Source organism: Vigna unguiculata, chromosome 3 (assembly GCF_004118075.2).
Source record: "Vigna unguiculata cultivar IT97K-499-35 chromosome 3, ASM411807v1, whole genome shotgun sequence".
Classification (NCBI taxonomy): Eukaryota; Viridiplantae; Streptophyta; class Magnoliopsida; order Fabales; family Fabaceae; genus Vigna; species Vigna unguiculata.
The window spans coordinates 44,439,259-44,500,206 of record NC_040281.1 but is presented as its reverse complement, the minus strand read 5'-3'; the positions used below and the strand labels follow the sequence as shown (position 1 = coordinate 44,500,206).

Below are 60,948 nucleotides of genomic sequence, written 5' to 3'. Positions count from 1 at the left end.
CCTCTTCCTTGCTCAACATTTCACGTCGATTATATTTCGATAAATCTTCAATTTACACTTTTGTTCTTCATTCATCATTCCACTCTCACTTTAATCCTATGTATAATAAAAAAACCGTCATTCAATGTTATATATAGCATGTCGTTTAAACTTCAAATTTAATTAAACAACACCGTCATATTCTGTCAAAGATTTGCTATTGTAATCAAAGTTCATCCAAACACTGATGAGTTAGAATTTTTTTTGTCAACTAATTATTTTTAGTTTACGCTTAGGTGTCGTAGAGAACACTGGTCTTCTTTTCCTTTGGTTATTGATCAAAGCAAAGTGACTCTACGAAGGGAATAATAATAAAGAAAAGGCGAGTTTAATTATTCTTGTGAGAAATTAATCTGAATCTATATTTCAGTTGATCTTGTCACTTTAATCTGCTATTTCGGTTGAGCTGTCTTATTCATGATACTTCAATGATAGACATTCAGATTAGTTTATGTACATAGTTCAGAGCACGGAGAACTATAAATGTGCTAAAGTGGCTTATAAAGAGGAATTTTACTTTTTTCTAAATGCTGTTTCTGCTGGGAACCTTCAATTTCTTGAAGCAGATGCAGTGGATGGTCTGAAATGAATATTTTTGCTTATGGTGGGATGATGAGGACAGAGAGAGGAAAAAAAAAATCAGGATTTGGATACCTATGATGCTCCTAGGTGTTGCTGATATGATAATACCATGAAAACAGTCATGTTTTATTTTTATGTCAAGTGTCTGTGTCAACAATATGTTATATTCCATTAATAATAATATTTATGATTCGTTGTTATTTGCAAGAAAAATGTCATATTTTTTTTAAAATAATACAAGGAAATTTTAATTGATATTTTTTCAAATGGTTTGACTTCAATTAATATTTAACTTTCGATTACACAATCAAACATAATATGTTGAGAAGAGCATTTTGGAAAGAATATTAGTGAAATTTAACAATATGTGTGAAGTTCTGTTTTTTATTATACTTATATATATGCATTATATCTATAATATTTTCCTAGGATATGATGATGTAAGGTAGGGGTGGTGGAGTTAAAATAAGCGACATAAACATGCATGCTTTTCTATGGTTATGGTTCAATTAATAAAGAATTAATTTCCTCTGTTCTTGAGCTGATTGTTTTATTACTTTCATATAAGGTTCTTAAGCTTGCCACGCATAACTTTTTGAATTGAATAGTTTATCTTATTTTACTATCTTGTATCATGTTTTTGTGCTCCTGGCCTGTTTTAACCTACTCTTTGTAAATGTGTGTATGTCCTGGAGCGAAAGAAAAAAAAAGGAGCGGGAATTGGTGAACAGGGAAAGGGAGGGGCATTTGGGATTTTAAATAAATGTGTTTGGTTTTTCATTCCAATGGGTGAAACACATTCACCTGAACAAGTTTGCTTAACCTATGAATTGGATTGAAAGTAGATTAAACAAACAGAAAGCAAATTAGGCTAATGAAAGAGGTTGAAAGAAGCGAGTGTTGTAATTATCCCTTTGTTATTTTGGTTTTGGTGGTTTGTCATTATACTGTCCTTGGAGAACGCCCAAATGCATGGTGAGATTAATAGGATACATTATTGAAACAATGACACGACTTGTTTTGTGCAAATCGTCACCAAACACGTGAAAAGAAGCATCAAAGACATGCCTATTACCTATTAGCAAACCATATTCTCAAATAATTGATTTATCCTCCAAGTAATTCAAAGAAATTTCAAAGCCATGTAGGGTAGGTGGGGCTTATTTGACCAATTCCACATCCATGTTGAGGACGTTGTGCCCTCAGAAGAACTTGTTCTCCTTGGACGGTGGTCTCCTACACAATTTGAATATTTGAAAAACACTTGCGTTCACTTTGAACTTGTGATGGGAATAATGAATAATTTATCTTACACTGACTGTCTACTTATTAAATGCAGCCATAAATTGTTAGTAAGGATGTATGAAAGGGCAGATATGGGAACATAAATGAAGGGAGAGAGGGGCATTTTCAGAAGACCGTGACAAGGGGACCAGAGGTGAAAACTTCAGAAGTTTCAAAACTAAAAAATCTTAACAATAATGATTCTGGGATGCATATCAAGCAACTTTCTTTTTATACACAGTTTTCTACTTATGACTATTTATATGTATGCCCACTTGATAAAGTAGGGAAAATCTCCAACCAATTAAAGTCGATGGAGTGAGTCTATGAGCTGGACCCGGTGGTTTGCTCATCACATATTTCAAATATCCTTTCATACATTTAACCACTAAAATTGACCTCTGCTCTTGCTTGCATACTAGTCCCTACTTTCTTGTTTTTTAACGATGTTACACTCACTTATTCTTTGCCAATGACATTGACACATAAAAAGTAAACTACTCTACTAATCATAGTAATTAAAATTTATCTCATTTTTTAGTAGTGCTAAACTTCATTCACGTTTTCATTCAATAACTAAATAGGCCACATTAGGACACATTATCCCATCCGTTGGGTGTAATATAACGCTAGTTAATTTATTTATTAAACTAAAGGAATCAAGTAAGTCAATGACCAGGATTTCATTTATAAAATTTAAAATATTCCATCATTTGCGCAAAACTTGAGTAAGAAACAAAGCATAAAAAAATAATGTAAGAAAGTGGTTGGTAAGCAATGAGATACTATATGGTCTAATGGGTGATAATTGTCTTTTGAAATGGTTTTAAGGAGAAACCTTATGGAAGACACTTACCTTTTGTTGAGGGTATTAGCCTCTCTAAACTGATGAGAGAGACGGAGAAGGTGAGAGTGAAATTGTGATCTGATGATTCGTAGAAAAGAAAAAGAAAGAAGGTTTGGTAAAGGAGGGAAAAACGATTCAGTGTGATCCCCTTTTTAGGAATTTGCTCTCGGTCCATTTGTCCGCTCTGAGTTTGTGGATTCCATTCCATTCCGTTTCACTTATTTTTATTTTTATTTTTTAATTATCTTTTGTTAAAGTTTCAGCTGTTGTTTTCTTTCATAAAACCTCAACAGAAAGCACAAACAAACAATTTATTTCATTCTCATCTTCCCTTTCTTTTTTCCAATTGGTAGTGGAAGTCAAGTCCATTTCAGCCTCTGCAACACTACCACAACTCTGGGTATTATCACCCCACATTTTGCATCTGTCCGGTCTAATCTTTCGTAGTCGCAAAATTTTCAGCGTCTCCGTTCCCTCAAATCTTCACATGCTATGGATCTGACTGTCCAGTAACCTACATAGGAACTCTCAGAGAACACCAAAATCATATCATATATTTAATTTACAGAGAAAAATGTCGTCAGCGGAAAAACCCAGCTCCAAAGGGCAAGCGTGGTTAGAAGATGATTCTCCTTTAAGCTTCTTGGTTCATGCAAATCCACTTTCTTCAAGCTTTTTTTTTTTCACATTTCTACTCTGCAGGTTCTGCACAACGGGATTGCCGAGTGACATTGTGGTGGAAGTTGATGACATGACATTCCATCTCCACAAGGTAAGCCTCAAAATACAGAGTATCAAATCTTTCACACACATGCCACATGGGTACATTTCCACTTCCAGTAGCGACAATAATCCGTACTCCAATCTCTGAAACTTGTCTCTGATACCTATTTCAGTTTCCTCTCATGTCCAAAAGCCGAAAGCTCCACCACCTTATAACGCAGCAAGAGGCAGCGACTCATTCCTCAGCCCCACAGCAGCAGCAAGGAACCGAAGACGAAGACGAAATCGTTGAAGAGCAGTGTCACGTGACGTTCACGGCCTTCCCCGGAGGCTCTGAGGCCTTCGAGATGGCCGCCAAATTCTGTTACGGCGTCAAGATCGACCTCTCCCCGTCCAATGTGGCCGCGCTCCGGTGTGCCGGCGAGTTTCTCGAAATGACAGAAGATTACTCCGAAGACAACCTCGTTTCCAAGACGGAGAGGTTTCTCTCGCAGCACGTGCTCAATAGCCTCAAGGACTCTGTCAAAACCCTAAAATCTTGTGACTCCTTGATTCCTATGGCGGAAACGCTCGGAATCACGCAGAGGTGCGTTGATTCTGTGGTTTCCAGAGCTTCGTCCGAGGATCCTGCATTGTTTGGATGGCCGGTGAGTGACGTCACTACTGCTTCCAAACAGGTCCTCTGGAATGGAATTGACGGTGCAGGAAGAAGAAAGGCCGGCGCTGGTCACGGCGAATCTTGGTTTGAAGATCTGGCGCTATTGCGTTTGCCTCTGTTCAAGAGATTGATTCTGGCGATGAAAACTGCGGAGCTGAGTCCTGAGATTATTGAAACATGCGTGATGTATTATGCTAAGAAGTACATTCCCGGTGTTTCGAGATCAAATCGGAAGCCGCTGCCGTTACCTTCGTCGTCGTCGTCGACCGTTGCGACAGAGGCGGAGCAGAAGGAGCTTCTGGAGACGCTGGTTTCGAATCTTCCGCTTCAGAAGAGTTCGAAGGCCGCAACAGCGACGAGGTTTTTTTTCGGATTGTTACGAACGGCCAATATACTGAGCGCTTCCGAAGCCTGCAGAGACGCGTTGGAAAAGAAGATAGGATTGCAGCTCGAAGAAGCCACGCTCGACGACCTTCTCGTGCCGAGTTACTCCTACCTGAACGAAACGCTTTACGACGTCGAGTGCGTTGAGAGGATTTTGAGTTATTTTCTGGAAAGTTTAGATGCAAGAAACGTCACGTCGAACGAAGACCCTGCAGCGAGGTCGCCGGCGCTGATGCTCGTTGGAAAACTCATTGACGGATACCTATCGGAGATAGCTTCCGACGCGAATCTCAAGCCCGAGAAGTTCTACAATTTCGCCATCTCGCTTCCCGATGAGGCAAGACTCTTCCACGACGGTCTCTACCGAGCCGTCGATGTGTATCTGAAGGTACCGAAATACCGATTCCATTGGGATTAATTACCATTTTCCTCATTTGATGGAGTTGTCAATTATGTTGATATTCACTTCTGCAGGCACATCCGTGGGTCTCGGAAGAGGAGAGAGAGAACATTTGCGGATTGTTGGACTGTCAGAAGTTGACGCTGGAGGCGTGCACGCACGCGGCGCAAAACGAGAGGCTTCCGCTGCGCGCGGTTGTTCAGGTGCTGTTCTTCGAGCAGCTTCAGCTTCGACACGCCATCGCCGGAACGCTGATGGCTGCGGAGGCTGCTGCCGAGCCTGGGCGGCAATCGGCGGTGCTGGAACGGGAAGCAGAGGAAGACGAAGAAGGGTTAGGGTTAGAGCACGTGCAGGAAGGGAACGGCACGTGGCGCGTCGCGGTTAGGGAGAATCAGGTGCTGCGCTTGGACATGGATAGCATGAGGACGCGGGTTCATCAACTGGAACGCGAGTGTTCCTCGATGAAGAGAGTCATCGCTAAGTTTGATAAGTCTGGCGGAAGCGACGGTCGTGGCGGCGGTTGGAGGGCGTCGCTGGGGCGGAAGTTTGGTTGCAAGTTTAAAACTCAAGTTTGTGATTCGCATGAGTCAACGGCTGTCGATACCCGCAAAGGGCGCCACCACCAGCAGCCGCAGCAGCAGCATCATCCCCATCATGAATAGTCACCATGTTACACTTCCTCCTCTCACGTGAGAATCATTGTTGGAGTAAATGTCATACGGGTCCCACTTGTAACTCTTAATTTTTTTCTTTAACTTTCCATAAATTTAATTTTAATTGATCAATATATAGCTTTACTTTCTAAAATTTGAGACGAACTTTTATTACTATAATGTCTTAATTAATTGAAACTTAAATATATTGGTCCTCCAAATCAATTAATAAATTAATTTGAGTTGATAAGATGTTTGTTTTTAACACTATGTCTTAATTACTTGAAGCTTAAATATATTGGTCCTCCAAATTAATTAATAAATTAATTTGAGTTGATAAGATGTTTGTTTTTGCCATGGGGCTACAGTGCAGCAATTATTGGGTTTAAATTGTTTGAGGAGATCAACTTTTGAGGTGATGGCGATGTGGTGAGAAGCACAAGACATGAAATAATAGGGTATGAATGATAGTGGGTGGCATGGTGGAGACAGCAAATAGGTAATGGAAAATTCTTCGAAGTTTGTGTGATTATTATTGTTGGATGCAGTACTCAATCACACTCATAATTGCTTCTAATAAAAGGTGGGGTTATGCTAAAGTGCTTTTCCAAAACTGAAAGTACTAGTGATCATGATCCGCAGAAACAGCTACAAAGGCTTCTTCACTTTCTGGGTTTCACGCTGGACTCATAATTGCCTTTGCTTCCATTTCTCGTTGGGTTTGGGTAGAAGGGGGGTACAAATAGTCAAACTTATTATTTCATGTCTTCCTTAATTCTATAGCCATCATCATTACGCCAGGAAGTTTATAGTCGCAAACTTTCAGCTTTCATTTTTAGGTGTCTTCTTTTGTTATTGTTGTTGACTTCAGAACATTGAATTGGAAGATAAAAATATTTGTCAAGCTGGCAAACATGAAAATGACCTTTCTATCTGCATTATTTTCAAGGTAAGTATTTTAAGGATTTTTATTAAAACAATAAAAATAACACATTATTCATCACATTGTTAGCAATGCTCATCTTCCTGTTTAAATTTAAACACCTAATTGACACTTTGTTCTTTACGATTTTGGGGATAATCATAATTCTCTTGTACTAAATACTGTTTAAAAAATTAAAAATTATCTTAAAAAATTTAATTAAAATTTATATATTCAATAACGCTTTCATATTCTCATTCTAGTTTTTCAGTTTTCGAATTACCCGTCTCTAGTTTGACAAATCCAAGGTGACTTCATAGAAAACATATTTTTTTGTATACATTAAAATCTATTTTCCTTTGATGAATGAATTTAATTTATAGTGCTATGAAATACTCAAATCAAACAGTCATTATTCTCCCCGGGTATTGCAAGGTTAACCAAATATATTAATTCCGAAAATAATATAAACAAAGTAAATTAGGGAAAATAGTTATAGATCCATGTTTGTTGATTATTCCCAATATTGAAGAAAAAAAATCCAATTTTTCTTTCACTAATTTGGTCAAAGAACTACACCTTTCGATTAAGATAAGGATGTCTATCCTAAATAAAACACAACAATAATGATAATTCACCTTATTAAATCAAAGATAATATTCACCATTAACTACTTAGAATATTCACCAACAAATTATTCACCTAATTAAACCAAAGGTAGATCAACATAAATATGTCACACAACACTTCCATTAGTTTTACATGTCTGGGATGAATAATACATAAACATTTTCTGGAAGACTATGTAGATGTCAATAATGAGATGCATATAGGATCATAGAAATAATGTGTTGTTTAAGAATGACATAATTGATGAGAAAGAAATATCCGGAATTGCTCAATTGGTCTTTTATTTTTGATGTGCAATATAGTAGGTGAGATTACACTGAACTCATAACGAACAAAAAAGAAAGAAGACTTGAATTACTAATACAAAACAATTGATGAGACAAAGATGATGTTCCTTTTTAATTTTTTTAATAGATTTCTCTTAGATTCTTTAGATAGACATATATAAGAATCTTTTAGATGAAAGATCATCTTTGTCTTTTGTAATATATAATTTTCTTACAAAACTTTTTCGTATGTGGGTTTATGTACCTCAAGTACATTTTCATTTTTATAAATTCTTTTTACTTATATAAAAAAAATTTTAGAACAATAGATTCATTATATTTGATTAAAAAAAAGAAATTTATTTTTCATAACCTTTCAAAAGAGAACATATATAAGTTAGGAAAAAGATTATAAACTTCATTCGGTGCTTTCAAAGTGGGAGAAACAAAATAAACAATGAAGACATTTGTTTTTGTATCGATTGAATTTAAACTACATCTAGATTTCCTTTCAGAACGGTTCCACTTACCCAAAAAAAAAAACTAAATTCGTGATAAGTATTTTTAAAATAACACTCTTTATTTACAACAAATATCGAAAGTTTGTGAAAACATATATAAGTTATTTATTTCTAGCCACGATCTAATTAAAAATTATGACGTATATTTTTAATATTAAATGAATTTTACTTTCACAAACAATGAAATTTGATGATTTTATCTATTCACAAAATAAGGATAAATGGTATTTCTTTTATTAAATATAGACATCACAAGTTGACTTTCTCTTTTGTGTTTTCTTAATAGTTATTCTTCCTTATGATCTTTCTTTGTTGACATTAAAGATCCAATCAAAAATTGAAGTTATTTGATTTGAGGATTAAAGTGATGAGGTGTTGATCTTGGAGTTGAAATTGTTATTGATTCGTGACTTATGTGGTTTTAGAGTATATGTAATTGTTCTTTATCTTTGTCAAAATTGATGAAATTGGTCTATTAGAATGTTAAGAAATTTTATTAAAATGCTTACTCATGTTTTAGTTAATTAGAAAGAGTTTTGGTCAAAATCCTTTTAAACTTGACGAGTCTAAAAGTTAGGGTATTCTAATCAACTAAAATTCTGGAATTAGTCAACTAAAATCATCAAGTAATTTAATAAATGAAATAAGCTCTACTTTAACATATTAAAACAGACTTTTAATTGAGTAAAATCACTTACATAAAATCTTGTTTTAACTAACAATAAAATTGTGTGATTTCATTTGACTTTGTTATAAGTTACTGATGATCAGTTTTAGTTGGTTAAAACTATTAAATCTACCAAGTTGTGGCTCTTACTCTTTTTAAATAGGAAATAACTCAAAATTTAATCAACAAAAATACTTGACATTTGAAAAACACTTTGAGTAAGATCTTTGCATTATAAAAACACTTCTTTTGAGCTATTAATCGAGAATACACCATTATTTTATTTTCGGTTTAAGTTTTTTCTAGGTAAGCTTGTTTCATAATCCTTTTCTTTTTTTTTTTCCAAGTTATGTTGTTCTTATGTAGGGTTACTAAGAGAATTTACTTGTGATAGATAAAGTTTTATTAGTGATGTTGTAGATCTTATAAGATTAAAAATATTGGACTCAATTATATATTCTTTTAGGGTTGCTTATAAAATTTGAAAATTTAGTAGATTAACTTAATTAGAGTGATTAACCAACTAAGTGTAACCTTTTTATGAAAATAAGCACATTTTCTTGTATTTTTCTCTTACCCTTATTTCATATCATATTGTTCTTAACTTGATTAATTTGATATTATATGCTTTTAAATTTTTAAAAATATTGAATATAACATTTGTTTAATAAGTTTTTCCTAGTAAGAATTGATTAACTCAAATGTTAGTATTTGTACTATATATATACCCGAGACTATTTCGACCATATACATGTGGTATCTTTAAACTATTTGACTATTTCGATTTATAATGATCAGAATTATTTTGTTTCACCTATAATCGAGAAGATCTCAATCTATACCCACCTAGGATAATCTCAAACAATCATGAAGATATGATTGATATCATGTTGTTTTGTTGTGACCTAAACCACATTGGTCTCATCGTGTTGTCAGAGTAAAAATTAATTATGAGTTAGTAAAGGTTAAGAGTTAAAACGAATTACCAATATCATTAAGCATATTATTTATGATAATTATTTGTGTTGTCAAGGCTCATTCACCTAAAGATCAATATATAAACATAATATAAATAATATTTTTCATGACTTAATTAATTACGTTATTATAACGTTTATTATTATCTGACGTACCTTTGAGTTAAGTGTCAGATTATCTTTTGTAGGTATAACCCTATCAGCTCATAATGATACTTGGACTTAGGAGCATTTAGGTGTGAACATTGAAAAGGTAGAGAAGAGCTTCTTGTGAGAATCTTTGATATGTTATTTTGGTCCTGCAAGAATAATATTTATTCATTTCCATCAAGTTTTCAAAATTTGTGAAAATCGATTTATTCTCCTCTCACAATGAACCTATAATTGTAATACATTCAACTCTTTTTTATAGAGCTAGGTACTAGGTGTATCGATATCATTTTAACTTTAAAAGTAGGTGACAACTTCTGATATAACATCAAAGAGAGACAAATGAACAATATAGCTGTCCTTTCTAAGAAGAATGTAAAACTTGTTTCTACTACTTGTATGAAAAACAACAGCGTCAAAAGCGATAATTCCGTTTGTAAGGTTGCATTGCACAATTGTGTCGGTGGTTGCTTTTATCCATTAGTGTCTGATACAAACGAGGATAAACATATGTATAAGAAATATTGAAATGGGAAAGTTCTTTAGGAGGTTTTGTGTGCTTGGGACGCAGTCTTGAAAACAAGTATATAATAATACAAAATGTGGTTTGGACTATTGTTCAAAATCTTCTCAAGAACTTGGTAAATAATACTTGGTAGTTTTGGAATGTTTTCCAACCAATTTGTTGAGTGTTGTTATTATCAAACTTTAAAATATTTTAATGATTAGGTATCGTCATATTGACTTGTGTCTAACAAACAACACTCAACAGGTGATATATATATATATATATATATATATATATATATATATATATATATATATATATATATATATATATATATATATATATATATATATATATATATAGCTTAAAACTTTCATTAATCTAACAAAATGGACTGGGAGATTAAATTTGTTAACTTATGATAGTTTACTTAACACCTTCGTGTATTTTTTTTCTCCTAATAAAGGGCTAAGCTATGACTTTTTGGACACGATTCAATTTTGGAAACTATCATAAACTTTACGTCCTACTAAAATATTTTTTAAAAACGTTAAACATGAGATAATTCTGAATAAGGCTAGTAAGAATTGTTTAGATTGAAAAAAGTGTCCACACCCGATAAAATGCTGGGAATAATTACTGTGATTTTTTATGACATTTAACTTGTTTGTGGCCATAATAAATTAATCACATTGTTAAAAAGACAATAGAAGTAAAAATTTCGTCAAAATAATTTATACTAAATGATAAATTATATAGAGTTAAAAACTTATTTCCAAACCTTTCCTCAATAAAATTAGTATTGTAACGTCCCATTTAATTTATAAACACAATTAAAGAAACGCTACACATAGATAGTATAATAACGCAATTCTGGGGTCTTAACGTCACCCCTACAAAACTAGGCACACCACGATGCCAACAGAAAACAGTTGAAAGGTCAACAGATGAAGTAGAGTACTATGCATAAATAATACATGGGCCCAAGCCCTAAAGAAAAACCCATCAAGAAATAAGATCCAGTTTACGCGGACTATGCAGCAGAACTATCGCCACCCTGTTGCCCGCGGGTGTTCCTCGCATCTGCTCACACCAACAAGTTGATGATCATCGCAAGAGAGAATACCACACAGCAGAACACACAACAACAACAGTAGGGTAAGCTAAAGCACAAAAGATTTCATCCATCAAATCAGATATAATTTCACAATATCATACACTCAATTCAACCAATCATGTTATGACTTGTCAGGCAATACACTACGACTCGACTCAACTCATCTGGATACGTATAGCCTGGTCGAATTCAGCGAATGCTTGCACTTGTGGTGGATACCTCTGCTCACCCCCGAGCTATGTGTTACAAATGTTACAATGAATCAATTTCCCTCACCACAAGGTTAGCCCTTAATGAATTCAGGCCTCCTGCTACTCTCACCACAAGAGTCAGTACGCTCTAAGTGAGACTAATTGGCTCCTTAGAGTGTCAGGATGCAATCCTTACCTTGAATCCTTACCTAGTTATACAGTTTCCATGCAATCCAAACAATTTCCAAGCATCCAAGAACAATCAAGCAACCAAACAAAGCACTGTCCCGCTCAGCCCCTCACTCAGGCTGAAGGGTCTCGCTCAGGCGAGTCCCCTTTGCATAGGCGAGGGCTCGAAAGAGGAACCAGGAACCAACGCGGGATCTCGCTTAGGCGAGACCCCTCTTGCCTGGGCGAGATGTTCGCTCGCTAAAAAAAAATTGAGCGGGTCACCTGGGCGACCTCTCGCGTAGAAGGGTTTGGGCGAGTCCCTGTTTATCTCGCCTAGGCGAGACTGGCTCGCTTGGGCGAGATTAGCAGGTCTCGCCACTGTTTTCCTGCAACAGTCACCCACACCAAACCAAACCAACTCATTCATGTGTCCCCAAATATCACAACATCACACCAACCACATAAACTCGAAATACGGCCAAGCGATCATGGAAAAACAGAATATATGATTAAGCCATAACTTCCCTACCTCGAAATGGCTAGTACGAGACCTCGACACGGGACCACGGAGCACAACAGCTCGAGAGACGGACTTGGAAACTGGCGGAACAGTAGGAAAATAAGATTATTAACGAACCCTAAACGGTGAAATACGAAAAAGGACCTTTGGGAAGTAAGGGCAGTAGGTTTAGAATCACTTACATGGAGCAGAAAGTAGTACTTGAGCCTTGAGCGGACTAGTTCGAGACAGAAAAGCTAACCCTAGCAGAGCTCTAGTGGTACAATTGAGGGAGACGGCTGCAAGTCTGTGAATGCAAGAAAGTGGAAGCGTTAGGGTAACTAGAATAGGTTTTATCAATTGGGCCAGCTCTAGGCCCAAACACAAGGGACAACCCTTTACTTTAGGGCAGAAAATAATAAAACCAATTTTAATGGGCCTTACAAGTATAATATTATATAAAATATAATATAGGTGGAGATGTCAAAATGAGTTCCAATATGTGAGTTAATCCGATTCACTTAATCCACCAACATTTTTCTACAGTTTTTAAAATTTTTTTTATTACAATTATTTACTAATTCTAATTATATAAGTTCAATTTGGTATTTTTAATACTAGAATGTTGCTCAATAATATTTGAATAATTTAAATGTTTGATTTATTTGTGCGCTAAGTTATATGCATTGATACTTTAATCTTTGACTACTATCTTTATAATGACATTTTGAGAATAAAGTAAACACTTTAATTGTACTATTATAAAAAATAAAAATAAAATAAATTGAGTCAATTCACTTTCATTGTAATAAAATAAATATATCAAATAAATTGAAAAGAAAAAATATTTGTAAATGAGTCATCCACCTCACCAACCCATGAGTTGAAAAAATTTTAGCTTATCAAAAAGTGAATTAGATTTAACTTACTCTTTTTTAACTCGATTTGTGGTGAACCAGAGTAATTTACTTTGGACACCCTAACTATAAATAATATTAATATTTTGTACGAAAGTGAAATTTGAAAGTTTTTGAAGAACTAATTACAACGAACCAACTGTGAAAATAGATGTCTCTCCCTTGTTCCTTTACCGAAAAAAAAAATCCCCATCTTTCAACGAAGCAAGGTCTTCATGTATAATTTAAAAAAAAAAATACAATTCAATTTTCTTTCTTGTTTCTAATCCATGAAAAGTTACTTTAAAAAAATTAAATTTTAAAGTGGAACACACCTGTTAGAATTTTTAAATTAGTAAAAATTACATATGATGATTTAGTTGAGTTAAATTTGACTCGATCTATTTAGTATAATCTCCTATGAATTAAGATGTGTGTTCTATATATTAAACTCAAATACTTAACTTTAACTCAATAAGAATTACTAAATAATAATAATATAATTATTATTAAATTTATTTTATTTATTAAATGTATTTTAAAATATTAAATAATATAATTTATTTTAAAAAGAATTCTAAAATGTTTAAAAGAAAATTTTAAAATTATAATTTTTATGAAAGAAACTAAATCCATTAACTTAGCCAAACCTAATTTAAATATGTACATTGAATTGGATATAATAGAAAAATACATAAACCCGAACTAATTAAATTCAAAATATTATGATTGGGTTGAAAGATAAGCTTGACCAAACTAAAGTCAACTCGCGTACGTCCTTTACTCTAAAATCAGATTTCGATCCCTTTAGCTAGCTTCACTAGCAAGCATGTTGAAGTATGGAGCAAGCTTCTTAAGCCTGCAACTGAGTCAATCTTATATAATACAAAATTGCATACAAAAATATACACAATCATGTGTCTTTCAGATGCTTGCTTCCCCTTTCTGAACCCTTTACAGCACAAGCTTCATGTTTCATGTCTACTAAATTATTATTTTAGACTTATCTTGCAAGTTCAGCATATATGCATGGCTGGGAAGTGATTTACATGTCATTCAATACGGATATTTTGTATTTTACTTCGTCTTTATAGTTTCATGGTTACACCAATTTTACACGATGATTATCTTCGAGATCTCATATTACTTAGAGATAAGATAAATTTATAATATATTAATTAGTGTAAATAATACTTTATAACTCAATTTTCTATTGTTGAGTTATTACTACAAGAATATAATCGATTAGAGTCAAGAATGTAACGTGGGTTTGACGTGAGACGTTATTTGAGTCGGCTAATATCGGTCTGTCTGACACAAAGGTAAAACTTTTGATAAAAAAAATAAAATGAAAGTGTTAAAATCTATCTGGGAAAAAAAACGATGACTATATTAAGAAGTTACACTTCGTCCCCGTTTAGCCGATGCAAGAAGACTTTGCATCGAAGTTTTTAATGTGGTTCACGTTACATTTCTGAACCAACGCAATTTATCTATTTGCAAACTTTCGCTTTGAGGCGTCCCATTTTAACCAAGACAATTTGTCAATATTCTTATAGTGTATATTAATGAGATTTATTATTTATTAGATTTATCATATCATGTCCTTATTATCAAATCCCATGTATAATTACATTCTTAATATATATATATATATATATATATATATATATATATATATATATATTTCAATGATGAAAAGAATGTGTAAAAGAGATTAAATGTATCGATTAAAAATAATACACATTTACCATAACATAATAAGGTTTAGAAGTGTAGTTATTAAGAGATTATATTTGCATAACAATAATAGATACTAAGTGCATGAATGATCTAAGGGCTACAGTTATAATAAGTTTGTAACACAGTTCTCCCTCCTTTCTCTCCCTTTTTCTCTTTTCTTTTGTTCATCTCACTCTCATTGGTTTGAATAAAAAAAATTAAAATTTCTTCTTAAATATATTATAAACAATAATTTGATTTTTGTGACACGGACACCATGGCTATATGTGGAATAAAAACAGAATAAAGGCATGTGCAAAGATCTGCCTTCATCTTCTCGTGTTTTAGAAAAGATATAGTTACTTCTGCCACAAACTGCCACAAACTGCCACAGACGGTTGAAGAAAAGTTGCATACAATTTAAAATTATTTAGAAATGCATGCCATTAAATGTTAACATAATATATACTGTCAACAACTTGTAAGGTATATGTACTTATCATTTAAAAATATTTAAATAACCCACTGTTCTACGTTTTTTAGGAAGCAGTTATTTTGTTTTGGCATAAATGTTAAGATGTGATAAAAACAGTAAATTAAAATTAAAATATAAAACATCATGCATGTTATATTATACTCTCATACTTAATTAGCGAACCATAATTGGTTTCATGTGTTAGTTAAGTTTAAAATGAAGATTATTACTATAATACTTAAATTGATAGTATTGTGATTGAATTCGAGTTTAGACTGATTGTATAGGAAAACCAACATCCATATCAAATCAACGGATGTGAACCCGTCTAATCATTTATCAAACTGATAAGAAATTGTTTTAGCAGTACGTTTTAAATTAAAGAAACAATCAACCTAAATTATTAGTTTTTTCTTTTTTATGTAAATTTTTTGAAGATCCTACATTGATTATAAATGAGACATGTTTACCGTATATAAATAAATGAAAACTAACTGAACAAAGAAACAGCTAATTCCATAGCTTTACAATCACGTGGAATTTTCATCCCGATCTAATAAAACTCAATAGTATTATTAAAATTTTAATTAAATATAATATATAATTCATTTAAACAATTCTATGTATTTAAATATTAATTTATAAATTTGTGTTTTATTTAAGTTCATTATCATAAAATTATGATGTTATTGTTTGATTCCAATTTGATGCCGATTAAACGGTTAAACTTTACATATTTATTTTGATGAGTTTAATGAGCTGTTGGACTTTAAAAGCATTATAAACAAAGTCTTATATTCTCAGTATACAGCATCACATATTCGTCTAAAAAGTTTGTCGTTTGCACATGGTCTATATAAGCAGTCAAACATTTGTTAATATTATGATGACCATGGTTATTGTGGGAGCCTTTCAATGTCCCCACACCGGAGAACATGTTTCAGAGTATTTAGATTAGATTTTGTATAATAAAAAAAGGAAAAAATATATTTTAACATTAATATTCATTAAACGCATCTACTTTACTCCTATTTTCTATAATGTCATAATAAAATATTAATTTATATGTTTATAGGTTGAACGTACATCTAGAGATGACAAAATGGGTCAGACTCGCCAGCTCGTCCAAAAAAGGACGGATCGGGTTAAAATTTTCAACCCATCAACCCGTTGTAATCCGATCTATTTGGTCCGTCAGTTTAGCGGGTCAAAACGGACCAGTTCACGGGTCAACCCGCTAGTCCATTTTTTTTATATTTTTTTATGTTTAAAATTAAAAATAATTAAAAAATAATATTTTTTTAAATTATATAAATAAATTTATAAACAAAATTTTAATAAAAAATTAAAAAAATTTTAAAAAAATGAAAAAAAGTAAAAAAAAAAAAAAGATGGGCCAGCCCACGGACCAGTTCACCGACCCGCCAGTCCGTTCGAAGACAGGACAGGTTACAATTTTTGGCCCGTTTATTGATAGCGGGTGAGTCTGACAAATCACATACGAGTCAAGCCAAAACTGACCGGACTGCCTCATTTTACCACCTCTACGTATATCAGGAGAAAAAACTAATATAACAAGATTAAAAACAACCTGTTAAAGTTTGTTTTTGAAGGTGAACTCTAACTGGTGTCGACTTATTCAATAATAAATACTATTAAATTTAAATTATTTTTTTAAGCAGTTTAGCACATCTTAACTGATGCTAACACTAATTTTTTAATTTTGACCATATCAAACTTACTAACATGTATAAAATTATTGTCTTAATATGAAAAAGTCATGATTTTATAGATGTGACTTAAGAATTGTCAGAGGCAACGATTTTAAAACTACATATTCTTCATGTCATATTTAATTAAAAAATGTAAAGTAAAAGATGAAAAGGTGGCTTAAAGTAAGCTTAAAAAAAAATCCACTCTCCTTGTTACAGATTTTGTTTTTCCTTCCTTGTGTCAGACTAAAAAAATGTGAAAGAGAAAAAATATTCTTTCCTCTCATAGCCGAATAAACGCTTCCACAGACTAAAAAAAAGCTTCCATAAGATGTTTTACTCTAAAACTATTGTGCTGGCTTGGCCAATGCTAATAACTTAGAGAAAAACTTGAATAAAATAATATAATAATAAAATCAGTTATTCATCGAGTTATTTATTTCAATTACAAAAATAAAAAAAATGTTTTTTTTTATTGTAAAATTTATTGTCTAATTAAATGATGAATTACAAAAATTATCAAGTGTTATACATGAAAAATGATACTTAAACTTTACACCTTATTATTTGGACAATTTAGTATACTTATTAATCCCATAATATCGACAATATTAACTTAAATAAATATGAATATTCAAAATATACGTGATTAATGTTTAGTAAACTCGTACTAACCTTATTTATTTTTATTTTTTATGATTAATGTTCGATAATCAATGCTAACTTAAATAAATAAAATATAAAAAAATAAATGTTAACTTAAATAAATAAAATATAAAATTAAATTAAATATGTTAAGTCAATACTAATTTTATTTGTTTTAATTTTTTTTATATTTAATATTTATTTATCCAATGTTAACTTAAATAAATAAAATATTAAAATTAAATAAGGATAATGTATATGTTACGTCGATAATAACCTTATTTATATTGAATATTTATCTTAATTGTTTTTAGTTAGTGTCCACATAAATGTTAAATAAGTTAATATTAGTTTTATCTATTTTTAATATGCATTTTAGTTTGTATCTATTAACTTAATAACTTGAATATTTATTTAATAAAAAGTTCTAAAACTAATTTTACGTTTATTTAGTTTTTTCAAAATTAATCTTTTGCGTCGTAGTCGAATAAACTCGCGTTATTAGTATCGTAATTGAGCAGACATAACTATTTAGAAACTAAATTTACGTTTTCCTGAAGTGGTTGAAAGAAAAAAGAAGTCTCAATAAAAAACCATTTCTAAAAAATATTAATCGTAGTTTATTTTTTTCTTCCACTTTTTTTTGTCTTCATCCTTTTTTTCATTGTTCTCTTCATCATGGGAGTTTGTATCATTAATAGATGAGGTGATACTTTTGGTGAGGAATCTAAGTTTGAAGTCTTACGTTTGAATAAAAAATGAGAAAGTTGAGCATCATATAATGATGAAGATCCATAAACTTGTCCCTTATGCATGAGTTGCGCTTAAAGATCACAAAAATACTTGTGCCCACTGGTACCTACAGATAAAATTTGTGATGGATAGTTGTATTCGCGGGTAGCGGGTATTTTAATATCAGTTTATAAACAGGTTTAGCGCGAGTATCATACTATCTATATTCGCAGGTACCCATTACCTGTAAAAAATTAAATTTATGTTTTATTAAGCTAGACTGTTGACGCTACGCAGATGAAAAGCACAATTGCGACAGAAACGAACGCAAATGAAAATGAATGGGCACGACAGAAATACAATGGTGCTGATGAAGAAGGGAGGGCACCACATAAACGAAGACGGAAAGCAGGAGTGCGGCAGAAACGAGCGTCGATGCAAATAGAATGGGCACAACAATAGAATGGGCGCTGATGAAAAAGGTATTGCGAGGGCGCCGCAAATCACTGTTGACGAAACGAAGACGGAAAGAAAGAGTGGTGCTAAAACGAACGCTGATGCAGAAAGAATGGACACGACAATAGAGTAGGCACTGACAAAGGAGGAAATGTGAGGGCGCCAATTTTCTTTTAATTAATAAAATGATCAAAACAATAGATAACGCTTGTTCAATTACATGCTCTCTATTTGTATCTCAATACATTGCACTTATTTCTACGAGCGCTCTCTTTTGATCTACTAAAAATTTAAAAAAAAAATATAGACGACGCTTATATAGAAAAACGTTATCTATGTAAAACAATTAGATAACACTTATTTTATGAAGCTCTTTCTTTTGGTTCGTGTTTCTATAGAAAGCACTTAATTAAAAAAGCGCTTTCTAATCGATTGACAATTTTGGCGTAGTGTAGATTTAATAAAAATAAGAATAAGAATTATATTTTGTTAGATTAAATTTAATTAAAACTAAAATTTAGTTTATATTTAATTTTATTTATATATATAAATAGTTTTTTTGTAATTTTATTTTAAAAATGTATAAAATATCTTTTTTTAAATACTCATGAGTATCTACGGGTACTTGCGGATACCTAACAGGTACACGGGCAAGTTACAGGTGAATTTTTGTAAGGATGAACAGGGACTCATATTTGAGAGGGAGATTGTTGAAAATTTGTGTGATTTTAAATCCCACATTAACTACAAAATGAGAAAGTTTAGCATCATATAAGGATGAAGACCCATAAATTCATTGTCTTAAAGTTTTGCATTAGAGATGATGTTAATCTCTTATATGTGGGTTGAGCTCATATCTCATTTGTATTGTATCTCTAGGTGAACTGTCTCTCTTAAAAGACCCAAGATTGTTTACCTTCTTCTCTCCAGCCTTTTTCGACATCAAAAGTACGTGGTAAGAGTTGTAATATTTATAACCTTCAACATATTCAAATATGTTTTCTTTATTATAAAAATATTAACATGAAATTTGGAACTTGAAAGACAAGAATATCTGATTGTGGCAAGACTCATGTAGACTGCTGCACCCTTCTAATTAAATATTAACAATGTATTTTGAATCTTAAATGTTTATTTCATAATTTGAAAAAATTACTTTTTTATAATTGCCTAATGCATAAAAATTAAGCCTAACCTAAAATTTGATATAACTTTGGCTCAAATATTGTGTTGTTTATCGAGTACATACTTAACACAAGATTGACATATATATTGTGAAAATAATTTTAGATTACGTATAATTTTTCATCTCATTAACTCGAGTAATTTTAGTATCATGGACTATGCATGTATTATAAGTGAATAAAACATTATTTATTCCCAATTAAGATTAGTCATGCAAATTCTTCCTCTATAACTACCTATATCATACATAAAGAGAAGCATCAAATAATTATATCATACACAAAAGAAGTAATGGATGTTAAAATGATGAAATTAATAACCCGCAATGGTAGGAGCATGGTACGTAATAACCTAACGTAAGCATCATTTGAAAACCAACTTCAGAGAATCCTTCTTTTACGTTTCTTGTACCACCTATGTAGGAGGTGACCTAACTTGATCAAAATAACATTACATTAAAAAACAAACTTTAGACTAGTTCCAGCAGATAAAAAAAAATCAAATTTATTCAATTATACTTTAACATGCAAAAGATAAAGTTTATTTTGCACATAATATTAATGACACTTTGCAACATGTGAAAGAAAGGAACGAAATGCAATTTGGATCACAAAACCGTAATAGGACACGATAAACATAAAAAGAGTGAGAAGGAAGAGATCCGAAAGTTCGCATCATCTTACATTCCCTCACCATTGGTCCAAACAACGAGTTAGGACCTCGTATCATATATAACACAACATTCCACACTTTCTCGCTTTCAAACTCCCCTTCACACCCTTATCTTTCTCCACCACTTCACATCAACAAGTTAGTTACATTCATTCATTCATTGGTGGTGAATTGTGAGCAGAGATCTGAAGCATAATGCGTAAAAGATTGCAAGAGTACGTGGATTTGAAAAGCGATAATGTAGTTGATAACGTAATCGATTCCGATCTAAATGAGCTGAAGCTTGCGGCCAAGAAGTTCATCCATTATGCAGCCCTGGTAGGGGGCAAAGCCCTTGGCGATTCTTTCTTTAAATGGCTCGCTTCCTTCGCTGCGATGTAAGTTCATATTTCTTGCCTCCAAAAGATATAAGATTAGTATTTATATTAATTTAATTGAGTTCTTAGAAAAATATTTGTTTCAGTTATTTACTGATACTGGATAGTACAAACTGGAGGACGAATATATTGACGGCGTTATTAGTGCCTTACATATTCTTCAGCTTTCCCGAGTCACTGTTCTCCTTTTTAAGGTGACAATGGCATTTATAGTTTCTCTCTCTTTTGTTATCTCTTTACACAATAGTTATTCATTGACTGGATATAATCGTTCAGAGGTAATGTGGGAAAATGGATTGCATTCGTCGCAGTTGTGCTCAGGCTTTTCTTTCCTAGACATTTCCCTGGTACGCTCAACTGTTTCTAAGCCTAACAACATATATTAAGTTCAAAAACTTCACTTATTCATAGTTTGTTCCAATATACATGACCAATTCTGTATAACTATTGTCGTAAATAATGTGCAGATTGGCTTGAAATTCCTGGCTCAATGATTCTTATTTTGATAGCAGCGCCCGACATATTTGCTAAGAAGTTGAGGAATAACTGGATTGGATTAGCGATTGATCTTTTCATTGGTTGTTACCTACTACAAGAACATATAAGGGCTTCTGGGGGATTCAGAAATTCTTTCACACAGAAACATGGAATATCAAATACTATAGGCATTCTCCTCCTCATAGTCTATCCTATTTGTGCATTCATTCTCCATTAAGTATAAAGCATATTGACATCAAAGAAAAAAAATATGAGGCATAACCGTTGATGATGATGTAATCTTTTAGGAAAATAAATTTTAGATGGTGGGGTTTGATACAAGCCTTCACAAAACAACTCCATCACCACACCAATGTAGAGTTATAGAAAATAATTTCACTCGACAGTTCTGAACATTGAACCAATCCTCTCATGCAAAATTTATTCTGAACACTATTTTGGAATATTAAGGCAGAAAATAGCTAATAACCAATTTGCCTGAATTTTCGTGGATGGAAAAAATGATTTTAATTCTATTGACTTTTTTTTAGTCTTCAAATTTATTTAAGAAACAGTCGGTAAACTTTGGTTAATAAAATAAAAAATAAATATAAAAGATGCAAATATTGAAAACAAGAAATAATTTTATAATACCTGGCTATTACCTTCAGCTATGCGTCTTCTTCTTCAAAGAGCAACAACGCTCCTTCAGCAACTCAACAATGTCAAAAGGCACCAACCAGTGAACAACGATGAAGCACCATTCCTTTGTTGTTTTCTTCGTTGACACATATTTCAAAAAAATGTTTGAAGGATAAAACTGAAATTAACTAAAATGACGGGGTGCGGGAAGAAAATGATAGGTGCAGGAAGTAATTTCCAATTTTCATCTACAAGCTTTGTTAAACCCAACATATTATATATAAATTAAAATATGTCCATACTTTTTATTAGAGATGTTAATTTGCCTCCTAGTTCATAGGCCATGACCCATTCTTCATTAAGCCTCCTTTTAAGAGGCTCTCAAATGAGGGGGGTCAAACAACAATCTCAGTCCTCAAAGCTCCTTCTCTAGTGGATTAGGGACTCGACGACTCGGACAGGCCTAGCAGACAAGAGGACCCGAACGATCCAAAAGGACCAACCAACTTAGTTGGATTGGGCAAGCCCGACTACACTGAAAGGCAAGGCAAGCCCGACTACCCTGACATGCAAGGAAAGCACGAAGACCCGAACGTACATGGTGGACTTGAAAATCCAAACAGGTTGGGCGTGCCATAAAAAGCTAGAGGAGTCGGGCGGGCCGAACGACCCACACAAGCTAGACAAGCCCAACAAGCTTGGTAGGCTCGACGATCCGAACTGACCTAACAAGTCGGACGTGCTTGATGACCCAAACGTGCTCGACAAGCTGGAAGGGCTCGATGACTAGGACGGGCCCGATGATCCAGATGGGCCTAACGCTCTGGACGGACCCAACATTACAAACGAGCTTAATGACCCAAACAAGCCGACGAATAGGGAGGGTGCAATGAGCCGGACGGACCCGAGGACACAAACAGGCCCAACAAGCCGCATGGGCCTGACGAACCGAACATGCCTGACGACACGGACGGGCTAGGCAAGCCCAACAAGTTAGACTTACTCGACCAGACAGACGGGCCTGACGGGTCCGATGAGTCGAACGGGCCCGACAAGTCCCAAAAGGGTCGTTAGGCCCGTTTTGATCATCGGGCTTGTCTGGGTCGTTGGGCCCATCTTGTTCATCGGACTCGTCCAGGTCATTGGACTCGTCATGATCGTCAGCCTGTTCGGTCGTCGGGTCCATCCAAGTCGTCGGGCTCGTCTAGCTCATCAGGCTTGTCCGATTCGTCAGGCCCATTCAGTTCGTCGAGCCTGCCAAAAAAAGTCAATATTACAACACACTTTCTATTTTTTATTCCTTCTAATTGTTTGAGTTGTCATGAAATTTATTCGCATCTCCGAATATATTTTTCATCTTATCATAATCTTGATGCAATTTTGTGTAAATGATGTATGTTAATTAAATATTTTTTATTTTTCACATTTGAATATTTCTATTATTTTTTAATATTTTTATGGCTTAATACCTAATTTGGTCCTCTAATTTTATTCGAATTTTTAAAAAGATCCTTAATTTTTCATTTGTTCAATTTAGTCCTCCAATTTTTAAAATTTTCAATTTAGTCTTTTTCGTTAGATTGACATTAACATCGTGTCCGTACAGTGTCACATGTCATGTTATTGTCACCTGACTGTGCTTGTTTTCAATTTTGTCCCCTTATTTATAATTTTATCCATTTTGGTCCTCTTTTTTCTTAAAATGAAGCAATTTGGTCCCTCTCAAATTTGATACCAAATTAGTAATTAAACTTAATTACAACTTATATATACATTTATATATACATGTTAAATTTTTCAATAAAAATTTATATATCAAATCACTCCATCTAAATTTTTAAATTATTTTATTTTGACATTTTTACATAAAAATAATCCCTATTTAAACTTATAATATTTTTAAAATATTGAAAAATGTAAATATAAAGTTACACTTGTAACATTAAAAATATTTGTCACATTGAACATTTAAAAATTACAAGTGTCACTTTACATTTACATTTTTAATATTTTAAAAAAATTATAAGTTTAAATAGGGATTTTTTTAATGTAAAAATGTAAAAAAAAAATAATAATTTGAATATTTAGGTGAAATTTTGATATATAAATGTTTAAAAATCATTTTAACATGTTTATATAAGTTATAATTAAGTTTAATTACTAAATTAGTCTCAAATTGGAGAAGAACCAAATTGCTTCATTTTAAAAAAAAGATAGGACTGTGACAATAACATGACACGTGGATACGACGTCAACATCAATTTAACGGAAAAGACTAAATTGAATATTTTTAAGAAATTGGAGGACTAAATTGAACAAATGAAAAATTAGGGTCCTTTTAAAAATTCAAATAAAATTAGAGGACCAAATTTGGTATTAAGCCTATTTTTATTTATTTTATATTTTTCTTTCACATGAAAATGTTTAACACTCTCAATTTAAGTGTTTAATAACATAATCTTTTCATTTACTAGATAATATAAAAAATTTATCTTCTTTAGTCTATTATTATTTATTTTTGTTTCATTTAAAAAACTCTTGTTTCACTATTTTCTCCATGTACTATGTTGATATTTGAAAAGTTTTATTACATCATATCCTTAATTATATATTTATTTTCCTTAGTGTGTTTTAATTTAATAGTCTCTCAAATTATTTTTAAGACACACATTTGATAATTTTTTAATATTTTTATTTGTTGTTTATTTTTATCATGTAGAATATTGTTTTGGTATATTGGTTATAATTATTTTTTATTTTATACTCATTATCATACTGTGATTTTGTCATTATAATTGTATAAATAAATTTTATTTACTATAATATAAAAATTTAATTCAATTACCATAAATTTTTTTTATCGCAATCCAACATATATTGAAAGTTTAAAAGATATAAGATCTATGTTAAAATTTTATTATTATTATTAGTTTAATCTTTATTCTTTGCGTGATTTTGATCAAGTGATGTATTATATTCTTTATTAGTGTATAAAAAAGAGATTCATTAGAATTTAAAAAAATCAAGTAAACAAACATTTAAACTATATTTTATTTGAATATTTGTTTTTATTTTATATTTTTTAAAAATATTTTTAAATTTTATAAACTAGGTTTCATTAATGTTTGCAAATTTAATAAATGTTTTGTTTTTCATAAAACTTTATTTGGCATTCTAATTTAAAATGTATATAGTTCTAATTTCTTAATATTAAATATTTGATAATACTATGTTTCCTTTACTGTAACTTTTTATTATTTTATAAAAATTAATTAATTAATGTTGAAACATTCAGAAAACGGGTACGAGTATGAGTATATACCCCATTATCTAGTGGGGATGACGATGAGACAAAATTTTGGTACCCGTTGAATTTGAAGATGGGAATGTGGATGACATTTTTTTTATGGGGATGGATATGAGATCGCGAAACCCATCCCCGTCCCGCCTAGTTGCCATCCCTATTTTTTATCCTTTTCATATTATTTTGATAGTTAAATCATTCCATAGGTCCCAAATTATGTAGTGAAATCTCAAGTAGCTCCCCTCATTTTTATTTGACTCAATTGAGTGAAAAATTCGTTCCAATCAGATCCTTTACGTTAGTAGTACAACAACAATGTTAACTATCTACCACGTTTCAACGCGTGGTTTTTTTGATTTTTTTTTAATTTTTTTTTAATTTTTTATAATTTTTTTTAAAAATAAAAAAATGATCACATGTCAATCTGACATTGTGCCACGTGGTAGAGACAGTGTGATGTGGCAGTGCCTTGTGTCTGTGTCACTATTGGGTGTGAAAAGTCTCAATATAGTATTTGTATTTGTTATTTTGTCTCAATTTGGTCCCAAATTTTTTAAAACTGAATCAATTTCATCCCTATATCAAATTTAATTTTTATATAAATTTTGCAATGGTATTTTTATTATCATTTATATTTTTAACATAATTAAGTTTATTTAAATGTGTATTTTGTATTGAATTTTATTTAAATTTTATTTTAAATATTTATTTATCTATAATTTATAGATAAATGTTAGAGTTGCTTTGAAAATAAAAACTTTATAAATTCAAATATAAAATTTTAAAACAATTTTATAAAAATTTAAAATAAATATATTTATTTAAAATTTTACAAATCAATTTATAAATTTATTATTTTTAAACCAATTCTAACCTTTGTCTATAAAATTTTGATATATAAATATTTAAAACAATAATTAAATAAAGTTCAATGCAAAATATATATTTAAATAAACTTAATTGTGTTAAAAATATCAATTATAATAAAAATACCATTATAAAATTTATATAAAAATTAAATTTGATTTAGGGATGAAATTGATTTAGTTTTAAAAAAATTGGGACCAAATTGAGATAAAATAAAAAATAATACATTGAGACTTTTCATATCGAATAGTGACATGTGACACTTCCTAAGATGTGGATTACTAAAAGATACCTGATACCGGACATTACGCAACTGATTGGACCCCTTCGGCTTGGCTATTCTGGGCCTTCTTCTATTTGTACCTGCTTCCGTTTCTGCCCTCGCCATGAAAGCTTTCTGGTCCAGGCCTCAGGCACAGACCTGAAACTTGACTGATACGCAAAATTAAATGAAGCACAAAAGTAACATCCATATTATATATATATATGGGAATAACCCCTGTTCGTAAACCCTGTTGTCTTAGTCTTCCTTAAACGAGTGAAACACTCTAAAGAGTAGCCATCACACTCTCTGCCATGTGGCACAATGTCAGATTGACATGTGACAATTTTTGTTAACTATTTTTAAAAAAAATTATAAATAAATAAATAAATAAAAACCACATGCTGACACGTGCACATAGTTAACACCGTTACTCTACTACTAACACGGAAAGAACCTAATTGCAACGAATTTTCCAAAATAGGGACTCAATTGAGTCAAATAAAAATGAGAGGACCTACTTGAGATTTTACTACAAAAATGGAAACCTCTAGAATGATTTAACCTATTTTAATTACAAAAGATTAAAATAAAAATTATTTTAAAAAAATAGTTTTTCACAAAATGTAAGAAAAAAAATGATAATATTGGATGAGAGAAGATAGGAGTATTTTGGGAGTGTTAAAAAAACGTGGAATATGAGATGTAAGTAGAATGAGCTTTAAGACGATCGATCAGGCCCATTGAACTTGTGGCCCAGTAAATGGAGCCATTAAACCCTTGTGGTTGTGCCAAACCCTAAATCTTCCTTCACAGATCCAAACGCCTATAAAAGCGAAACGGTGATCCCTCTTTAACAATCCATTTGCGCAAGAAGCATGAACACAATGTCATCTTTTAAAATTTTGTTGTTATTTTTAGTCTATTTCGTGTTTCGTATTTATTTGTCCGATTTACTTGATTTGATTTAGTTTATACTGTTTTACAATCGTTTCTACTCACGCGAAGGTGTGGTTTTCTCGGTGATGATCAAATTATGATGACGAGTCCGATCTAATCCATTCTTACAATTCTGACGACAAATCGAGGCATTTGTCTGAGAGGATTCCACCCTTCCCTCCCATTAAGTTATTTAATTTATTTTTTCTATAAGTTGTGTAATTAATTATTCTTAGTGATTATTTGGCATGTTGAGGATACTTTCGAATATGTTCATATGATTATTCATATGATGAATCTAATCCTCCTACTCATTCTGAATGCCGGTTTTTTAATTAGTTTTTGAATGTGTAGCGTTGATGGTATCGGTGGTGTGGGGAGTGTTGAGTTTTCGACGGTTTTGTTTCAAACGCAATTGTTCCATTTTCTTTTTGTTTTTCATTATTTTTATCAAATATTTTACTTGTTTTTGTTGGTGATTTCTTGTATTTTGTTTAGTTTGTAATTGGTGAATGCTTATTCAGAACTACTTTTATGTCCTCTGAGGAAGATAAGGGATGTTGAATCTTGGAAAATTCTATTGGGTTTTGTTACGGTAATTGCTGATTGTATGGTGGGGTACAGTAATTATGTTTTAACCTTGCTTATGTTCTCTTTTTTTAATAGTAACCCAAAATTTAATTTAATAAATTATAAAATAATTTTTCTTCAATTATAAAAATAAATAATTTGTGTAAGCTTTTTTACTATATAAACTATTTTTTTTTATTATAAATAATTATTTTAATTCAAAAAGCAATTTTTTAAAAAATTAATTTTTTTATTATTATGAGTAATAATTTGAATTTATAAAGGTGGTTACTAAATTGTAATATTGAATAAAGAATTTTTTTTAGATGAATTAAATTGATTAAAAGCTAGCCATAAGAAATGAAGGTAAAAGTAGAATATATATATATATATATATATATATATATATATATATATCAATCAAAATTTAAGTCTTTTTTGTTGAGTAACACAATTTTAGTTACCATTTATAGTTTTAAATGTTGTTTTGGTTGCTGAAATTAGATTAAGCCCAACACAATAGTGTCGATCTGAAATTGTGTTCATCTCAATTTTTTTGATCCTGTAATCATATTTAATAATGATCTAGGTTTGTTAAACCTACTAAATTAGCACTCGTAAATCAATGGTAATATACGAAATTCAATACATATCATTACCCAAAACGTATATGATTGTATTTGTTTTCACCTAATGTTATATTGATTTGTAAATACAAATATCTTAAGTAATTATAATGCATTCAAGAAAATAATTAACCCAAACAATTTTCAATCAAAATATATCTCGTAGTGTTGTTTTAAAAAATTTGGAGATGGTTTTGAAGTGAGTTAGAAAATAAAGGTTGTGAAAGTTTGTAGACATTAGAAAAAGTTTAGTAGATAAAAAAACTTAGATTATATTGAACGAATGAAATTATAAGAAAATTATTTATAAAAGAAATGAATAATATAATATATTTATGTAAGGTGAGAAATAATTTATGTACATGGGAATTTTATTTTATTTTTAGTAATTTTAGAAGTAATAATTTTTTATTAGAACTAATATAAATTTGTATTTTTGTTATTAATTTTTATTATATTGTTTTGATAACAAAAAAACTTAAATATGATGGAGTAATTTTGTAGATTGGAGTGTAGTTTGTGAGTAATTTAATTGATGTGTTAGATTAAAAATAATTTAATTGAAAGAAAAACAAGATTATCAAATTTATGTTGAAAGTAATCTAAAATAAATTTATTTTATAAACAAAATTAATGAATAAATTGAAAAAATAATTATTTTAATAAAAACATAATAAAATACAATGTATTTACATATTGAAAAAAATTTTGGTAACCAGTTTAGAAATTTGAAGTATTAATTATTGTTGTAAACATAATTTTAAAAGTTATATTTTTACTTTATTAGTGATGATTTACTTCATTAAATTACCTAAATTAAAAAAACATCATAAATTAAAAATACATGCATGTCAATTAACTTAAATTAAGAAAAAAAATGAAAGACATTATGGTAATCTTATCCAAATATTCTTTAAATCTTTGTATACGAGAGGATGAAAAAATAATAAAATTCTTTAATATCTTTCTTTTTCTTTTTCTCAAATTCTTACAACTAAACACTTTAATCACCTTCAAATTATTCATCTCTTAACCTTCTAACTAATAAATATGGGAACATATTATTAATATCCTTTTCTATTATACTTGGTTGAAATTTTTTCTTAAATCTCACACCTTAAACTTAAATTACTTTGAAGTATAAATGTTAGAAACCAAGAATATAATTATATTAATGTATATTTAATGAGTGAATTTTTATATTGTTGTTAAGAAATTTAAAATAATTTTAATAATACAGTAAATTTAGATAATAAATAGAAAAAAATAACAAGAAAATAATTCTTATATATATAATTGAAAAAAAATGACAACAAATAAAAAGAATACAGTAAATATTTTAAGAGAGTCTTTATAATTTTTTACTAAACCATTTATATTCACATTGATTAATGAATAATTTTGGTTATACTTAAGTGCACTCTAATAATGATTTTAAAGGATCTTGGAATTTTGGACCGTAAATTTTGCATTGATACAAGTTGAAGGTAGTTATTAAATAAAATCAATATTAAAGTAAAATACATACGACAATGTTTATTATTACAAGCATCATATCACCAATTCAACGACCATTCAAACTAATAGTTGTCTTTGGAAAAAATAGTAGTCGCAAGTAATAGCAAAACAACAAATATAACAACGCTATTATTCCAATCACAGTCCTTTCAAGACAATTGTAAATAACAACTAACCTTGAAAGTCTCCAACAGTTATCAACCATTATTAGTGTTTTCAGTGACAGCTCATCAACAACAAAATAAGCTAAAAAAGTTAAAACCTTGTTTTCTTTTTCTGCCGTGGTGGTATATAAAAATTAAACTAAATTAAATCATACAACAATTAGTGTTTATCGATATATGCGTATCATATTGACACTAAATTTATTAATTAATATGTAGATTAAAATGATGATGTCAGAATAACTTATCAAGATTAATATTGAGCCGTGTAGATATTTACACTAAAGTTATTAATTACTATTAGATACAAACGAAACACGCTGACAACATTTCACAGGTGCACTTCCGAATGATTCTGCATAAACTGTAAATAAATAAACTGAAATTTGATAGTTACATTTTTTATACTTAATATATACTTTGTTTCTTATCTCAATTAATAAAAAATCATTAATTGCATAATAAGCATATTTACATTCTCTCACAAGGTGAAAGGAATTAAAATAAACTACCAAAATATTTTCTATAATTAACATTAAACAGGTATCCTTAATTATCTAGATAACTTAGTATTTATATTTATAATTTTAATACTTGCTTTCGTTCTAAATTTAATGAATAAATTTCTTTATATTTTTAATATATTATTGGTTGAAATATTAACTAAAATTAAAAATGTAGTTTATAACAAATATCTAACTAAGTTTATATTACAAAATACTGAATAATAAAAATATCTGCACTATTTCATAATGTTAAGCGGTTAAGATCATGTACTACGCTATTTACTATATTTATTAAAACGAGTTACTTCAAAAACTTATTTGATTATTTATTATTTTTTAAATCACACACAATATATATATATATATATATATATATATATATATATATGTGTGTGTGTGTGTGCGCGTTTTAATAAAAAAAGCGAGATAATTATAATGAATATGCATTGTAATAATATGGTCTTCATCAAATTGTGTACTAAAATTTTTATATGAAGCAAGAGTAATATAAATAAGAAATCATGTTAACTTTTAGTCGTATGATTAAAGTCTTTATTCTTAATTTTCACTATTACATATAAAAAATACATGTCGCAACTATTTAAAGACTATTTGAGATGAAGTAAAATGAGAATGACATAGGAAGAGACAACATGGCATTAGAAACTGTATATAGTAGAAAAAAATTATTGAGAAAAAACATTTATGATGAACATTTCTTATACATAAAAAGTGTGGAGTTTTTGATGAAGTTTGTTATGTTGAATACTTTTACGATTGTTGAATTGTTTTTGATTGCAATACAGAAAAATACTAAGGAGAATAATAGTATAAAGATATATTTTATCATTGACTCAATATTTTATTATTTTTATTTTCTCAAATATATGTTTCATAACTAAACCATTACTATAATATCCAATTTTTTGGACCATGATTCTCCTCAAACAAGGATTCGTGGTTCGTGTTGGGGATCCATGTTCCTGTTTATTTTGAAGCGTCGTAGTTTGTGGTGGATGTGATCCTAGTCATCAAAATGGTGACAGATAGTATCTTGATCCCAATTGAGAAGCTTGCAATGTGGCAACATTGGCATTAGCACGAACCATCCAATAGGAGATGACCTTATCCTATCCGTTATCTTACTCACACCATAGCCACCAAATAATTGTACTCTCTCCACTCTCCAAAAACACTTACAAACTGCTTTCTTTCAACACCTCACACAGAGAAAGAGTGAGGAATCGGTGGCAATGGCAGCGTCACTACAAGCAGCAGCTACTTTCATGCAACCCACCAAGTTGGGCAGAACCAACACTTTGCAGCTAAAGTCCCCTCACTCCATTTCAAAGGCTTTTGGTTTGGAACCTGCTGGAGCTAAGCTTTCATGCTCCCTTCAGACTGATCTTAAGGACTTAGCTCAAAAGTGTGTTGACGCGACAAAAATTGCAGGATTCGCCCTTGCCACCTCTGCTCTTGTTGTCTCTGTATGTACTCTTCTTTTCTACCATTTTCCTAACATAATCTATTATTTACATCAACTTCCCCACAATTTTACTCTTGTTTTCTATTTTGCATATGTTGTTTGTTGGGAAGTCCCACATGGTAGTAACATATAGTTTCATAGTAAAGTTCAAGGTTAGGCCTAAGAGCACCCATGTTCATCTTTCTTATCGAACGCTGAATTGTCTTTGCTTTTCTTCTCTACGTTTTGGTAGGATACATCAGATGCACATCAATGTTTTAGCACAGTTTTTGTTAGAACTCACCAAATATATTGTTTAGAGTCGAACACATGGCTTGTGAGTTCTGAGAGATTTTAAGCAAAAGTAGAGTGAGCTAATGTAAAAGAACTAATTTGAGTGAGCTATGAAAACCTTCAGGGGGCAAGTGCTGAAGGTGTTCCAAAGAGGCTAACCTTCGACGAAATCCAGAGCAAGACCTACCTGGAAGTGAAGGGGACAGGAACAGCAAATCAGTGTCCAACCATTGATGGTGGAGTGGACTCATTTGCCTTCAAGGCAGGCAAATACAACGCCAAGAAGTTATGCCTTGAGCCTACTTCATTCACAGTGAAGGCTGAGGGTGTGGCCAAGAACGCGCCACTAGAGTTCCAAAACACAAAGCTCATGACACGTTTGACCTACACTCTTGATGAGATCGAGGGACCCTTTGAGGTGTCTCCTGATGGCACAGTCAAGTTCGAGGAGAAAGATGGCATCGACTACGCCGCCGTGACGGTTCAGCTACCCGGTGGCGAACGTGTACCATTCCTCTTCACCATCAAGCAGTTGGTGGCGTCAGGGAAGCCAGAGAGCTTTGGGGGGCAGTTTCTGGTGCCATCGTACCGTGGAAGCTCTTTCTTGGACCCCAAGGGAAGAGGTGCTTCAACAGGTTATGACAATGCTGTTGCTTTGCCTGCTGGTGGAAGAGGAGATGAGGAGGAACTTGCGAAGGAAAACAACAAAAGTGCGTCGTCATCGACGGGGAAAATCACCTTGAGTGTGACCAAGACCAAGCCTGAGACTGGTGAGGTTATTGGTGTGTTCGAGAGTGTTCAGCCATCTGACACTGATTTGGGAGCAAAGGCCCCTAAGGATGTCAAGATCCAGGGCATCTGGTACGCTCAGCTTGAGTCATAGAGTGTTTTCTTTCATGCTTTCTTTTGTGTTTTTTGTTGGCTCAGATTTTGTTGTGACTCCATCGTGTTGCTGCATTATCCCTAGACCCAACTTTCCTAGCACTACTCAGAGTACTATCATGGTTGTATATTATTATATCGACCTCCAATTACAATGCTTAAAATTTCAAGTTTTAAATTGATGGTGTGTGTGTGTTTTGGAGCCTAAGTTCTCAGTAGTTGCAATTGCGCCGTATAATATGTTAGTAACCAGGGAAACACTGCATTTGAAGAGGATTGTAATTGACCTCTGCAGAGAACTGAGGTTTTCCATCCTATGAACTTGAATAGGATACTATTCATGTTCTATATTCGGTTGATTGACAGCAAATATATGTCCATACTTTCTCAGTTCTCGGTTGGAGAAATTATCAAACAGTTTATGATCATCATGATATATTTTCAACTAAGTTAAGTAATTAGACTATATAGCATTTTGGAAGGGGTATTAGACAGACAAACAATACCGAAATTGCTGAAATATAGCATCAACTAGGATGGTCAATGAAATACTACAATGATTCATTATCATCTCCTTTTAGATCACGATAATTTACAGAACACAAGGGGCCTTTTAGGCAAACGAGTGCATATTTTGTTTGCAATGTTTTAAAATGGAACGGCTATTCAACTAATTAATTGGATGGTTTGACATACCGATATTATTAAATTTATTGTAATAATTAAATAACATATAGAACCTTATTAAAAAATATAATATATGATTGTATGATGCTAAAATATAAAATAAAACATAAACGTATAGATTTCTAACATTTAAAGTACATACAATACATACAAAAGTTAAGACAAAAAATGATATAGAATTTAAATTAAAGGCTTAATCAATCATCAAACTTTTCATAAATTTAAATATTTTAAATTGAGTTTCAATTATTTTTTTTCTATTAAATATTTTTATATTTTTTAATGAGTCCTCTAGTTTAATATTTCTATTAAATAGGTGACACTTATTGTGTGTCAAAAAATTGTGAGATTTTATAATTAATATAGAAATGATATTATAATTAATATTAAGGAACAAGTATATTTTATTATTTTTATTTAAAATACGGTAAATGTTATTATGTTTTTTTAATAACTTTCACATCATCATTTAAAGTAATTAAGGGACTAATTCTTTTATTATATGGTTCTTCTGATTCAACAAGTTTTTAATGAAAATAATAAAAATTACACACCATTTTACATTAGTCAAAGTAAAACAAGATAAATATTAGAATTATAAGCTTTAACTCTTATAGAAAAGAATAACATATCAAAAAAATAATTAATTATAAATAGGATTAACAAAATCTTTCCTCTCATCAAATCGACTCATAATCCTTCTGAGTATTAGAGTCTTCCCTCTTATACATATTAACACATTTATAAGCTATTTTTAATTTATTCATAAAAATGAGTCTTCTTAGACGTCAAAGGATTAGGAACTAACACTGAACTACTATGAGTTGAATATAAAATTTTTGTAAACTATGTGACCTATTGATAATGGGAGTGACATCCTCCAAAAAAGTCAACCAACCAAGAAATTATTCCACTGGCACGCCATCATCAAGATTCTTAACACTAGAACATTCATTCACAACACAAATATTATCGTGATTAACTATCATTGGCTTAGTCTGTGATTGAGCAACAGGCTCCATCACATGCTCCACCATAAACTCCACCACAAGCTCCATTGCAGGTCCTATCATAGACTCCACCATAGGCTCCACCACTTGAGCTAAAGAGCCTTTAGTCCCATCCTGTACACCAACCACCTTAGGACGACAATGTTGTTGTATTTTTGCATCAATTGTTTTTTTCCCACCAAAAATAACATTGACATCATGTTGTAACTGTTTAAAATTAGATAGATCATGACCAAACATTTTACATTTTGAACAAAGTAGAGACAATTTCTCATATTCCACATGACCAATAAACACAAATCATGGTCTTTCCACCGAAATTTGATTAGGCAAATTAGATAACAAAGAAACATCAACCAAAACACATGCAAAAAAACCTTGAAACTTATTCTTGGTATAATCATCTAAAGATAAAGGTGTACCCATTCCCATGTTAAGGGAAAATTGTTTTCGGCTTCTAATGCTCTAAAGGAAGGTCATGAATGTGAGCCCAACATTGAGTTTTCGTGAGTTTCATGGAAACTGAGACAAAATCTTTTGTCCAAGAAAAAGCATGAAGAATGTTGTTAGGAGATAAATTCCAAGTTCCAACAACCAAAACCCTTGACATGTCTTCTATAGAAAAAAAGAAAATTCATAAAAACCTTTGCCAAGTGAAATTGCCTTTCATTGATACAAATGCTTTTAAGCCATATATAAAATTTTTTATAAAGGTCTAAATGTGTAAGTGATTTTTCCACTTTTTTTTAACAAAATATGTCATTGTAAATGATTTTTGCACTCCTCTAGACCAACAAGATAAACTTCTTCAAAAATCTACACATACATAATATCTCTTTTTATCCAAAAAGAAGGTAATTGAGACAAAATAATATTAATTGCATTACTATGAACTTAAAGAAATGTATATTTTTGTCTTCACACATTTAAAGAATATTTGCCGAAAAATATTTTTTCATGATCTTGATTCTGTAAACAATTCCAAAGAATACGAAACCCTGAAGAAGAAGTTATACCTATGTTCACCAGGCGGTAGACCTTCCTCTAACCAGCCACTTGCACCACAGGTGCCAAATATGCATCCTTTTATGGCAAAATAAGCAAACTCTAACCACTCTCCGGAACAACAAGAACGAGCACCTAAGGTTGATGTTGGTGGCACATGTAACGACACCAATGATGAATTTTATAGATATTATTCACCTATAAAAATTCCTTTTAGGTTTTTCTGTCTCGTTGTACACTTATCATTTTATGGATCAATTTTGTATTACTATCATCAACCACTTCTTTCTTTTATCTCTTGAGTTTTGTTGCCAAAAGACTCTTTGTGCATAATTACTTGTCATAAATTTTCCTTTAATCCTACTTTTACTTTGCATTCTTTCTCCGCCAACCCCTACTTTTCATCTTTCTTATCCAATTCATTCAAATATGGTTACACTTTCACACGTAACTAGTGAACATTATCAATTCTCTTTATTCCATATCTTGATTTTCTCCTTTTAACTGCTTCTAATTTTTCTTTCAAAGTGTACATACCTCCAACCAAGATAATTAAAATCGAGATTATACTTAAGATCGTGAAGGGTTCACATAATCGTAAATTGTTAAATCTTAATCCTATTGGAGATTTTGCTTTTTATACGAACAAAAAGACATGATTTTTTTTTTCAAAATGGTGTAATTTTTTTTTCAAAATAATCTATCTAGGCAGATTTTAAAATTATTATCGAAATAGGTTGTGTTAAAAAAACAAAATTTCAAACGATAAAGTCGTATTAAAACTTATACTTTTATACAAAAGTTGTATATTTTTATTTTAACCGTCACATTTCCCATTTTATATATTTATTTTTATTTTAAATTTTACAAATAGTGGTTCTAGCATACATTTTCTTTATTTTATTCTTTATTATTTATATATGTTTTGAAGTTTGTAGTTTTATATTTTTAAAATTTTATATAAACATATTTTTTTTTTATTTTATACTGTATGTTAATAATATAGCTAATGTTTTTTAAGAAAATTCTTACCTTCCTTACATTTTTATACAATTATATATTATTTATCTATTCTTACTTTTTATATGTTTATTAATAATTTAATTAATGAATCAAAAATAATGTTTTTGATTTCTTCTATAAAATATTTTTCATTTTAAATTATTTAGATAATTTTATTATTAAAACTTATTTATTTAAATAAAAAAATAAATAATTTTAATTTTAATTTACTGATCAAATTATTAAGAAAATATTATTATATAATTTTAATAATATGTAAAATTATTCATCAAATTATTAAAGATTCTTAAATTAAACATTATATTATTAAAATTACTTAATAATGTTTTTATTTTATTTTATTAAGAAATTAAAACTAAAAATACATATATTTATTTGTTAAAAAATAAAATTCATAAATATTTAAAAACAAAATCATCTAAAATTTTCAAAATAAATAATATTTTTACATAAAATAAAACAAAATATCAAATTTTATATGTATAAGTCTATTTTTTTTACTACAACTTTGACTTTATATTTTTATAATCATTTTATTAATTATAATTGGATGAAATTTGACAACACAAATAATAATGTGAAAATCTTTAATTACATTAATTTATTAATTTTTGTTAGGTTTAGATTTAATTTAAATTGAATTAATTTAATTAAGAAGGTAAAGAGACGATGTAACAGAAAATTAAAAAAAAAAGATTTTACAATTTTATGATGGGGTAGAAAATAAAAAAAGTGTAAATTTATACGATTTTACAATTTTATAAGACGATATTACAATTTTATAAGACCATATTACCGACTTTATTGTAATACTTGTAATCTAACTCATAAATATTATGTCATATCGTAGAATCTTAGAATTTTACAATTTAAATTTCGTTTGGATCGGCTCCCACCTCTAACCACTTCTATTACAATGTTTTTATATCTTTGATTACCTAATGACCCTAAATGTTTTTGCACCCGATCTTTCTTTGTTTCTCTCAAATACAACGAATATTGGTTAACAAATTCCTTTCCAAAGTGGTTGCAAATGCTTGCTTCCCATCATTCCATCCATTTCCCTGATCACAATTTTTTTCTAAATGCGACTTCAATCCTTATTATTGGTTTGAACCATGTTAACTTCATCTCTAAGAAAGGAATATATATCACCTCCATTTTGTTGATGAACCCATTAAAATCTCTTTTCATCTGTATTGTTGATTTCTCTCATCACTATTTCTTTTTTACTCTTTTTTGAACTCTTTCATCTCATACATAAGGCAACAAGAATTTCTTTGTAGGACATAAATATTTATTATGACAACTCTCTTTTTTCTTTCCCTCCTTCCAAATCTCTTCCATCCCAGGAACCTTACCCTCTGAATGATGTTTGCATATACAAAAAGTAATCTTCCTGCCACATTTTCTTATGGATTCATCTACCATTTCGCCTATTCAAACCACCAAAGTGCATGACCAAGTTTATGCTCAATAACTTCTCTCTCTTTTTTGTGTTTCATGTATACATGTAAGTTTAAATTTCTTCCTTCACCACGTAATTCTCACTCTTGCGCTTTTACCTCGGATCATGCAGGGCCAGGGCCAGGGCCGGCTCAAGACTCAAGTAGTTAGATTCCTTGCTTTAGACTTTCTAAGAAAAAGAATCTTAAAAAAATTATTTTAATACTAGTTGCTTTAAACTTTCAACAAAAAATTCTTAAAAATTAAAAAAAATAAATTTTAAATAAAATTATAATAAAATGATTTCATTCTTAATTTGTTTTAAATTTTACAAACCCTTTAACCGTCTACGGGTCCATGATATTATACATCAATACATTTATTTAATACTTAACTCGCCTCCTTCGTATAACTCTTTCTTCTCAACTTCCTTATCTTTAAAGATATCCAATTGTCTCATAAAACAAAAAATGAAAAAAAAAAAACTCTATATAATAATAAAATATTAAATTAAAATATAAATTCAACCAATAAATAAAAATCTAATAAAAATAGTTGTGAAGCTGGATAAGTTCGAAAGGGTATTATTAACCTAATCTATAAAAGTAACTTACTATTTTTTAGATGAAATATATTATTCTTGCATTACTATTTATTTGCATTTATACATGTGTGAAATAAAAAAATTGAGTACATCTGTACAGTACGCAGTAGTACATGTCATGTTTAATCAGTAAATTTAATTCAAGTGCTTTTAATATAAATTAGTCAGTTAAGTATTTAAAGAAAAAAAATCTGCCAACCATATTGATCACAGGTTTTGGTCAGATTCCTGTTAGGGGACACTGAATTGGGAAAGAAAACGGGTATTTATGTATATGTATGTGCTAACTGTGTGTGTAATAGCGTTTAAAAACTGAGAATTTAAAATGTTTGGTTTAGTTGCAGAGTGTGGTGTGAAAGTGAAGAAATTACAACCCGGTTTGGTTTGAGAGTTTAGGTTGTTATTGTTTAGGGCAATTATTTGCAGTACAGTTTAGACAGAATGATTAAGTGCCACGTAAGCGAATCGAGTCAGGTACCGCGCCGACAAAACCATTGAACCTAATTCGAAACAAGAAGAAAGAGAAGAAGGAGAGGTTAAGAACCATCCACACCTACTTTATTTATCACAAGAACTCATTCGCCTCTCCAATTGAGATTAGTCACCGCATTATTTAATAATTATTGTTATTCATTTATGCCTTTCATACACTAATTCTTAACCCATACAATACACATCATACACAAACACTTATCATTATTAATACTACTCTGAAATCTTAAGGTGGTTCATGTTACGGGCATGTTTGGGGTTGAATTACCATGGTAGAATGGAGGAGCTGCCAGGGGCGTTTGGAAGCAGCGCCAGTTTGGCTCTCCGATTGGGTCAAACAGTTTTTTCCACAGCTTCCCTTCTCTTCATGTGTTTGGATGTTGATTTCTACGGTTACACGGCTTTCTGGTATATCTCTCTCTTTTCTTTCTCTCTGTTTCTCACTCTGATTTTGTCATCTTCTTCATCTTCTTCATATGCCCTGTTCGGGTCTTTTCTTCTTCTGTCACTCACTGCTTCACCAAATTTGGTAACTTTTGCCGATTTCGTCATGCCCCATCATCTGATTTTGTAAAGGGTAATTGATTTGGGGGTGCTTTTGTTTCGTGATGTTGAAGTTTTATGTAGAATTGAGTTTGGGATCATGTATCTGTGCTTGTCATGAATTGTTTCAGAAATCTAAGTGAGGGAGGATTTATGTGAGTTTGTGATTGGTGTGTCAGAGAGTGATGTACTGTGGGCAAGAAACACGAGTAAAGGGAAGGGGGGATTGTGAAGAAAGTGAGTAAATTGAGTGGCCAATTCAATTAATTTTGGGGGTTGCACACATCCATACCAGTTAATGAATGGGTTTCTTGGTCATTACTCCCTTTTTCTTTCAAAGAATTCACATAAATTTTCTTTACTTTAATAATTTTTATTTTTATTTCTATATCGCAATAAATACATATATTTAAACCAATAAAAATTAAGTAAAAGAATAGGGATATAAATGATAAATAATTAACTAATATCATCTTAGATTTTGAAAATAACACTGAAATAAAAACAAATATCTTTAAAAAAAATTATACTTCAAAACAAATCGAGAGACTAATAACTGGTTATAGAAAAAAGTTACATTTTGGAATGGTGAGTTCCTTCGTATCTGTTGCGGCTGATCCGTTTTTTTCAACTTTTGCATTGAAATGCCTTTATGAGACTTTAAGGAGGGTTATTGGAAACATTGAATATTATTAGGTTCTGATTTGTGGTATGGGGAAGTGCACATGTTTATTGGTGAAGATAAATAAGATTGAATTGGCATTTAGTCCATTGCGATGTTGCTGGCATAAGCTGGAGAAAGTCGTCATATTTTTTCTTTGGGGCATTTAAGTAGAAAAGATAAAAATGAATTATTTGAAAGTTGTTTTTGTTGAAATGAAATCCTTTTGGATAATCGAATGCATTTCAATGTTGACGGCACTGTTTTTTCGTTTTTCACTTCACTGTTTCTTATTTTCGTAAACCATATCCGTGTAATGCAATTTGATCGCAATTATGATAACTATGATACTGGCTTAATCGCTCTATAATTTCACTTCAACATGGTTTGATAGTGATAACACGACATAATTAGAGTGGTTGTTGTTCATATAGAAAACTTGCAGAAGGTAAAATTGGAATTGTGTGGGGGTTTATCCTGTTTAGGTTATCTTCTAAGCATAGGCTTGACTGGAGATTTTACCTTTGTCTTTGTTTATGCTATTCACAGCTATTTGGTAACAGTGATGGGTTTGGTAATTCCATGGAGCATAACACTGTTGGTTGTGGATGCATACTCTGTCTTCATAAAATGTTTACCCCTCCAGCGAAGACTCGTGATGATAGTATTTTTGGGGGACATGGTACGTGCAATTTGTGACCTGAAAAACTTGTGACCTGAAAAACTTGAAGTGTTTGGTGTTTCCATGCTATAGTAATGCACTAATGATATTACAGTTTTTGTACACTCCAGATTTTGTCGTATCTGTCATTAGCTGCAGCATGTTCAACAGCCAGTGTCACAGATCTGCTGCTTGATGCCGATCGATCCTATTGCCCAGCAAAACTGTGCGGTAGATATCAACTATCTGCTGCTATGGCCTTCTTGTCCTGGTTTCTTTCATCAGCCTCTTGTCTGTTTAACTTCTGGCTTTTCCCTTCTTTGTAAAATCTACCTTGCTTGCTGTTCATATCTGCTCCAATCAAAAAGGGTGCAAATGACGAAGTCATTTGCTTTTGTAAAGATATTTTTTGTTTCCATGTGAATAAAATTATCATGACTATACCCAACAATGTAATAATTACTCTTCCCACCCAAGACAAATATCAAAATGTGATATATAATGATAACTGTCAGCTGTCAGTAATCAGAAGAAAAACTTTCCATTAACTGTCCTGTATTTTGGAGTTTTGGAGCAGAGGCGATGGAGCGATTGTTGAAATAACGGGATAGATTGAATGAAAGAAGGAGAAATGATTTCTGCTTTTGTTATCATATGCTTCTATTTGAATGAAGTATTCCTATGCTAACGCTAATGTTAGCAATCTATCATTGAAAGTTACGGAGAAGGATGATTGGGATTTTTCAAAACAACAAAACTAGAATTCAACAACATAGTAATGAGCATTAGAATAAAATTTCTTCAAACTTAGCAAGAATTTGTGAGAAACATTGACGGAAACATAATACAGAGTTAACACACTAAAGGATTCTACCTTCAACCAAACCACAAACATCTTAGCGTACAAATTCTAGCAATTCAAATTTCCTGGGTGGAGGTTCTTCTAGGAGGATATCCTTATTTGCTTATCAACCATCAATCAAAATACTTATCCAACTCAATTTTCTAATACTGAAAGCACATCTTGTTTCTCTGAACAATTTAGTCACTTTTCATTTATATGACCAAGCCTTGAGTTCAGAAATATGTCTCCATATCCATCTCATCCACACTACATTCAATCCAAAAACTTTAGTCTAATAAACATATAATTTTATTCCCTTTGATCGTAACCAACTTATATTTGGTGAATTTCCATTTTCTAAAGCCAAATGACTTTTATAACTAATATCATTTACTGTGTGCATAGAAATTAAATTAAAATCAGCTTTTGGACATGTTTATCTCCTACCAACAACAACTACATTTCATTGTTGAATTGCAAGCACAAATCACCAATACTAATCTTGGATTCATCATAGTCCATCTTAAAAACTTTGAAATCACCTAGAGTATAAAATGTGAAGAAATTCTTTCTGGTTGTGACACAATATAACACCAGTATCTCTGATCATATATAAGATTAATTAGATCATGGTCACTAAGAATAACAAAATCAATCACTAGTTGTAATAATCACGTAATCACTATCATCATGATCTTTGTCATATATTGCTTCCCTTTCTTTTGTTTATTTTTTTTTTCATTTATCTAAATAAAAAAGTTCTTGTGTATGTGTTCCTACATTTTACATTCTTCTACATAGATTTGGAGTTATTTTTGTTTTTATCTTTAGTAATTCAATTATTTCCTCTAATTTCTCCCTTTATTTTTAACAACAAATATTAATAGTGATTTAAAATATCTTGTATCATTCTTTTCATCTCTTCATCATGAACACTCGTTTTTTTCATTTTAAAATAAATATCACCATTGGACACTATTGTAAGCAACACATTCTATGTCGGGTCTAAAGAGTTTATTGTGTCTGTTATTCTGGCATCATAGAAGCGGGTGATATAAAATATGTGTGTTTTTTATGATGTTGAGAAAGACTAACATAGTAAGTTAAACTTACCATGACAAATGTTCAAATATGTGTCATAATATATCCAACTTATTATGACATGGGTTAATAATCTTAACATATTAAGTTGACTTATTATAACATATATGTGAACACCTGACATAGTAAGTTGACTTACTTACTATGACTCATATTTGAACGCTTGACATAGTAAGTCACACTTAATGTGACATGGGTTGATAATTTTGACATAGTAAGTTGACTTACTATGGAGCATATTTGAACACTTGACATGGTAAGTTTTGAGGTGTTGGAAGACCTGACATAGTAAGTATCAAACTAACAAACATGATAAATATTTACTATGGTGAATTTTCCAATAACATACATAATAACTTTTCATAATAATTACAATTGTGTTACCACACTCTCACTTATTATGTGAGGTCCATTACATTGGTCATAATAAGTGTCATTTTCACTTATTATGTTAGGTCCTCTACACTGACACAAAAATTTTTCATATAATTATAATTGTGTCATCGTACTCCATTTATTATGAAAGATCTATTACAACGGTAATAATAAATTTGTCTTTTTCACTCATTATGTTAGATCCCCTAGCCGACATAATAAGTTTTACTTTTATTATAAAACATCATCGATCAACTTATTATAACAAATGCACTACATTCGTCATAATAAATCGTCATTAATTTCTCTTTTTTCCGTTAATGAAAGATAATTCTAATTTAAAATATGAGATAATTTCGGTCACTCAAATCTTTGGACCATTTATTTTATTCCTTTTGGGATTAACCCTCGTCCCATCTCCTTTTTAAAGGTATAAGATAAGAGAACTACAAGAGTAGCATTGAAAATACATGCGTAAGAATAATTTTGCTTAGAAATAATATTACAAAAGTTAAAAACAAACATGGAAACATTTTGTGACTAAATACTCTGAAGAATAAAAGAAAAGTAAATCTTAAAATATACACCTATTTATGTAAGGATATATCTTTTATATTGGTGGCGAAACAAACAAGCACTTAGTTACGGGTCCAATAACACTCCATTATGCCTGACGAGGAGCACAAATATAGTATATTGTTTTGACATGTTTCTTGCTAGCTGCAGAATTTGCCTTGGTGGGTTCAGTACTTGAGTGTTGGGCTTTTCACTTTGTCTTTCAAGTGAATTGGTGTAGAGACATTTTGGCTAACACACTTATGAGAAGTTGCAGTTGCCAAAATATTAAGTACAAGTTTTAATTTTCAATTACTTATATTTTATAAGTTACCACGAAGCATATTTCATTGATTTATTTAAAAACTAAAATATAAGAAATTTCTATAAAAAAAAATAGAATGGATCACATTGATTTTTTATATATTATTTTGTTAAGAAGTGAACTTCAAGTTTACAAAATCGATTTGTAAGGTGAAATTTGTATCTACATTTAAATATTATAAATTTGTTTTATTTCTAGTTGATGTGGAATCTCCAATACATCATCTCATCTTAAGACATATTGAGCGAAGACATCAATGGGTGGTCCGATAACAGGTGATAGGATAAGTCCAACAAATAATAAATCTCATTAAGATAGACTCAAACTCATGGGTTCTGAAACCATGTTAATGAGTAGGCTTTAAGCCTAACTCAACTTACAAAATTGACATATAAGATGATATTTGCCTCGTCTTATCTTTAGTTAATGTAAGATCTTCAATTATGATGGTATCATAACTATTTTTACGATATTATATTATGTGTCATATATTGCTTTTTTTTAGCATTCATTAGTTCTATCCTTTCGGAATATCTCAATTCATATATCGTTTCATAATCATAATTAAGAATATTCCTGCAAGTTTTGATGCTCGATGTTAAATAATCACAGAGGACTTTGGAGACCAAATGAAAATGGGATAAGAGAAGATAACCCCTGATTGCAATATAAATTTAAGGTATAAATACTTCGAAAATCTATTTTTACTCCGAGAACATGATTCTATTGTCCATTTTCTTTGATAAAATACGACACAACATTACTTCTATATTTTAACTTTAATTCCTTCACAAATCAAAAATCCTAAGTTCTTTTCTTTATTCCATTAGATTTTCCACTCGGTTCACATTCTGTAATTTTTTTTCCCCAATTGTTATGATCTTTGTCTATTATAATATTCTAAACATTATCCTTCAGTTTTTTACTTCATTTGATGGTGGTTGTGTGCGATAAGTGAAACTTAACATTTGTTATGAATATCTGTAATTTGAATTTGAACTTTGTTTCTCCTTTTTAGCATTAATTTATACGTGTAGCATAAAATATTTAGTTGATTATTTATAAAATAGTAGCCATCCTAATTTCCACTATCCTACAATAGCTTTGTTAGAGTTGGGAGTGTTCGGCTATTCAAGATAGCTTTTTCAAAGTTGGCAACTATTTTAGACTATTCAAGATTATTAAGTAGTTAAGTGCCGAGAAATTAGGGGGAGTAATCCGTACCCCACCACATCCAACACATTTCTTAACACCCTAGTTTTACCATTTAACAATTTTCATTGCATTCTATACTATAAAAGTAATATCATGATTTTATTACGTGTATTTGAAGACAATTATTCTTAAACATTTAACATTGATTAAAAATACGATTAAATTACACTTTGGAAATAAGTATAAATCTCATTTAACAAATTAGTTTTTTATAAAGTTGAATTATATATAAACTCAATATATATACAAACAAATAACAAAATAAAAGTTCCAACAAGTTCAAAATATGTTAAGCTTTAAAGCTTTTAGGGCAAAGTTGCTCGCTCGAACTTCGTTTTCGTTGTGTCAAATGGTTATATATAATAATATGTTTTTCTCATAAAATAGTGAGAAGACAAGGTCACTGCCATGGGTAAATCTGTCAGTGGAACCACAATATAATTTTGTTTTTCTGTGTATTATTTATCACATAATGTTGACATATTCCAAACACAATGTGTAGTGCTTCCCTTTCACAACTTAGCATGCATAGAATATATAAAATTTCAAGGAAAAAGAAGATTGAAAGCACCACTTTCTTTAACCTAGTTTTTAATACTTGATTATATTGTTAGATAAAGTGTCACGCAAGTTTCACTAAATAATTTGTGTCTATTTATCCATATATTAGTTGGGCTAGCTAGAGATTTTGGTTTAATAAATAATGAGGTATGAAAGAGAAATTAAGAATTATGAAGAAGAAGAAAAATGATAATGAATAGCCTTTCACCCATCTCGTCGTGATCTCTTAACCTCGGAGCAAAACATGCCACTTTGCTTCCAATGATTCAAACTCTTATCCATCATCACCGTATAGTTTATTCATAATAAAACAATGATTATTACAATCATGACATGTCCCTAACGTTCATACACTAGGTCAAGTTAAGTCTGAATTCATGTTTTGTTATTGAGGGGCCCTCCATCTTACTCAATAATGAAGATCATAATCTTCCAAACATTGATACTTGTAGGCTAAATGAATTGGATTTTGAATGAGATTAGTCTTAAGAAGCATAATATTCCTCAACAACCGGCAATAACACATTGCAACATAATATTATATATTATGTGCTTAAGACATGAATACAAACAACAAAACTATCTATTTAATGTCACCCTATTAGATTTTCAAAGCATTTTGACGTTTTCAACACAAGGACAATGTATGTTGTTGGGTATATCTTCGACCATATCATATATTGATTATAAACTTGGCATTGTCAGTACTTGGAAACTTCGTTTCTCCTCAACATAAACAGAAGATGCACACAACGCCGAATCAAATACACAGCGACCCTTTAGATCACAAAAAGTAAGTAATTATAATATTGTTTTGGGTTATATATGATTATTTACATTGCCAAAAAAAAAGTAATAATTGTTGTTACTACCGGAAAAAAAGCTTTATGGACTTTGAGTGAACTAAGTTCTGCCTTAAGAGAGGTTGTCATGATGTTATCGGAAACTGAGGAAAGATCCACTTGTAAAAGAAAATTGATTACTCAAATCATTAAGTGCAAAGATATATCATGTACAAAATGAGTATTACATTGTATTTATATATAGGTCTCTTTAAACTTGGACTAAGATGTACAAAATATGTCAAAAAGTAAACTTGGACTAAGATTGATGGGCAAAGGAAGGGACTAAACAATGAAAAGACGAAGGCAATGACACTTGTAAAAACGTGGAGAGTTGTTCTTTACGATTTTTGCTAAAAAAGAGGTAAGTTTTTTTTCTAATTTTAAATTATCTTTTTATAGAAAATTCAACTTTGAAGTTAACGTAGAGTTTAGATCTAGATATTATTTTTGTCACGTTTGTGATTTTTTAATTTTTATGCTCTAACTAATTTATTATCCAAAAAAAACTAAATTTTAATCTAATTAATAATTTTGTAAAAAAAATATTTTTAGTCAAGATATATGCAAAAAAAACTCATAAAATCCATAAATCAAAAAGTACTGAAAACTAAAATTGGATTAAAGAAACACATTTATAGTCCAAATATAAATACAACAAATATAATAAAAACAATAGCAACACAAATAACAAGAAAAAACATACTAATTAAAAATGAGGAGAAAAAGATTGGTGCACACAGACAATATGAGATTCAAAAAAATATGTCAAAACACTTAAAAAGAATTCTAGAATAGAAGAAAGTAAGAAGAAGCAAAAAGAGTCACAGAAAGATAAAAGAAGAAAATAGAATCAAGATTGATTATAAGAAAATAAAGATAACTAATAATTCTCCTTTTTTTTTCGTAAACAAAATTATATTTTACTAAAAAAATGTTTAAACTCATTAAATACATTTTTAATACCAATAAAAATTAAGAGACCATAATAATAATTTAATTAAATTTTATTCTCAAACATAAACTTATAATTAATTTAATTGAGATATATTAGTACTAGAAAAAATTTTGAGGCCTTTTTTTCTTAAACATAAATTTATAGTTAATTTAACGCTCAATTACTACATGAGTTCTTATTTTTGTCAAGAAGTATCAAGCTAGTCCTTTAGTTTTTTTTTTCATCTTAATTTGATTCTGACTTTTTTAATTTGATTCAATTTTGTCTTGATTTTTTTAAAATTGATTCAATTTTGATTTTTGTTACATTTATAGTGATTTTTTTGATTTATTTTATTTTATTTTTAAAACTTTTCATTTTATTTTATTATTTCTTTTTACATGTGTCACTTCACAATTGTATCACGTGGCACAATCAGTGTGAAGTGACTGTGACAGTAGCGGTGATGTCGTGACAGTGTCGCGTGAAAATAATATCAATTTGGTCTTTACATTTGTTTCTTAGATTAAATTTAGTCCTAATTTTTGTAAAAATTGAGCAATGTTGTCTCTTTCCAAATTAAAACAAAGTTTATTTTTTGTATAAATCTTATGCTGATATTTTTATTAAATATTTCTAAAAATATTTTTAAATTAACTTTCAAATCTATAGGAAATATTTAGGACAAGTTACATGAGTAAATTGATATGGACATAATATTTGAATTTTAAGAAACTATACTATTTAACTTATTAATTTTAATTCATTCATGTATTTTTTTATTGCATGATTTGTGTATGGTTTCTCATATTTTATATATATATATATATATATATATATATATATATATATATATATATATATATATATATAATAACCATATTCAAACTTTAACTAACATAATTTAAAATAAATTTATTTAGATTTTAAAGTTAGTTTAAAAATACTTTCAGAAATATTTAAGAAAAATATTAATTTTAGCAAGAATATTAGTGTAAGATTTATATAAAAAATAAATTTAGTCTAAATTTAAAGAGATTATAAAACAAATATAGGAATCAAATTGATACTTTATCGATGTGGCACTATCATGACATTACTACTATCATGTCACACTTACCTCATCATACGTGACACAATTGTGAAGTGATAAATGTAACAAAAATCAAAATTAAAAAAAAAGCAATTTAAAATACAAAAAAAAAAACAACTTGAAATGTGACCCTACTTTAATATTAAGGACCAAATTAAATCATTTTAACAAATATTAGAACAAAAATTGAATCAGATTAAAAAAGTTATAACCAAATTGAGATAGCAAAATTAAATATATTTTTATAGGTTAAATTTAATTAAAATTAAAATTTAATTTATATATTTTTAGTTTTAATTTAATTTACATTATATTTTATAACTTTTTGTAATTTTATTTTAGATTTCATTTTAAAATCTATAAATTATTATTTTTTAAATATTTGTAGGTATCCATGAAAACTCGTGGATCAGGTAGTGGGTAGACACTATTCATGTCCGACCTGATTTGTTGTTTTCCCTAATAATTACTAATGGATATCTAATAATGAATGTTTATCAAAAATTTGTGGTCATTGTTAAATATCAACAGATTTCGCAATTCACTACTAAATATTTTTGACAACCACTTCATTGATTGACGAATAAAATCATATTATTGATGAATTTTTCTTATTATCAATAAATTGTCTCCATTAATAATACATTATTTTTCTTGCATCGTACATTGTCACCATATAAGAGTGAGATGATGTCAAATTTGAAATAATAATTTTTTTTGTCTGTTATTTCTTTTAATGTACGAAGAAATCATAATAAGCTTTAGGAGAAAAAAGAAGTAATAAGATGATAAAAAAATGAAAATTTATAATTAATTTGATTAAATAATATTAAAGATAGAAAGTGATGTTAATTTACAACAAAATAATTATGTTTATTATCTTTTTCAAATGACATTGAATGTTGATTAACGAAGTCCTAATTAACCGGGCTATTAGTACTTAATAAATAATAAGACAGAAACTTGATGGACCCATAGATGACCTTAAAAGGGACCAAACCAAACACACCGATTGAGACGACGAATGTAAGAGAATGAATGGAAAAGGCCAAAATGTTTGCTGTCATTCTCACCAAACAAACAGTCCCTAGATTACTACCACCGTATATCAAAACAACGCGGATCTTTAACTTTTTAACTGTTTAATACACGTAATATATACGTACAACACCATATATTTCTTCTATCTTTTAATTTTAATATACCTATCTTTCAAATTTTAAGTCTTATTCTTTGGATGGAATAGTTTTTTGTTGGTCATTTTTAAGTGTAATACAATTAGTACATTGAGATAACACATTAAACATCATTCGTATAAAGAACTAACTTGAAAACATATCTTACATTAATTATTACTTTCAAAGATTATTGAAACTTGGTACATAGTGAAGTGAGATACATTTTAAAAATATGAGAAAATATTATTTATGTTTTCTTATTTCATTCATTTTTTATATTTTTATATTTTCTTAATCCTTTTCTCACTATAATTGTTACACTTTATTATAAGAGTAGTGTTTATTTTTGAATTTGTCCGTTTTTACAAATATACATTGTTGCTAAGACAGTATTATTATTTTTTAATTCTAATTTAAACTAAATGATATCTTGTCTTGTTGGGTATTGGGCTCCTTCCTATGTGAAGAAAAGACCCAAAATTTGAGAAGCTCATGTCTCACTTAAACCTAGTAGAGAGGAGGCTATAAAATAAAGAGAGAGGCAGAACAATAGAGTCAGAATACATTGAAAGCCCTAACACATAGAGGGAGAGGTAGAGGGAAAATTCTGTTCACGTTTTTCACAGAGCTGTCACAGTAAATTCGGCGCTGCGGATTCGTTCACCGTTGGATCGGGCTGAAATTTTTACAGCAGGTTCGGAACTCATTGCTCTTCATTCTGACCGGTCGGATCTTTGATACGAGGTCTGAGTTGAGAGATATTAATTTCGCACTGCAGCAGTGATTTGTAGAGGTTTTCCTCTCTTGTTCTTCTCTATTTGAAAGCTTTGTTGCTTTGTTATTTGGTTGGGTGTTGGCACTAATTTGTGCTATTGATTGAGACTCTTTTGTACTCTTGTTGATCATAGTGGAGCTATTTCTTTGGTCTGGACGATTCGTGGTTTTTACCCTTGATTTGAGGGGTTTTCCACGTTAAAAATCTTGGTGCCTTTATTTGTGCTTTTGGTGATTTATTATTGCTGCTCTTTGATTATTGCTCCTCATAGATTCTTGCAAGTTAGGAAAAATTATATCCGCTGCATTCTCTGGTATATTGTTTGTTGTTGTTTTCCCCATAAAAGAGTGGTATCAGAGCTCTTGGTTGGGCTATATTTACTTGCTTGAATTATGGAGGCAAATGCAAAGATGGTTGCTTTGAATGGTACAAATTATCATTTGTGGAAGGGCAAGATGAAAGATTTATTATTTGTCAAGAAATTGCATCTTCCGGTCTTTGCTACACAGAAGCCAGATTCTATGTCTGAAGAAGAATGGGACTTTGAGCACCAACAGGTATGTGGTTTTATTCGACAATATGTTGAAGATAATGTTTATAATCATATTGCTAATGAGACACATGCCAGAGCTTTGTGGGAGAAGATTGAGTCTTTGTATGCTTCTAAGTCGGGCAATAATAAATTGTATTTGTTAAATTGCTTGATGAATTTGAGGTACATGGAGAATTCTTCTATTTCTGATCACTTAAATGAGTTTCAAGGGCTCCTAGATCAATTGTCAGGAATGGGCATAAAGTTTGATGACGAAGTTATGGGATTATGGTTGCTTAATACTCTACCAGAGTCTTGGGAGGTATTTCGGGTTTCAATTACGAACTCTGCCTCGAATGGTGTTGTTTCTTTTCAGATGGCAAAAAGCGGTGCTCTTAATGAAGAGATGAGAAGGAAGGCACATGGTTCTTCATCTCAGTCTGAGATGCTTGTTACAGAAGTTAGGGGGAGAAGTCAGAAAAAGGAACATAAAGGTGGTAGAGAGAAGAGTAGGAGCAAGTCCAAGTCAAGATACAAGAATTTAGAGTGTCATTTTTGTCATAAAACTGGGCACATTCAGAAATATTGTTTTAAGTGGAAAAAGGAGAACAAAGAAAAGAAGGGCAAACAGAGAGAGAATGATCATGATGATGATGATCGTGTCACTACTGCTACAGATGGTGATCTTGTTCTTCTTCGTGACTTTGAGTCTGTTAATCTTGTATCTAATGAGAGCATGTGGATTATTGATAGTGGTGCTACACTGCATGTTACACCTAGGAAGGAGTTCTTCACATCTTACACTTCTGGTGATTTTGGAGTGTTGAAGATGGGTAATGATGGTGAGTCTAAAGTGATTGGTGTTGGGGATGTTTGCCTGCAAACCAACATGGGAGTGCAGTTGTTGCTTAAAGGAGTCAAACATGCTCCGGATGTCCGTTTTAATTTAATCTCTGTGCAGTTGCTTGATGATTGTGGTTATGACAATCACTTTGGTTCTAGTAAATGGAAGCTCACTAAAGGTAACTTGGTTATGGCCAGAGGGGAGAAACAATCTAAATTGTATTGGACTAAAGCTTTGGTTGCTAAAGACAGTGTGAATGCTATGTATATGGAGGCATCTTTGTGGCACCAGAGGCTTGGTCATATAAGTGAGAAAGGGCTTAACTGCTTAGCTAAAAAGGATGTGCTTATGGGATTGAGAAATGCAGAATTGGAGAAATGTTCTCATTGCATGGCTGGTAAACAAACCAGAGTATCTTTTAAGAAGCATCCACCCTCAAGGAAGTCAGAATTGCTTGAATTGGTGCATTCTGACGTTTGTGGCCCATTAAAGGTAAAGTCATTTAGTGGTGCACTTTACTTTGTTACTTTTATTGATGATTGTTCCAGGAAGCTATGGGTCTATGCTCTTTAGTGGAAAGGTCAAGTACTTGAAAAGTTCAAGGAATTTCATGCTATGGTTGAGAGGCAATCAGGCAAGAAGCTGAAATGCATCCGTAGTGATAATGGTGGTGAGTACCGTGGACCTTTTGATGTTTATTGCAGGCAGCATGGTATTAGACACGAGAAGACTCCTCCTAAAACTCCTCAGTTGAATGGTCTAGCGGAGAGGATGAACAGGACCTTAGTTGAAAGGGTTACATGTATGCTTTCGGAAGCAAAGTTGCCTAAGCACTTTTGGGGAGAGGCATTGCTTGCAGCTGTGCATGTTATTAATCTCAGTCCCGCAGTTGCTTTGAATACTGAGGTGCCAGACAAAATTTGGTTTGGTAAGAATGTTAGATATGATCATTTGCGTGTCTTTGGTTGCAGGGCATTTGTTCATGTTCCTAAGGATGAAAGATCCAAGTTAGATAAAAAGACAAGGCAATGTATCTTTATTGGCTATGGTGAGGATGAATTTGGCTACAGGTTTTATGATCCTGTTGAGAAGAAGCTTGTTAGAAGCCGTGATGTACAATTCATGGAAGACCAGACCATTGAAGACATTGATAAGGTGGAGAAGACCACACCCGAGAAAGACAGTAATCTCACTGAGGTGATATACCTGAATCACCTCAAGTCCAACTCAGGAGGTCTAATAGACAAAAACAACCTTCTACAAGGTATTCCTGTGATGAGTACATAACCTTGACTGACGGTGGAGAACCTGAGTGTTTTGAAGAGGCTTTGGATAGTGAAGAGAAGAAACAGTGGCTGGATGCAATGCAAGATGAGATAAAATCTTTGCATGATAATCACACTTACGACTTGGTGAAATTGCCTAAGGGCAAAAGGGCATTGGAAACTAGGTGGATTTTCAGGGTGAAACAAGATTCAAATTCTACGCTTCCAAGGTACAAGGCCAGATTAGTGGTGAAAGGTTTCAGACAGAAAAAGGGTGTTGATTTCAATGAGATTTTCTCACCTGTGGTGAAAATGTCATCCATCAGAACTGTGCTAAGTTTAGCTGCTACTCTTGATTTGGAGGTTGAGCAGATGGATGTGAAGACAGCTTTCCTTCATGGTAATTTGGAGGAAGAGATATACATGAAGCAACCTGGTGGTTTTCTTGTTAAAGGCAAGGAAGATTATGTGTGTAGACTAAGGAAGAGTTTATACGGTTTGAAGCAGGCTCCAAGGCAGTGGTATAAGAAGTTTGAGTCTTTTATGTGTGAGCAGGGTTACATGAAGACTACTTCTGATCATTGTGTCTTTGTTAAAAGGTTTTCTAATGATGACTTTATTATCCTGTTATTATATGTTGATGACATGCTTATTGTTGGGAAAGATATTTCCAGAATTGACAGGTTAAAGAAGACACTTGGTGAGTCTTTTGCCATGAAAGACTTGGGAGCTGCTAAAAGGATTCTTGACATACATATCTCACGTGATAGGAGAGAAAAGAAGATTTATCTATCACAAGAGCAATACATTAGGAAGGTGTTGCAGAGATTCCAGATGGAAAATGCTAAAGCTGTGAGTACTCCTCTTGCTACTCATTTTAAACTGAGTGTTAAACAGAGTCCTTCAAATGAAGTTGAGAAGACCAATATGAGTAGAGTTCCTTATGCATCTGCGGTGGGCAGTTTGATGTATGCGATGGTGTGTACAAGACCAGATATTGCACATGCTGTTGGTACAGTTAGTCGATTTTTGTCAAACCCAGGTAGAGAGCATTGGAATGCTGTGAAATGGATTTTGAGGTATCTTCATGGTACAGTTGATATGAAGCTTTGTTTTGGAGGTGATAAACCTACTTTGATGGGTTACTCAGACTCAGATATGGCTGGGGATATTGATTCCAGAAAGTCCACTTCGGGCTATTTGATAAAGTTTGCAGGAGGAGCTGTGGCTTGACAATCAAGACTACAAAGGTGTGTAGCGTTGTCTACTACAGAGGCAGAGTTCATTGCTATTACTGAAGCATGCAAGGAGGTGTTATGGTTGAAGAAATTCTTGCAGGAGCTTGGTTTTAGGCAAGATAACTATTCATTGTTTGTTGATAGCCAAAGTGCTATCCATCTTGGTAAGAATCCAACTTTTCATTCTAGATCCAAACATATTGATGTGAGGTATCATTGGATACGTGATGCTTTGGATGCTAAGTTGTTGGAGTTGGAAAAAGTTCATACAGATGATAATGGTGCTGATATGATGACTAAAGCATTGCCAAGAGGAAAGTTTGAAGTTTGTTGTGAGATCGCCGGTTTGGCGGTTATCTCCACATAGTTGTGAGGGGGAGATTTGTTGGGTATTGGGCTCCCTTCCTATGTGGAGAAAAGGCCCAAAATTTGAGAAGCCCATGTCTCACTTAAACCTAGTGGAGAGGAGGCTATAAAATAAAGAGAGAGACAGAACAATAGAGTCAGAATACACTGAAAGCCCTAACACATAGAGGGAGAGGTAGAGGGTTGGATCGGGCTGAAATTTTTACAGCAGGTTCGGAACTCATTGCTCTTCATTCTGACCGGTCGGATCTTTGATACGAGGTCTGAGTTGGGAGATATTAATTTCGCACTGCAGCAGTGATTTGTAGAGGTTTTCCTCTCTTGTTCTTCTCTATTTGAAAGCTTTGTTGCTTTGTTATTTGGTTGGGTGTTGGCACTAATTTGTGCTATTGATTGAGACTCTTTTGTACTCTTGTTGATCATAGTGGAGCTATTTCTTTGGTCTGGACGACTCGTGGTTTTTACCCTTGATTTGAGGGGTTTTCCACGTTAAAAATCTTGGTGCCTTTATTTGTGCTTTTGGTGATTTATTATTGCTGCTCTTTGATTATTGCTCCTCATAGATTCTTGCAAGTTAGGGGAAATTATATCCGCTGCATTCTCTGGTATATTGTTTGTTGTTGTTTTCCCCATCATGTCTTAAGATATAAAATTAAAATTATTTTAAATTTAAATTACATCTTTGTGAATGTACTGATATTTTCAAGTTCAAATTGAATTCGTTTTCTTAAAGTCAAACTTGAATTCTTCATAATGTGACATATTTATGTAATCATTGATAAATAGTTGTTTTTAAAACTTCAATTGAAAAATTGATATTAATTTTGACATTAATTTCAACTTTAATAATTGCAGAAAAATGTTTTCAGCTTAGTCATAGTACAATAAATCGTTTTCAGTAGTTCCCTACTATCAATAAATATTCTGGCAACACCTCGTCCATTTGTCCTAAGTGGTTATTCGTAAGTTACATGGTAGCTTGTTTTATAGATATTCGTGTTAGGTATGAATATATTGTAAAATTATAATGAGTTAACAATTAAAATAAAAGATAAAAAATAAAAATGAAACCGATAATAACTAATGATGCAATTTTATTAACTGAAACAAAATTATGATAAAAATCTAATTGTTGACTAGTTTTCATTTCTTAATATACGTAACAAAAATGGGTCTCCTAATATACCTTCTTGTTTGCAAAATACTAAAAAATTGTGATTTACATACTATCCTTTATTATCTCTCCTTAAGCATTAAATTGTTTTTCTAGTTTCATATTTTGAAGGGACGTATTAGTAATCTTTTAAACTAATCATAAATTAGTGATACAAAATATTTTACTCGTACAAAATTTGGTTTAATCTAGTTCCTCAACTTTGAAAATGTGTGGATTTAGTCATTTTAACCAAATTTCATTAAGTTTATTTGACGTTTCAAACATGTTTCATGATAGTATTTGAGTTTATTTACACTATTTAACACACTTTCACTTCAATGTTAGCTGAGAAATGTATTTGAAACGTTAAATAAACTTAAAAAAATTTAGTTTAAAGGATTAAATCCACACATTTCCAAATATGAGGAACTAAATTGGTTCAAAGTTTTAAAGATAGACTAATTCCAAATTTTATTAAAATTTAAAAGATCAAAAACATATTTAACTTTTTTTAATGTAGAAATTTATATTATCTACAATTATACAATAACATATTAAGATTTTTTTACAACGTTATTTTAACTTCAATACCGCATAACGCTATCAATAACCAAGCTGTGAAACCATAGACCAAACACGATAATAACTTACAAACTAAAATAAAAAATGAAAAAAGGAACAAAACAAGCAATAAAAAATTATATAAATTTACTAAAGAACACAAAATTATAACATCTTTCTCTAAATTTGAGAGAAAAAAAATACTTTCTCTCTTAAAAATGCGAAAATACAACTATTAAGAAAACCTTTAGAAAAAAAACTATTTTTTCATATTTTTTCTCCCAAATAGTATAGTAGAAGAGTAAAGAAAAACAAGAGAAAGGTAAGTTTTAGTGTTTTACTAAAATAGTATTATGTTTCTTTTATAATAAGAAAAGGGAAACATTTAATGAGATTTCAACTAAAATTTCACTGTTTTAGATTGATATAATGCTCCAAATCATGTAGATGACCTCCTGAATTTTAAAATTAATATCAAGATATGACTCACACACCTTAATCCACATACTTTAAATCCAAAGTTATCCCATTTGTATATTATAATAATAATTATTATTATTATTATAAACGAACCAAATATCCGACATCTAAATAAGCATCCAACATCTCAAAGAAAATAGTTTTATTTAACAAATTGTTTACATTTGATTACTTGATGTAATATACATATATGTTTAAAATTTTATTCCTACACAAAAAAAGAAATTGAAACAAGTTTCTGTACTTTAGGACGTTTAGAATCCACTCCCATCGATTTATCTCAATGACAAACCTAAGAAGTGAGAAAATGCCAATAATAGTTCCTCTTCATGGGAAAAGAAGAAGCAAAGAATATGAGAGGTGCTATGTGATGAAGCTGGAAAAGGTATTTTAGGTAAAAATGAAAGAAGAAATTGAGTGAGAAGAAACATGTCACAAAAGTCCAACTCTTTATTGGAAGAACTGGACCTACATTTCACTATTATGTCTTTCTTTTGTTTTGTTTTCCAATGTTTGGTCCTCACCTCTAAATTAAATTCACTTAACTGTGTCTACTCCACTTTCAGTGGAAAAGGATGAGGCAATCTATAGCATATTATAACTACTGTTTTCAAAATAAATTTAATATAATTATTTTAGTATTTTATTTATGAATCTGAAGATATATATTTTCCCTAATTTAATTGAGTGTCACTTTCTCTTCCTATTTTTATTTTTCTTATAGAAGAAAAGAAAAACGAGAGAGATGTCGATGGCTTCACAGTTAAAGATTGAACTGAAAGCGGGATAAGTTAAAATGAGTGTCATATACACGAACCCAATCTCAATATAATATCTTATATTCTTTTGCTTAAATGATGCGTTATGAATAATATAAAATATTTATACTGATATTTTTTATATTATTGTCTTTAAAATTTTGTATTTAATAATTATACATAATGTAAAGTTATATATATATTTTACCTATTCTTGTGTTGATTACAGTCACACCCAAATTTTTACCCACTTGTTTTAATATAACTTTATTATTACTAAATAAACATTTTAGATGTCTAACTAATTTGTTACGAATCAGCATGCTAATCCTAAAAGTAATAAGAACAACACTGTAACGAGCATTATCCAAAACATTACGTAAATCATTTTTATGCAATACTTATTATTTTTAGAATCTGTAGACCCGTTTTCATTTATATAATGAATCCACATAATTTTATCTAACGATAAAAATATTATACTAGCACAACATTTATATCCAGGTCCTAACAATTAGGGTGAAATGAACAAACTTTAGAAAAAAGTAAAAAGAGAAGTAGAAAAGAATATTGCTATAAGAAAAATAATAATATTTTATTTTATTGAATATTATAGTGTAAAACTAGAAGCGGCAGGAAAAACTCACACTTAAATAACAAAATGAAATAAATAAAATAAATAATAAAAACTTATAGACATGTTCAAATAAATACATGGTAAAAATATAGTTTTAATTGTAATAACATTAAGTAAGAAAATTAATCATTTTAATAGACTTTTATATATATATATATATATATATATATATATATATATATATTAAGTATGTTATAAAAAAAATTAGATATATTTTTAGTTCTTAAATATTAATGTGAAATTAATATTTGTTGATATCTAAAATTTTAATATATTTTCATCATAAAATTTTAAAAATAAATTATAATTAGAACTATATTTATCAAAATCAATTTCGCATTAAAGTATGCATATTTAACACGAATCATCGTTCCTTCTGAGTTCACGTGAAAGAATCATGATTCTTACTCATTGTCTGCCGGAAAAAAGAAACAGTAGATACAGTTAATTTTTTGACGTTCTAGAAATTTGATGAAAACTAACTCATAAACCGGTGGAAGCAGTTTATTAGTTTCATAAATTACCTAACAAATAATACACTGCATTAACCTTCCTTATTTTGTTTTTTATGATGATATAGATGCTAATTTAATTAAACTACTAATTTATTTTTTCTTCTCCTTTTTTGTTATTTCAGGGTTTTTCTTCCCGAAAGAAAACACAGGTGATTGATTTGATACTGAGAAAATAATGTCTGTTAAAGGAAGAATTGATATAGTGCGTGTAGTGCTATAATAGGTAATTGATTAAAGAGAGTGGAATTGAGTAAAACCAGAGGCGTGTTGCGGTGTTACCTCGGCGCCTACTGTATAAGATGATTTGCAGTGTTAACAGTGTGAATTGCAGGAGGAAGCACCCCACACAGTAAAGAAAAGGAAAAAGAAAGAAACATGGCAACAACACATACGATAAGTGCATAGAAGGCACCAAAATCTGGTACCAGTCCCTCTCTCCGTAAATACTACCTCACTCAACAACACTTCATGCACCACAACCTGTCACCAGCCTGTAAACCCATTCCCATTCTCCTCCCAATGCATGCACAACATTTTTTATTAACAATTTATTCTTTTTAATTAATAAATTCCAATATTAGAAAGAAAAAAAAAAAGGTGTTCTCACATAAAATTATATAGATTGATCACTTGTAAAATAAAAGGGAATTAATGAAATTGATTTGTCTTTGTAATTAATTAAAAATTAGTTGGGGGACCAGAATTAGTATTTATAATTAATGTGATAAAAGTTAAGAGTCGAAAAGGTGGGAAGCAAGAGAAGGCTGGCTGGCTCTTCCGAAGACTGGGAGTCCTATAAATAGAGGAATAAACCTTAACACCGTGTCTCCAATTAAGAGTTGGAAACAAATAGCTACCCCTACAAGCACAATTTGACTCCTCCCTCTTTCCTTCTTCTACATGGGAAATTGCGTGTGCGGCCAAACCACCAAGGAGCCCACGGCCAAGCTCGTCGTTCACGACGGCCGGATGGAGGAGTTCTCCTACCCAGTCAAGGTCTCCTATCTCTTGCAACTCTACCCCACGTGTTTCATATGCGACTCCGACGAGATGGCCTTCGACCACGTCGTAACAGCGGTTCACCAC

General features: G+C 30.9%; 5 protein-coding genes and 2 non-coding genes across 8 annotated transcripts in view; all 7 read left to right on the top strand.

The window, feature by feature from the left end:
* Positions 1-2,744: 2,744 nt before the first annotated feature.
* On the top strand, positions 2,745-5,735 carry LOC114178207 (BTB/POZ domain-containing protein At5g66560). Of its 2 annotated transcripts, XM_028063976.1 has the most exons (4): positions 2,745-3,367; positions 3,455-3,524; positions 3,649-4,905; positions 4,992-5,735. In XM_028063976.1, the coding sequence occupies exons 1-4, from the start codon at positions 3,327-3,329 to the stop codon at positions 5,577-5,579; spliced, it is 1,956 nt and encodes a 651-aa protein (XP_027919777.1). In that variant the 5' UTR covers positions 2,745-3,326; the 3' UTR covers positions 5,580-5,735. The 2 variants fall into 2 exon arrangements, with proteins under 2 accessions (XP_027919777.1, XP_027919776.1); XM_028063975.1 differs by having other exon boundaries at positions 2,745-3,524.
* A 15,144-nt stretch (positions 5,736-20,879) lies between these two features.
* LOC114175479 (cold-regulated 413 plasma membrane protein 2-like) lies at positions 20,880-21,776 on the top strand. Its single transcript, XM_028060234.1, has 4 exons — positions 20,880-21,061; positions 21,148-21,255; positions 21,338-21,408; positions 21,529-21,776. The coding sequence occupies exons 1-4, from the start codon at positions 20,880-20,882 to the stop codon at positions 21,774-21,776; spliced, it is 609 nt and encodes a 202-aa protein (XP_027916035.1).
* Positions 21,777-27,630: 5,854 nt separating this feature from the next.
* Positions 27,631-27,718, top strand: LOC114180017. The gene has a single exon (XR_003603594.1). It is a non-coding gene; the product is annotated as a small nucleolar RNA SNOR75 (small nucleolar RNA).
* A 77-nt stretch (positions 27,719-27,795) lies between these two features.
* LOC114180054 lies at positions 27,796-27,872 on the top strand. Its single transcript, XR_003603629.1, has one exon. It is a non-coding gene; the product is annotated as a small nucleolar RNA Z105 (small nucleolar RNA).
* A 4,237-nt stretch (positions 27,873-32,109) lies between these two features.
* LOC114178790 (oxygen-evolving enhancer protein 1, chloroplastic) lies at positions 32,110-33,785 on the top strand. Its single transcript, XM_028064880.1, has 2 exons — positions 32,110-32,423; positions 32,820-33,785. The coding sequence occupies exons 1-2, from the start codon at positions 32,190-32,192 to the stop codon at positions 33,576-33,578; spliced, it is 993 nt and encodes a 330-aa protein (XP_027920681.1). The 5' UTR covers positions 32,110-32,189; the 3' UTR covers positions 33,579-33,785.
* A 6,075-nt stretch (positions 33,786-39,860) lies between these two features.
* Positions 39,861-42,217, top strand: LOC114176186 (CASP-like protein ARALYDRAFT_485429). Its single transcript, XM_028061138.1, has 3 exons — positions 39,861-40,252; positions 41,598-41,730; positions 41,841-42,217. The coding sequence occupies exons 1-3, from the start codon at positions 40,083-40,085 to the stop codon at positions 42,033-42,035; spliced, it is 498 nt and encodes a 165-aa protein (XP_027916939.1). The 5' UTR covers positions 39,861-40,082; the 3' UTR covers positions 42,036-42,217.
* An 18,446-nt stretch (positions 42,218-60,663) lies between these two features.
* The window catches only part of LOC114177253, a 973-nt gene continuing 688 nt past the window's right edge, over positions 60,664-60,948 (top strand). Inside the window, exon 1 of the mRNA XM_028062526.1 lies at positions 60,664-60,948. This exon is cut by the window's right edge and continues 688 nt beyond it. Within this exon, the coding sequence (XP_027918327.1) occupies positions 60,763-60,948 (186 nt within the window). The 5' untranslated portion in view covers positions 60,664-60,762.

What these genes read in the sequence shown, in the direction of transcription:
- LOC114175479 (XM_028060234.1), top strand. Translation starts at nt 20,880, where the DNA reads ATGCGTAAAAGATTGCAAGAGTACGTGGATTTGAAAAGCGATAATGTA. An exon ending in TCACTGTTCTCCTTTTTAAG is followed by an intron (nt 21,256 to 21,337) that starts GTGACAATGGCA and finishes ATAATCGTTCAG; the next exon opens with AGGTAATGTGGGAAAATGGA. An exon ending in CTTTCCTAGACATTTCCCTG is followed by an intron (nt 21,409 to 21,528) that starts GTACGCTCAACT and finishes AATAATGTGCAG; the next exon opens with ATTGGCTTGAAATTCCTGGC.
- LOC114178790 (XM_028064880.1), top strand. Translation starts at nt 32,190, where the DNA reads ATGGCAGCGTCACTACAAGCAGCAGCTACTTTCATGCAACCCACCAAG. An exon ending in CCTCTGCTCTTGTTGTCTCT is followed by an intron (nt 32,424 to 32,819) that starts GTATGTACTCTT and finishes GAAAACCTTCAG; the next exon opens with GGGGCAAGTGCTGAAGGTGT.
- LOC114176186 (XM_028061138.1), top strand. Translation starts at nt 40,083, where the DNA reads ATGTTACGGGCATGTTTGGGGTTGAATTACCATGGTAGAATGGAGGAG. An exon ending in TACGGTTACACGGCTTTCTG is followed by an intron (nt 40,253 to 41,597) that starts GTATATCTCTCT and finishes TGCTATTCACAG; the next exon opens with CTATTTGGTAACAGTGATGG. An exon ending in TAGTATTTTTGGGGGACATG is followed by an intron (nt 41,731 to 41,840) that starts GTACGTGCAATT and finishes TGTACACTCCAG; the next exon opens with ATTTTGTCGTATCTGTCATT.
- LOC114178207 (XM_028063975.1), top strand. Translation starts at nt 3,327, where the DNA reads ATGTCGTCAGCGGAAAAACCCAGCTCCAAAGGGCAAGCGTGGTTAGAA. An exon ending in TGACATTCCATCTCCACAAG is followed by an intron (nt 3,525 to 3,648) that starts GTAAGCCTCAAA and finishes TACCTATTTCAG; the next exon opens with TTTCCTCTCATGTCCAAAAG. An exon ending in CCGTCGATGTGTATCTGAAG is followed by an intron (nt 4,906 to 4,991) that starts GTACCGAAATAC and finishes TCACTTCTGCAG; the next exon opens with GCACATCCGTGGGTCTCGGA.